General features: G+C 45.2%; 1 long non-coding RNA gene across 1 annotated transcript; it reads right to left on the minus strand.

Moving 5' to 3' along the window:
* Nucleotides 1-32,838: 32,838 nt before the first annotated feature.
* Nucleotides 32,839-55,198, minus strand: LOC144782665 (uncharacterized). The gene is made up of 3 exons (XR_013601197.1): nt 55,173-55,198; nt 39,864-39,905; nt 32,839-32,984 (listed from the first exon to the last, which is right to left on the minus strand). It is a non-coding gene; the product is annotated as an uncharacterized LOC144782665 (long non-coding RNA).
* Nucleotides 55,199-72,089: the final 16,891 nt, after the last annotated feature.

Genomic DNA, 72,089 nt, shown 5'->3' on the forward strand with positions numbered 1-72,089 from the left:
ATCCCATATGAGTGCCAGGATGTTATGTTTTTTCATCTAGCATGTTACTCATGTAAAGTACATACTTAGACCTGATTTCCCTTCAGGAGTTTTTAACGGGCCACAATTGAGAGCTCTGGAGTTGAGGCTGAAAGGTAGTGCGAGTCTTTCGTGTGCCTTGGACGTGAATCAACAAGGTGTTCAGTATACATGATCATCCAATCCTTGGCCTCTCTACAGAGCAAAGGTCACATTTTCCAGTTGCAATTGTGATTCCAATGTGTGTCAAAGGGTTGTATGATAGAGGCACGCATGGCTAAACCACATGTGCATCTACCACGCAGCCAGAACTATGAATGCATCTTAAAAACGCATTCCTTTACCACGCATGCCTTTACCAAGAAATTTCCTGGTAAAGGCATGATTAGTAAAAGGGTATGTGTGGCCATTGTCGCCACTACGCTGAATCCCCTGCCCTGAGCTACAAACTCCTCTACTCCTCCCGCCCTGAGGCCCAACACCCCTTCCACTGCACTTATGTCTTAACCCCTAGTTTAAAACTACCCCGAGCCATAAAAACTACCTCGACTACCCATTTCCCTCCCCTGCCTTGAGGCCTAAAACCCTGCCCCTTTACATACACTACCCCAACCCCCTCCACCCCTGCACCGAACCTGAAACTACCCCAACCCCTTCCACTGCCCTTAGGCCTAACACCCTAACCCTAACCCCTAATTAAGAAAACTACCCCAACCCCAGTGCCCTAAAAACTATCCCGACCCCCTCCCCCACCAGCCCTGAAAACTCCCCCACCCCCATCCTGGAAACTACCCCGAACCCCAGCCCTTAAAACTACCCAACCTCCCCAGCCCTGAAAACGATCCCAACCCCCCGCCCTGAAAACTACCCTGACTCCAACCCATACAAATCCGGCCCCAGCTCCACTTACCTAACCGCGTCACCAGGCTCTCTTCCTAGCATCCTCCTGCTTCTGCCGAGCAGCAGCTAGACCGCGTACTGCCTTAACCATGCATGGATCCTTAAGGCATATGCATGAATAAGGCAAGCGTGGTATCACTTGCGTAGTCGGAACACACGTGGCTGAGGCCGCAATGTTCCTACTGTCAAAATATTGACAAGGCGCAAGGAAATGAAAATGCAGTGCTTAAAGGTGAGTGGGGTGCCTTGTGTGCTAGGGAGGTGGCGAAGTGAAGGAGGTGTGAGCAAGTGCATTCAGGTGAGAGTGAAAGGAAGGTGCTGAAGAGGAAAGAGATAAGGTAAAAATGCAGTGCTTAAAGGTGAGTGGGGTGCCTTGTGTGCTTGGGGGTGGCGAAGTGAAGGAGGTGTGAGCAAGTGCATTCAGGTGAGAGTGAAAAGAAGGTGCTGGAGAGGATTGAGATGAGGTGTAAAATATGTAGATGGACAAGAGTTAGAGAGGAAAGGGATGCACATGTCTAACATAGTGTGAAAAGTAGTAATTGAGCTACTCTGAAAATCAATCCCTCTTCAACAAGCCCAATAAAGCTTAATTCGCAGTCTCACAATTTAGAATTGAAACATTTTCAATATTAATTATTTACAACAAAATCATTATTGTTTTCTCATTTGTTTTAAACAGCTAGCAACCACTGACAAAGCCAATGGTCCTGGCTTGTTTTCGATGTATGTGGTGTCATATACCTCAATGCAAAAACAGAAACCTCAGAGAGTCAACGAAATAACAGTGAGTGTGGTACACTACGGGAATCACAGCAATTTGCTGTGTATTTTAGCCACACCCTTAATTACAAAGTCGAGCTTCGTCTAGAAAGCCCCACTTTTTTCCACCCCACTTAATGCCCTGCTCCCACAACTCTAATGAAAGATGGGGCAGGTTGCCATGCCAGCTGTTAACCCTTAAGGGTAGTCCGATTTTACCAGTTAAATATCAGAGCCAGAATCATCTCTGCACTCACAGGGGTTATAAAAGGAGCTCTTACAACCCTTCCCCCTCATCCATCCACCAGCTTGTCCTTGCCAGCAGTAGCTTAACCAGTGTGCCAGGGCCCATGCGCTCTATGGCCAGGGATGGAATGGGAACCCTGGCAGCTGTTTGAATAATAGAATACACCAATGACCAGGGTTGAATGGGCCGCTCAGGCCTTAGGGCCTCGGTGCCACTGCACCCCCTGCATCAATGAAGCTATGCTCCTGCGTGCCAGCCTTTAAGTCACAGGATTGGCTCCTTGGCAAGTTGTGAATAATCACAGAAGCATAGCAAGACTGATGCTGCCGGGGGGGGCACCACAAGAAAACGCAAAGCTACAAGCTCCTATCACGTTGCAAATCAAACTGTATTTTTTTCATCACGGCAAATACATCTGCTGATAAGTAACAGTCTGAAAAGGCACACTGTGTGTTTCCACTGACTTTTTATAAATGTGTGCTTTGTTAAGAAATCAAAACAGATTAAAATATACTCAGCTACTCAAAGAAGGAAGTAACCGCTGCTGCTTGTCTTGATGCAATGTGTGACACCATGTGCTAATGCCTTTTCAGCAAAAAAGCAAATGCATTCTGGGGCATGTAGTTCCAGTTCTATATTTGTATATTGGGGTTACCAAAACTTTAGCAGTCTCACACTCCTCCAATATTATCAGAGCAGCACCACGCAAATCCACACATCAATAAAAACATCATGTAGCAAAGCAACCATGCACGCTAATATTCACCCATAATCCACTGGTGTAGTGCTTGCATTGCCAAAATGGTGGTACTTGTTTATATGTACTGTGGACATTTTGTAAATATCTGAGAGCCGTTGCTCATGCTCTTAGTTCTTTTTAAGGAAGACCCACATTTTAGTCACATCGACTAGAGGATCAATTTCCTAATAACAGAGGTCCCAGTACTCATGTCATGTGCCACATAGCTTTGTGTTAAAGGGCCACTGAGGAAGGGTGTTCCTCGACACATTGTAATTTTACTTTACCTTTCTCGCCACCTCTCCTTTTTGTGTGTTCAGAATGGAAATAAAGTAGTGCAAGAAGGAAAAATCAGAAAACAGACCTCATCTATCTACACTTCCAGGTCTAGAACATCATATTCATTGGCATCAAGAATGCTCCCATACCCTCTACCCATACCCTTTCCTGTTAACTGCCCCACAGTGAATCTTCTAATCGTATTCTTGCCCTCTTGCCTTTTGATCAGCTTCTATTGCTTCTCAGTTAAGTCTGAGCGACACACGTGTCAACATGTACATACTGGGCAATGATGAAGTCTGAGACGATCCCACAGGACGTAGCACTGCAATTAGCTCAGAGGGAATGCTATATCTAATAGGGAAGTAACCCACCTTGAAGATTGCGGGGATGTGACCGAGTGATCCTAGCCCTAATCAGCTACTAGATTCGGCAAAATTTAAAATGAAATTTGGTTTTTAGATATTGACGCATTTATAATCTCTGAGAAAGCTGTGTCTAGGAATTGTTTTTTTTTGGTTGCCTGACTTATGCTGTTTATTTGAATTTATTTGCGAAATATCAAAATAACTTAACAGTTACACATTATAGAGGAAATTAAAAGGAAGTTTGATGTTTGCACAGAAGAGCAGCAACCAATGAAATGTACTTAAATAGGAGGAATAGCAAATGTACATTTTAGGATTGTTTAATTATTTTATATCTTTGTAATAAAGGACATTGATAAGTACAAAATGCTGATTTTAATAAAATGTTATTTTTATATAGTTTAGTGAGGGTGAGGGTGAGTGAGGGTGAGTGAGGGTGAGGGGTTGAGGGTGAGTGAGGGTGAGGGTGAGGGTGAGGCTGAGGGTTTGAGGGTGAGTGAGGGTGAGTGAGAGTGAGGGTGAGTGAGGGGTTGAGGGTGAAGGGTTGAGGGTGGGTGAGGGTGAGGGGTTGAGGGTGAGTGAGGGTGAGTGAGGGTGAGTGAGGGTGAGTGAGGGTGAGTGAGGGTGAGTGAGGGTGAGGGGTTGAGGGTGAGTGAGGGTGAGTGTGGGTGAGTGAGGGTGAGTGAGGGTGAGGGGTTGAGGGTGAGTGAGGGTGAGGGGTTGAGGGTGAGTGAGGGTGAGTGAGGGTGAGTGAGGGTAAGTGAGGGTAAGTGAGGGTGAGTGAGGGTAAGTGAGGGTGAGTGAGGGTGAGTGAGGGTGAGTGAGGGTGAGTGAGGGTGAGTGAGGGTGAGTGAGGGTGAGGGTGAGTGAGGGTGAGGGGTTGAGGGTGAGGGGTTGAGGGTGAGGGGTTGAGGGTGAGGGGTTGAGGGTGAGTGAGGGTGAGTGAGGGTGAGTGAGGGTGAGGGGTTGAGGGTGAGTGAGGGTGAGGGTGAGTGAGGGTGAGGGGTTGAGGGTGAGTGAGGGTGAGGGTGAGTCAGGGTGAGTGAGGGGTTGAGGGTGAGTGAGGGTGAGTGAGGGGTTGAGGGTGAGTGAGGGGTTGAGGGTGAGTGAGGGTGAGGGTGAGTGAGGGTGAGGGTGAGTGAGGGTGAGGGTGAGTGAGGGTGAGGGTGAGTGAGGGTGGGTGAGGGTGAGTGAGGGTGAGGGTGGGTGAGGGTGAGTGAGGGTGAGGGTGGGTGAGGGTGAGTGAGGGTGAGGGTGAGTGAGGGTGAGGGTGAGTGAGGGTGAGTGAGGGTGAGTGAGGGTGAGTGAGGGTGAGTGAGGGTGGGTGAGGGTGAGGGTGAGTGAGGGTGAGGGTGAGTGAGGGTGAGTGAGGGTGAGTGAGGGTGAGGGTGAGTGAGGGTGAGGGTGAGTGAGGGTGAGGGTGAGTGAGGGTGAGTGAGGGTGGGTGAGGGTGAGTGAGGGTGAGTGAGGGTGAGTGAGGGGGAGTGAGGGTGAGTGAGGGTGAGGGGTTGAGGGTGAGTGAGGGTGAGGGTGAGTGAGGGTGAGGGGTTGAGGTGAGGGGTTGAGGGTGAGTGAGGGTGAGTGAGGGTGAGGGGTTGAGGGTGAGGGGTTGAGGGTGAGTGAGGGTGAGGGTGAGTGAGGGTGAGGGGTTGAGGGTGGGTGAGGGTGAGTGAGGGTGAGGGGTTGAGGGTGAGTGAGGGTGAGGGTGAGTGAGGGTGAGGGTGAGTGAGGGTGAGGGTGAGTGAGGGTGAGGGGTTGAGGGTGAGTGAGGGTGAGGGGTTGAGGGTGAGTGAGGGTGAGGGGTTGAGGGTGAGGGGTTGAGGGTGAGGCATCCTGATTGTGATACAAAAAAACCATAGTGATGTACTAGTGAACGCCACGCACCTGAGTGCACAATGAAACCAGACTGATGTACTAGTGAGAATAATAGGACATGACGGGATGCTGGTAGCGGGCCACATTGAGTTAAGATGGCACTGACCCATGACCAGGTTTTAAGATGGCGGATGAGGGCCCCTTGTTCGGTTCTGCAGGGGTGACGAGTTTAAAACTCCCCACTTCCCTGTTGCTCCAAGGGAGACCAGGTTCACTAAATTCAAAATTGTACCACTATATTACGAGGAAGTTGACAAAAATAACACAAAGAAATATACAAACAGCGTCTTTCAGTGATATCACAGGACAGTCAGACGGCCTGACCTCTGACCCGCGCCCTCCCGGACACGTGGCTCTTGGCTTCACGTTCGTAGCCCGCGGCCGATAAAGAGTTAAAAAAAAAAATCAAAATATATATATATGGGCAACACATTGTGTCCAAATGGGTGCCAATGAGTTCCAGATGTGAGAAGCTGCGCTCCCAACCCCTGGCTGCTCCTAAATAAAGGAAAGTATTCCTGCAATTCAGCTGCAGCCGCCGCTGCCAAGAACAACTCCCAGATAGGGTGGGGAGAGTGTTAGGGAACACGGGGGGGGGCTGCAGAGACGCGTCTGTGAGTGGAGACAGAGAGAGAACGAGACAGCGGGCAGAATGAGAGTGGAGATAGGTAGAGCATTGGGGGGGGGCGAGGGGTGAGGTTAAAAAGCACGTGAGATGTGTGAACCCCTGAAGGGGCTAGGGTAGAAGGGTGTTCTGGGGATATCGGGGTTGGGGGCGGGGGAATCTCGCGGGTGCAAAGTTGAAACTGCATAGCTGTGTGTGTGCAGGGGGAGGCTGAAGTATGGAGTAAGGGTGAGGGGGGGGTGGGGGGTGTCAGATCCATGGGATAGCGGAGAAGGGAGCGTGAGAACAGGAGCAGAGAGGAAAAGGGGTGAGAAGCATTGCTGGTGAGAAGTTATGGGAAAACACAGGCGGGGGAGGGAAGTGAATGGCAGGGCCCGAGAGTGCAGGAGGGGTCACACAAGTGTGAGAAACAAAGGAACGCAGCTAAAGCTAGAGGCGATCCTGTGTGTGAGAGGAGCGGGTTGTAGTGAATCGTTGACCAACGAGAAGCGGAAAGGAGAGAGAAAAGGAGAGAGAGAAACAGATGGTCGAGAGGAGAGAGAGAACCCGAAGGGAGATGAACTCTACACACAAGGGAGAAGCTTAAGAGAGAGAAATCATTGCAAGATTGGAGGAGGAGAGGGAAACAGGAGACGAGGGAACCTATAGCGGCGCCACTGGCATGCGCTGACATCAATTCTCTTTTTTTCCTCACCACTAGACATGGATCCAAATATCCCTCTTATCTCTTTGAGACTCCGATTACCTCTTCAAATTGTAAAACAGACGGAGGGCATTGCTGTGGGGAGGGGGTGTAGGAGAAATGCACACGGCGGGCAGGGGAGGGGGCGGAGCGGGGAGAGCGGCATGTGGGTGTGAAGAAGCCGGGGCCTTTGAAGTGAAGCTAAGCTTCACTTCAAAAGGTGTCGGAGGAATGCGGCTGAGGGAACAGACAGCGATTGCGGCTGAGGGAACTGATGTGCACGCGCTTTTAAGCTCAATGCACATGCGCATTGAGCTTAAAAGTCACGGGCACTGCAAGGAATCGCCACGATTCCTTGCTTGTTAGTTAAAGAGTGGTTAAGCCGCAATAGTCTCGCAAGCTCGATGCGCATGCGCATCGACAGGCGAGACCTAAAAACGTACACAAAAGGGAAAATCTACATATGACAGTACACACCTCTCCATTCACCTCTGTAATTGTACTTTCACCTTGTCCTTCAGTCCCTCTGCTGTGGTTCCTCCTGCAGTTAAGTTCCATGTCACTAATGGCGCGATGCTGCAGTGCAGGTATGTGCTTCCTACTGGATGAATTGAAGAAGACTAGCACTACAGCTCCCAGAATACATTGGGTTGTTAAATGAAAATAGAGGACTTGGGAACTTGGAGTCATGAGGTGACCTTACCTGCAGGGTAGGTTCCTTGACAGAGAAACAAGAAAAGCCACAAGAATGAACACTGTTGTTGTGGATATGCAGCCCAGTCTGAAAATATGAACCAGAAGCATGTGGGGGAACAAGGCTGTGGTTGGAAGTACTGAGACACTGCCCAATGACATGTCTGTGAATTATGTCCATTAAATAAGGCTAAGCAAATGCATGGACTACTTAATGGTTTTTAAAAGAAACATATTTATAGGTAAAAGAATAGCAGACACCTTGCCCCATGTCAAATGTCATATTTCGAGTCCATTCTGACTTTCTAGCTACCTGCAGTTTGCTGTTGGGACTTTTCTATATATTGTTTATTGTATATATTGTTATAATTATAAACTACAAATACTAGAATGCAATGTGCTGTTGGCTGTAAAGCAAGGACAGGTTGGAGGTGTCACACATGATGCGGTCCACATGAAGCTATGGAGTCCTTGTGTCTTCATTTTAGCTCCAGTTGCCCATTTGGTAGTTAAAGTTAATACTGATTTCAAATCAAGTGTCTTTTAGGATGCTCAGTCCTCAGAAAATCGATACCAGGATGTGGACAGCACCTTATATTTAGTAGTTTATGATGGTAGGTCTCAAAGAGGGTGGATGCCCTACCAGGGGAAGATGCTAATGTCCGCCTTTAATCCAATTGGTTTATTTGACGTGAATCAGAACTACAACGTCAAGGGTGCATAGGGCTGTTAAATGAATGGGGTGCCCCTGATGACATGAAGGGATGGGGTAATCTCTTCATGAATTGCACTGGACCAAGTGGTTCCATGGAAGCAGATCTAGACTACAATGTCTAGAATGTGTTTTCTTCCCCCTCAAATGAAAGATCTTAAATAGAAAGATAGTGTCCTGTTATGACATGAAAGTGGCGGTACAGGGCCAGTTGAATATTAGAAAGCCCGCTCGGTGCCCGCATCCACAACACACTGCCCCTTCAGACCGCCAACTGGCCAGACGCCAGCTGTGACTGGACGGGAACAAGCAATGAGCCTCACATGGTCACCACGCGTCTGTCACACGGCCAGACACTTTATTTTTCCATCTCTAATCGGGGCCTGAAGTCTGGCCATTGTTGTCAACAAGAGTGAGGAAGCGGGGCCTAATTGCGCGGGCTTCGTTCATTACGCACGTCAAAAGGGGCTTGGTGATCAATCTTTTGATTTAATTAAAAGCGGAGATGGAACCAAGCCCCCTCGGGCGGCTGCGCTGCCTCGTGCTGCACCACGGTCATTAATAAACAAGAGGCACGTCGAGGCTGTTAGCGAGTGTCCAGTTTCAGGGCCTGTTTGGTGCAAAGCCCCTGCTGCGGGCCCGGAACCAGGCAATGTTTTTTAATGGCCCGGCCAGCGGTGGCCTCTTCTGTCCGTCGCGCTTAATCTGCCTCTCTTTTGTGGGTGTGGGGTCACGTGGAGGCCCTTTCGGGAATGCTGCGCGAGGGGCCAGCGAGCCGTGAAACGGCCTTTGAAGAAAAAGCTTTATAAATATTGATTCAGAAATGACTTTGGCTGCTGACTTTGTCTGTGGCCTTTCCTTTCAAAAAGTGATTCGCTTTTATCTGGGGCAGGCGGGAGAGAGTGGCGCAGCACCTGAACTGCTGCTGACTTGAATTGTCCAGTGTGAGGTACCATAACTGATGACTCTATCAGCTTTAATGGAGCGCAAGGCGAAAGGTCAGGGTGCAGCGGGGTTGATCACCTGCATGCGATTTCCACCTATTTTTAGCTTCGCGAAGGATGGGGTGGAGAAACATGGCAGCCATCTTATGATGGACACGCAGACCAGTAACATCATTTTTCAGTAAGAAAATGTATAATAAAAATGTACAAACAGCCAATATATTAAAAGGTGTAGGTCTCATGTTTGGTATCACTGATGTCTTACCACAGAAAGGAGGAGATTATTGTAAAAAGCCAGCAGGACAAACTGTTAACAGTAAAGATCACAAGAGCGCCACATTGTAGGAAGCACACAGGTGGTTGTGTAAGGTTCAATAAGCAGCAGTGAGGCAGAATCCCCCTGAAACGCCTCTATGTATTGGCTCCTCTATAATCAATCAATCAAGAAATTTGTAAAGCGCACTACTCACCCGTGAGGTTCTCAAGGCACTGGGGGGGGGGGGGGTTGCTGCTACTGCTCGAAAAGCCAGGTCTTGAGGAACCTCCTGAAGGTCAGTAGGTCCTGGGTCTGCCGTAGGAGGATGGGGAGGGTGTTCCAGGTCTTGGCGGCGAGGTGGGAGAACGATCTTCCGCCGGTGGTCGCTCTTTGGATGCGGGAGACGGTGGCGAGGTCAGCGGAGCGGAGCTGGCGGCTCGGGGTGTAGAAGGTGAGTCGTCTGTTGAGGTATGCTGGTTCGGTGGTGTGGAGTGCCTTGTGTGCTTGTGTGAAGAGCTTGAAGGTGATCCTCTTGTTGACGGAAAGCCAGTGCAGGGCTCTCAGGTGGAGTGAGATGTGGCTGTGGCGGGGGATGTTAAGGATCAGAAGTGCTGAGGCGTTGGTGACCGTTCTTCTCGTTTTGGTGGGGATCCAACTGTAGATCTTGCGGAGCATGCGGAGGGTGTTGAAGCAGGGGGATGAGACGGCGTTGACTTGCTTGGTCCTGGAGAGTGTTGAGTCGAGGATGAACCCCAAGTTGCGTGCGTGGTCAGTGGGTATCGGTGCTGCTCCCAGTGCGGTCGGCTACCAGGAGTAGTCCCAGGCTGAGGGGGTGGGGCCGAAGATGAGGACCTCCGTTTTGTCCAAGTTCAGCTTCAGGCGGCTGTTCTTCATCCACTCTGTGACAGCTTTCATTCCTTCTTGGAGGTTGGTTTTGGTGGTGATGGGGTACTTGGTGAGGCAGAGGATCAGTTGGGTGTCGTCGGCGTAAGAGATGATGTTGAGGTCGTGCTGTCGGGCGACGTGGGCGAGCGGAGCCATGTACACGTTGAACAATGTTGGGCTGAGGGATGATCCTTGGGGTACGCCGCAGATGATCTTGGAGGCTTTGGAACGGAAAGGGGGGAGGCGGACGCTCTGGGTTCTGCCAGAGAGGAAGGAGATAGTCCAGGCCAGAGCCTTGTCCCGGATCCCTGCATTGTGGAGGCGTGTGCGTAGGGTGCGGTGGCAGACAGTTTCGAAGGCGACTGATAGATCCAGGAGGATGTAATCGGTGGCGGCGATGAGGGCAGTTTTGGTGCTGTGATTGCTGCGGAACCCAGATTGGGACGGGTTCAGGATGTTGTTCTTTTCGAGGTAGCAGGTCAGCTGTCTGTTGACGGTTTTCTTGATGACCTTTGCCGGGAACAGGAGCAGGGAGATGGGCCGGAAGTTCTTCAGGTCCCTCGGGTCCGCCTTGGGTTTCTTGAGTAAGACGTTGATCTCGGCATGCTTTCAGCTCTACGGGAAGGTCGCGGTCTCGAACGAGAAGATGATGGCCTTGCGGAGATGGGGTGCGATGGTGGCGCTAGCATTGTTAAAGATGTGGTGCTGGCATGGGTCTGACGGAGAGCTGGAGTGGATGGTGTTCATGATTTTGATGGTGTCGTCGTTTATGTTGGTCCAGGAGAGCAGGGCGGTGATGTGGGTGGTGGCCATGGGGTCTAAGGTGCGAGGGTGGTGTTTAGCTGGTCTTCAGTGATTTTGCTCCAGCTGCGTCGAGGGATCTGTTGAGTGCGGTGGTGCGTGGTGGGTTTCGGGAAGGTGAAGTGGGTGCATTGATGGTCGGCCCAGTTGAGTTCGGTGGTGTGGCTGAAGGAGACGTAGGGGCTTGCGGAGAAGATGGGGGTCAAGCGTGTGGCCGGCGGCGTGGGTGGGTGTTGTGACGAGCAGTCTGAGATTGAGGTTGGTGAGGTTGTCCATCAGGGTGGTGGAGTTGCTGTCGTTGTTGTTCTCGAGGTGGAAGTTCAGGTCTCCGACGAGGATGTAGTCTGTGGAGGCAAGGGCGTGCATGCTGACAAAGTCTGCGATGGAGTTGCTGAACTGAGGCCGGGGTCCGGGGGGGGTCTGTAGACAAGACATTGACAGAAAAGGGGCCCACAACATCGGCAAGTGCACCCGACAAGGGAAGTAGAAAACTGGAAAGGCTGGATTGGTCATGGTTGCCAATGGTGCTAAGTAAAAAACATACCTAACAAAGAGACAAACCCAAATGTAAGAGAAGAGAAGCAGGCTGATAATACGGAGGGAATGAAGCACGACAAACTTACGGTCTGCTCCTGGAATGTCCATGGGTTTAAAGATATGGACTAGGACCATGAAACATAGCTTTCCTTCAACAATTAGATATAATCATGCTTCAGGAAACTTGGAACTTGATCCCATCCTCAATTCCTGGATTCAAAGAATATCACATTCTGGCGGAAAGATTCTCAAACGTTGGGCACCCGCGAGGAGGCCTGTCAATATATACCTCACAAAAGTATAGCTGGCAAACTGAAGAGCTGGACGTGGGTGTAAATTGGGTACAAGTGATTAAAATCACTGGAATGCCCCCTTCAAATAACCTAAAGTGGCAACTTTTAGTGGTTAATGTTTACATACATCCTGAGAGAAAGACCCAGAAAGAAAGATACTCTATTTTAATGGCCGTGATTAAAACACTGCAAAGATCTCACGAGCCATGCCCCATGTTCATCTCAGGAGACTTTAACAGCAATCTTATCACAAAAAATCGAAAAAAAGGAAAGAGGTTAGGGAACTGTGGAGACCAAATATTTACAAATAACCTAAAAGATCTGGGTTTGAGCATCTTGAATGGAAATGTAAAGGGCGACACATCAATGGCAATAACGTATTTGAGTGGTAATGTTCGCTCAACAATAGATTTTACCATCGTTAGTAACAGGTTACTCACCCGCATCGAATCTTTTTGCATCATCCAGCGTATAGAAAGTGATCATTTCCCCCAACTTACAACAACGTCCAATTCCATCATAAGGGCAGAAAAAATCAAAACCCTTACACAACCCGCCGAAAGGTTTAATTTGCGGAAACTAAAATGGCGAGGGGGAACCCTGAAAGTAATACTGGAGACTGTAAGGGAGCTCGTGAGTAAACTGGGGACACAACCAGCCGAAAAATGTGTAAAAAACGGAGAACATCTGGTCCAGGCAATTATCAGCAAATTTCCAGCACCATCTGGCAGCCAAAGAAGGTTTAACTCGAAGAGGGAACCCTGATTTAGCAAAGACCTAAGAGATCAAAAGAGAAGGATCTCAAGAGAGGTTCGAATTCATATCCAGGTGACAAAACTGGGCAAAATACCAAATAAAAGTAAACTGAAAGACCTAAGGAATTATTACAAGAAGTCGTTGAGGAACGCAAAAATGGTTTATAAGGAATCAATTTGGATAAATCTTTTGAGTGCAAGCAAATTGCCAAATAGCAGGGACTTTTGGGGTATTATAAATAGCCTGAATAAAGGAGCTAGACTCCAACAAGAACCTGGAATTGCAGAGGAAGCGTGGGTTGAACATGTGCGGGAGATGTACAGCAGTACGGCACTAAGGTCCATTGAAGGGTCTCAAGTGCTATATTCGGATCACTGACATAATATCGAGGGACATAATATCGAGTTGAAAAAATATCGTTGACAAAATATAGACAGACAGAATATCAAATTTGTATCTGCAAACATGTAAGTACAAAAATATCGACTACAAAATATCGTTTACAAAAATATAGTTAATTAAAATATCGACTTTATAAAAAACAGTGTTAAATAAATTAATATTAAAAATTATTTACTAAAATATACTTAAAAATACTTAAATTACCTTAGAATAATTAAATAATTAATGAAAGTTATAAAAAAAATGTTTTACATTCATATTTGTTAAAATATATATATATATAGTAACATAATATAATTAAATAATAATCAATATTATTACCGTAGGATAGCGGAAGTGTAAAAATTACTATTCCCACTCCAGAGAGTGCAACAGTAGGGAAAGTGTTGGATAGCGTACGGGTAAAAATTACTATTCCCACTCCAGTGAGTGCCCTCCACAGGGCTTGGTCGCCCCACTCACTGCTGCCGCTCCTGCCTGCCTTTGCCGCCTCCTGCCTGCAGATTCCTTCGCTCGCTGCCCGCTGCTCCTGGGAATTTCCCGCTGCTCCTGGGAATTTCCCGCTGCCCGCTGCTTCTTGGAATTTCCCGCCGCTGCCTCCCTACGGCCCCGCCCCCCTGTGATTCCATTCGCCGCCCCGCTCCCGCCACCCAGCTGCTCCTCCCTCCCGGCTCCTTACTTAAGGGGACCGTAGGGGACCACAGAGTGTGACCGCTCAGCTCTCCACAGGGCTTGGTCGCCCCACTCACTGCTGCCGCTCCTGCCTGCCTTTGCCGCCTCCTGCCTGCAGATTCCTTCGCTCGCTGCCCGCTGCTCCTGGGAATTTCCCGCTGCTCCTGGGAATTTCCCGCTGCTTCTTGGAATTTCCTGCTGCTTCTTGGAATTTCCCGCAGCTGCCTCCCTGCGGCCCCGCCCCCCTGTGATTCCATTGGCCGCCCGCTCCCGCCACCCAGCTGCTCCTCCCTCCCGGCTCCTTACTTATGACGCCCCCAGAGCGACCGCGCAGCGGGAGCACCAATTGAGCGCCGAAGGTGCGCCAAAGGTAAGCCCATCTGCGCCCGTCCACGCCTGGCCCGCGCCCAGCGCCAGGACCCCTGGCCCTCCCCACCGAGGCAAGACGACCCGACTGACCTACGACGCTGCCACTCTCAACGCACTCAATGCCGACCGGACCCACGCCTGCTGCCGAGCCACCCCGAGATGCACCCACGGACCCTTCACCTGCTGCACCTGCAAGTTCACCTGCCTCCGAACCTGCCCCGCACCCGCCAAGACAAACACCAGCAGCAACCACCTCAAGTGCATCCTGATCAACACCCGCTCCGTCCACAGACACGCCGTGGAACTCTGGAACCTCCTCGACGCTACATCACCGGACGTCGCCTTCCTCACGGAAACCTGGATGAACGCCTCCTCTGCACCCGACATCGCCATCGCCATCCCGGACGGGTACAAGATTATCAGGAGGGACCGCATCAACCAGACCGGAGGTGGCATCGCCATCGTCCACAGGAACACCATCCGCATCACGACCGACGCCAACGACTCCTTCGCCGCAGCCGAACATCTCCACTTCCAGATTCACACCGACCCTAAGACGACCCTCAGAGGCACCCTCGTCTACAGACCCCCGGGACCACGCACACAATTCAGCGAAGACATCACAGACTTCATCAGCCCGCACGCCCTCCCCTCCACCGACTACATCCTCCTCGGGGACCTCAACTTCCACCTGGAGAACAACAAGGACCGCAACACCACCGCCCTGCTGGAAAACCTCGCCAACCTCGGACTCAAGCAACTGGTCAACACCCCCACCCACTACGCCGGCCACACGCTTGATCCCGTCTTCTCTTCCAGCAAGCACATCACCTTCAGCCACGCCACCGGACTCCACTGGACCGACCACAGCTGCGTCCACTTCAGCTTCAAAAGATCCACGACCCACCACCACCCGCAACAGGTACCTCACAGGAATTGGAGCAAGATCACCGCAGACCAGCTCACCACCTCCCTCAGCCAGAGCCCACCCGCCAACACAACGGACCCCAACGAAGCAGCCCGCAACTTCACACAGTGGCTGACCGCCTGCGCCGACGACCTCGCGCCACTAAAGAACCCTCCCAGCAGACCCAGAAGCAAGAAGGCATCCTGGTTCACCGACGACCTCAAGGACTCCAAGAAGACCTGCCGCACCGACGAGAAAGCCTGGCTCCTCGACCGGACCACCGACAACATGACCGCCCTCAAACACGCTACCCGCAAGCACCACCAGCTCATCCGCACCACCAAGAAGAAATCCCTGAAGGAACGACTGGACAACAACGCCCACGACAGTAAAGAGCTCTTCACTATCGTCAAGGAGTTCTCCAACCCCAGCACCGGCACCAACGACATCACTCCGTCACAAGACCTCTGCGACTCCCTCGCCTTGTTCTTCCACCGCAAGATCGCCGACATCCACAACAGCTTCGGCGCCGCACCCACGCACCCAACCGTCGAACCAACGCCCCCCACCGCCACCCTTCGCACCTGGACCACGGTGACCCCGAAGACACAGCCCGCACGATGAACACCATCCACTCCGGATCACCGACCGACCCCTGCCCACACCACGTCTTCAACAAGGCCGACTCCACCATCGCACCCCAACTCCGGAACATCATCAACGCCTCCTTCAACACCGCCACCTTCCCGGAGAGCTGGAAGCACGCCGAGATCAGCGCCCTCCTGAAGAAACCTACAGCGGACCCCACCGATCTCAAAAACTTCCGCCCCATCTCGCTCCTCCCTTTTCCTGCTAAAGTCATCGAGAAGATCGTCAACAGACAGCTGACCGCCTTCCTCGAGACGAACGGATCCCTCGACCCCTCGCAGTCCGGCTTCAGAGCCAACCACAGCACCGAGACCGCCCTCATCGCAGCCACCGACGACATCTGGACCCTGCTCGACAAGGGGGAAACAGTGGCCCTCATCCTCCTGGACCTCTCCGCTGCGTTCGACACGGTCTGCCACCGCACCCTAGTCCAGCGCCTCAGCAACATCGGTATCCAAGAGAAGGCACTGGAGTGGACCATCTCGTTCCTCGCCGGAAGAACACAAAGAGTCCGCCTCCCCCCGTTTCGCTCCGAGGCCACCGAAGTCATCTGCGGCGTCCCGCAAGGATCTTCACTCAGCCCCACCCTCTTCAACATCTACATGAAACCTCTCGCAGCCATCGCACGCCACACCACGTCTTCAACAAGGCCGACTCCACCATCGCACCCCAACTCCGGAACATCATCAACGCCTCCTTCAACACCGCCACCTTCCCGGAGAGCTGGAAGCACGCCGAGATCAGCGCCCTCCTGAAGAAACCTACAGCGGACCCCACCGATCTCAAAAACTTCCGCCCCATCTCGCTCCTCCCTTTTCCTGCTAAAGTCATCGAGAAGATCGTCAACAGACAGCTGACCGCCTTCCTCGAGACGAACGGATCCCTCGACCCCTCGCAGTCCGGCTTCAGAGCCAACCACAGCACCGAGACAGCCCTCATCGCAGCCACCGACGACATCTGGACCCTGCTCGACAAGGGGGAAACAGTGGCCCTCATCCTCCTGGACCTCTCCGCTGCGTTCGACACGGTCTGCCACCGCACCCTCATCCAGCGCCTCAGCAACATCGGTATCCAAGAGAAGGCACTGGAGTGGACCATCTCGTTCCTTGCCGGAAGAACACAAAGAGTCCGCCTCCCCCCGTTTCGCTCCGAGGCCACCGAAGTCATCTGCGGCGTCCCGCAAGGATCTTCACTCAGCCCCACCCTCTTCAACATCTACATGAAACCTCTCGCCGCCATCGCACGCCAGCACAACCTCAACATCATCTCTTACGCCGACGACACCCAGCTGATCCTCTCCCTCACCAGAGACCCCGACACCGCCAGAACCTGCCTACACGAAGGGATGAAAGACGTCGCCGAGTGGATGAAGGACAGCCGCCTGAAACTGAACTCGGACAAGACGGAAGTCCTCATCCTGGGATCTTCGCCCTCCGCCTGGGACGACTCCTGGTGGCCCCCAGCCCTGGGCACCGCACCCAAGCCAACCGACCACGCACGCAACCTGGGCTTCATCCTGGACCCCTCCCTCTCGATGACCAGACAAGTCAACGCCGTCTCCTCATCGTGCTTCAACACCCTGCGTATGCTTTGCAAGATCTTCCGCTAGATCCCGACCGAGACCAGGAAGACTGTCACCCAAGCACTCGTCACCAGCCGACTGGACTACGGAACCGCCCTCTACGCCGGAACCACAGCCAAGCTACAGAAAAGACTCCAGCGCATCCAGAACGCCTTCGCCCGACTCATCCCGGATGTCCCCCGACGCAGCCACATCTCCAGCCACCTGAGGAACCTGCACTGGCTCCCCGTCGACAAGAGGATCACGTTCCGGCTCCTCACCCATGCACACAAGTCTCTCCACGACCTGGGCCCCAAGTACCTCAACGACCGCCTGACCTTCTACACGCCCACCCGCCAGCTACGGTCCACCAGCCTCGCCCTCGCAGCCGTACCACGCATCCGAAGAGCCACTGCCGGAGGAAGATCCTTCTCTTACCTGGCTGCCAAGACTTGGAACTCCCTCCCCATCCACCTTCGGCTGACCCAGGACCATCTCGCCTTCAGGAAAATACTCAAGACCTGGCTGTTCGAGCGGTAGCATACCCCTCCCCCCAAGCGCCTTGAGACCCTCCCGGGTGAGTAGTGCGCTATACAAATGGCATGATTGATTGATTGATAGCGTAGGGGTAAAAATTTCTATTCCCACTCCAAAGAGTGCAACAGTAGGTAAAGCGTTGGATAGCGTAGGGGTAAAAATTACTATTCCCACTCCAGTGAGTGCAACAGTAGGGGAAGCGTTGGATAGCGTAGGGGTAAAAATTACTATTCCCACTCCAGTGGGTGCAACAGTAGGGAAAGCGTTGGATAGCGTAGAGGTAAAAATAACTATTCCCACTCCAGTGGGTGCAACAGTAGGGAAAGCGTTGGATAGCGTAGAGGTAAAAATTACTATTCCCACTCCAGTGGGTGCAACAGTAGGGAAAGCGTTGGATAGCATAGAGGTAAAAATTACTATTCCCACTCCAGTGGGTGCAACAGTAGGGAAAGCGTTGGATAGCGTAGGGGTAAAAATTACTATTCCCACTCCAGTGAGTGCAACAGTAGAGAAAGCGTTGGATAGCGTAGGGGTAAAAAATTATATTCCCACTCCAAAGAGTGCAACAGTAGGGAAAGCGTTGGATAGCGTAGGGGTAAAAAATTACTATTCCCACTCCAAAGAGTGCAACAGTAGGGAAAGCATTGGATAGCGTAGGGGTTAAAATTACTATTACCACTCCAAAGAGTGCAACAGTAGGGAAAGCGTTGGATAGCGTAGAGGTAAAAATTTCTATTCCCACTACAGTGGGTGCAACAGTAGGGAAAGCGTTGGATAGCGTAGAGGTAAAAATTACTATTCCCACTCCAGTGGGTGCAACAGTAGGGAAAGCGTTGGATAGCGTAGGGGTAAAAATTACTATTCTCACTCCAGTGAGTGCAACAGTAGGGCAAGCGTTAGATAGCGTAGGGGTAAAAATTACTATTCCCACTCCAGTGAGTGGAACAGTAGGGAAAGCGTTGGATAGCGTAGGGGTGAAAATTACTATTCCCACTCCAAAGAGTGCAACAGTAGATAAAGCGTTGGATAGCGTAGGGGTTAAAATTACTATTCCCACTCCAAAGAGTGCAACAGTAGGGAAAGCATTGGATAGTGTAGGGGTAAAAATTACTACTCCCACTCCAAAGAGTGCAACAGTAGGGAAAGCGTTGGATAGCGTAGGGGTAAAAATTACTATTCCCACTCCAGAGAGTGCAACAGTAGGGAAAGTAAATACTTCATATATTATTTAAAAAAATATAAATTAATATCTATAACAAATTATTTTAAAGTAATTACCAATTTAATATAATATAACAATTAATCAATTAAAATTACAAATTAAAATTAATTATTACTATTTGTTACCTATTAATCCAAATTAATTACAAATTAAAAATGAATTTACAATTAAAACTTATTTATCAATCATTTCAAATTAAATACAATTAAATAAATTGCATTATTTAATTTATTATAAATAAATTACTTCCCACCCTATTCCCCGATAAACCCACAACCCGCTACAGAAAATAAATTATTAAAATTAACATAATTGGCAATTAATAAATTAAATAAAATTAATTGCCAATTAAAATGTAATTAATTACCCATAAAAAATTAATTAACAATTAATTGTAAAAAAAACCAATACATATTTTTATAATTAAATTACTTCCCACCCAATTCCCCTATAAACCCACAACCCGCTACAGAAAATAAATTAGTAAAATTAACATAATTAGCAATTATTCAATTAATTACAATTAATTGACAATTAAAATTTAATTAATTACCAAATATAAATTCATTAACAATTAATTAAAAAATAATACCAATAAATAAATTTACATATTTAATTAATTATAATTAAATTACTTCCCACCCTATTCCCCTATACACCCACAACCCGCTACAGAATTTAATTACGCAAAAATTAAAAAAACAAATTTCATTATTTTTAATTAATTATAACATAAATACACAATTTTCACACATATAATAACATAAAAAACACTATAAAAAATGTGATACTATTAAAAATGCGATAATTTTAATTACCTATATTATATACTTCGATATTTTAACTTTCTATATTTTTAACATTCGATATTACATTACTTACCTTAAAAACAATATTTTTGATGTCGATATTCTGTCCAGTCGATATTTTGTCCAGTCTATATTTTGAACTCGATATTATATCCAGTCGATATTTTGTAGTCGATATTATGTCTGTTTACCGCTGTATTCCGTAGTGGAAGAAAGGAAAATAAAACCCAAGCAGGACAATTTGGTTCAGCATAATCCACTACAAGTGACAGCTGGCATTGACCAACATACACTGGCCACCACAAAATTTCTATGAGGTATAATATAAAGGCTAAAAACAGAAGGAGCGGCAGGTCCGAATGGGCTACCCAACGCATTCTTCAAGAATGACCCTGATTGCCGGTCGAACAACTTAACACCGCTCTTCAACCATATTTTTACACATAGCGATGTCCCTGATTCATGGAAAGGGACCATAATCCATCCTATCTTTAAACAAGGCGACAGTCGTAATCCAGGGAATTACAGGCTTATATCTCTAATCGATGTTGAGGCCAAGCTCTACGCCTCTTGCCTCCTCGTTCAGCTGCTATAGTGGATGGATGACAACAACATAATTCCAAATTTTCAAACAGGCTTTAGACAAGGAATGGGTACAATAACAAACTTGGCAATTCTGGCAATCCTTACTGAAAAGGCACAAAAAAGGAGAACAAGACTGTATGCATGTTTTATTGATATCAAATCTGCCTTCGATCGAGTAAACAGAAGGAGACTCTGGAAAAAGCTAAAGGCATGGGGTCTACCAAACCAATTATTAAATGTAATAATTGCCCTTCATTGTGATACCTGGGCAAGAGTGAAATTGGGCGAAGGATGCAGTATGACAGCGAGCATCGACACGCAGCAAGGATTAAAACAAGGCTGCGTGCTAGCTCCAAGCTTATTTAATTTGTTCCTCTCAGATCTTAGTAAATACATGGAAGCAGCCGATTGCCATCCACCAAAAATTGCCAATAAGCAGATCTCCATTTTACAGTATGCGGATGATATTGTATTGTTAAGCCAAACTCCCATCGGCCTACAAAGAGCGATTAATAATTTAGCAACTTACCTGGACCAGGAAAACCTGGAACTTAACAAAGGAAAAACAAAATTTGACCGCTTGGTGGACCCACATAAAATTAAGTACGAATGGACAGTAAATGGGACGAAGGTTGAAGAGCAAAAGTCTTATTTATACCTCGGTATTATAATAGGGCAGGGCATAATCTACAAGGAGCACAAACTGGTCACAAAAGCAAAAGCCCAATCACTAATCTTTGCTTATCGACAACTAGAAACTAAATTGGACTGGCCAAATTATAACCACCTCCTAAAAGTGATGTGAGCACAAAGCCTGCCTACTCTGTCATATGGCTTAGTCACTTGGTGTGGCAAGGAGGCGGAATTACTCAATGAACTCCAGACAAGGATCTATAAAGCCGTCTTTAATTTGCCAAAATCAGCCTCCCCATCCCAAGTCCGGCTTGAATTTGGCCTTCTAAATCAAAAATTTCGGAGCATGAGCGGGCTTATAAAGGTTCGCCACATATTCCGTTCTGCAGAACCAGATTCAATGGATAGCCTACGTTGGGAAGAAATCAATCTCCAGATGGGTCAAGAATTACCAGGTTTATGGGGAAGCTATTTGAGGACTTGTTTGGCTGGCCTGGAAATACAAGCAGACTGGGAAAAAAGCCTAGACAAAGCAACTTTTAGTAAAGTGATTAATGGCGCAGCAAAAAAGAAATCCTTTTTGGAGGACAAAATTAAAACTTCTAAACGTAGGCACGGGTGGACAATAATCGCTTCTTATAAATTACTGAAACCGCAGGCATACCTAACATCTCACTTTAGCTGGCACCTAAAAAAGTCTTACATAAACTACAGGCTGGGCTTGCATGACTCGAAAGATCTACAACCATCTCGGAAACAACCCAAACAAGTACCTCAGTGTCGCCTGTGTGGCTATTAAAAGGAATCTCTAATCCATCTCTTTTGCGTTTGTCCAGCAGTTACGGCTAGGAGGAGATACTAATTAAGAGCTATTTTCAATTAACTTGAAATCCGCACGTGTAGGCAAGCCATTATACGCTGGATGGACGGTTCCTCTATAATCCTGGCCTGCCGAGGAGTAAAATACCTGGCAGAAGTTAAGACATTATTACTCGAAGCTGACCAGGAGGAGATCAGAGAGGTCTGACCAACAGGACACTGTCTTAACTGGCATAAGTTGTGCAATAAACGGACAGAAAATTTGATTTATCTAAAAAATTTTGGTTAGGTGTTATAGACACTTGACTACATTTTAACTATTGTATTTTAAGTATTTTATGGTTGGTAGTCCCCACACTGTAACCAATAAGATATAGTATTTAATGTAGTTTGTTTTTAACCTTGGATGCAAAGATATTTAATTGTTTTGGATATTTGTAACGATTTTAACTAATCATACAATAAATTTGAATTTGGGTCTGTAGACAAGAGTTCCTCTGAGGGTGGTGTTGGGATCAGTGTGGACCTGGAAGTGCAGGTGTTTGGCGGTGCTGAGGGTGTTGTCGGTGCTGGTTGAAACCCTGAGGGTGTTCTTGTTGATGATGGCGATTCCACCTACTTCTCCGTTGGTGCGGTCCCTGCAGGTGATCTTGTAGCCGCCCAAGATGGCTTTGGCGATTTTGGGAAGAGGCGTTCATCCAGGTCTCTGTCAGGAAGGTGATGTCCGGCGAGGATGTGTCGAGCAGGTCCCAGAGTTCAATGGCGTGTTTGCTTGCAGAGCGGGTGTTCAGTTGTATGCATCTGAGGTGGTTGCGTCCTGTCACAGTGGGCGGTTTAGTGGCTCGGAGGCTGGTGAAGCTGCAGCTCCGGCAGGAGAAGGGTCCTTGGGTGTGGTACGGGGCAGCCAGGAAGCAGCTGTGCTGTCATCCGGTGTTGGGTGCGTGGAGGGTACTGGCGGCGTAGCGGCGGCGTAGCGGCGGCGTAGCGGCGTCGGGCGTCGTAGCATTCGCGGGGACCAGGGGATCTGGCCCTAGGCGTGGTCCTGGCGTGGATGGGCGCAGGCGGCCTTGCCTTAGGCGCGTCCGCTGCGCGGCCGTGCAGTGGCCGCCATATAAGGGGAGTTGGGAGGGAGGAGCAGCTGGGAGGCGGGAGCGGGGTGGCGAATGGGCGAGCCAGGAGTCGAGGCCGCAGGGGATGCTGCGACAGGAAAGGCGAGAGGGTAGAGCAGGCGAAGGGTGCAAGGCAAAGAAGGGCACAAATACAGTACAACAGTATAAAAGGAATAAGAGGCGAAATACACTGATAACAATACGAGGGTAACTAACGACAATACGAGGGCAGAAGCACAGTCAAGACAGGGGAAAAAGGGGCAGAGTATGCACAAGGAGCTAGCGGCCTACCACTGGCTACCAGGGATGTGGCACAGGTGGTAGCCTGCGGGTGGAGGAGGGCCTCGAACTGCCAGCAAGCAGCAGCAGCGGGTTCACGGGGACACGGACACACAGGTGGTGCTGTGCGGTGTGGGGAGCGACCTGCCTTACAAAACAGGGTCAAGGGTCGCTGTAGAGAGCCAGAAATAATTTGAATGACTTCAGAAATAGTTTTTTGTTGGTAACCAATTTTTTATTAATTTTGGTTCATAAATCAAAAACCTCAATACAGGCAAACCAACCCTGACACAGACCTCCCACCAAACACACAGAATTAACAACGTCAGTCATGTAACCCAAGCCGGTAAATTTCCACCATTTGCCCCAAACCGTCCCATGTTTTTGTGGTCATCCCCAGGCCATGAAAATGGGTCTTTCCTGCTAGGCACACCAGTCCACTCCAGCCCACCTGCCAAGCAGCCAGTGAAGGAGGGTTCATGGAATTCCACTCCAGAGCAATATCTCTCTTAGCAAACAGGGTGGCCACCCACACATGGGCACATGCTAGTCTTTTCCCCCCCAGGTCCTCCAACAGGCCCAGGAGGGCAACTCTTGGGGAAAGATCCACAAAGCAGGTCAAGGACTGACGCAAGTTCTCATTCTATCTCCCGCAGGTACAGGACCAACACCGGGCAGGACCAAATGACATGAAAAAAAATTGGCAGCAGTCTCCGTGCAGCGAAAGCAGTTGGCTTGCAAATTCCTACCTGCTCGCTGAAACCACTGGGGGATCATATAGGTTAAATGGAGATAGCTAAGGCATGTTTAGATGGCCAGTTCTCGTGTGGCCATACTACCGGCCCTCGGGTCAGTTTTGTCCAATTCCCCAAACCACGCTTCCCACCTCAGCCTTGCAAAGTGGTCAGGGAAGCTAATGACCAGAGAACGGTAGACCTGCGATATAGCTCACCGGATAAGTCTGCCACAGTGGTGTAACATAAGCCCGCAGCCCTCACTGTGCGGGGACCGGTGTCCCGAGCTCTAGGGGGCCTCCTTAGCAAAAATGTAAGATGTGCTTCACAGGGGGGCTCCCTCACTTTTCATTACACCACTGGTCTGCCAGTGAGCAGCCTCGCCTCTGTCAGGCTAAAGTCCAGGACCACAGTGTCCAAGGGTGTCCAAGGGGAGGAGGACCCTAGAGCATGGAAGAACTGCAGGTACTTTTGAAACTGAAGTATTAGAAAGTTGATATTGCTCTTGCAGAGCCTGGAACGGCAGAAAGCTGCCCTATCCAGATGTCCTTGAGCAGGGAAATACCTATCTCCCACTCTTCAAACCCAACAAGGCCTACTGTGTTACTTAACCAGGTGCCCGAGCCAGGACTTTAGAAATTGTTAAAAAGGAAAAGTTAGAAGTAATGGAAACGGTCATCAAAATGAGCAAGAATGAAAGAATGAGCATTGGCAAAGGCTCTCAGCCAAATGACATGATTCATCATCAGGCCTATCCTTACCATGGTTACTAGCAAGTTAAAATGGCAAGTGAAGCCCTGTGCACAGTTACGTTAATCTCACACTAAGAGAAGGCGGTACCACTTGTCAAAATATCTTTGAAGTGATGGGTAAAGTCCCTCATTCAGCAGAAGCACTGTTTTTTGGTAGGAGAGCAGTGCCCTAAGCTCAATCAGCGGGTATGTATTTTTATAGGGGGAAGTAGTGGCGGTGCAAAGAGCCCTCTACATATTGGTTTATAGTTCCCTGAAACGTATGACTTATATTTGGCAGTTACATTTTTCCTTCATTTGATATATTTGGTGAGATTACTGACAGTGGTGTGTGGTGTAAGCTTTTGCTCCCAAACTGGGCAATAAGTCATTGTCATGTTTATTGTATGTGGATTTCATCATCCATGCTTTACTTGGCATAAGTGGGCTTTTTATCAAATATGTAAAAAAAATTGAAACTACCAATTATAACAGGGACAATCAAAACCATAATGTTTTCAAAGAAATATAAATATATACTCCCCCAAAAATGCATTTTTAATGATATTTCTCTCTCAATAGATGCTATTGATAGTTAGGGCTTTAATATAATTCTTTGTTTGCTTTTTTAACCTTTGCTGCAAAACAATCTACAAAAGGAATGTTTGTTAGGAGGGCTGGAAGTCTATTCAATTGCATATGAAGACAGAGGATTGATGCATTGTGGGATGCATGGGATAGAAAATGGGCACTCACCTTTAAATAACGATTTCTGCAGGCACTTCCTCATCTTCCTCACTGGCAGACAATCTAAAAAGAGGAAAAGGACAAAGGTATGAGGAAATGGAGAACAAAATAAACAACAGACTGAGTACGAAGCAGGTGTGAGATGTAGTAAAGGACGTATCCCAGCGGAAACTAAAGACATACTCATCATCCAGGCAGAGCATAAGGGAGAGGGTGAGACAGCACTTGGAGGAATGCTGTGAGGTGGGAGGGTGGAGAACAGCCCAACGCCGCAGAGGTCAGAGGAAAGAGAACAGAAGGAAGGAGGTTCGGAGAAAGAACCTTCTGGAGATGAGTGTCCATAAGAAGAGACGTGATGTAAGGACTGCTGGTGTCCGAGGGTGGAGGCTTCAGAGCATGCCATAGTCTTGGAGAGCTGTGGCACTTCAGGGGAGTATTAGAAACCAACATTCCATGTCAGGAGTAAGGGAAGAATCAGGAGTGAGGGGGAGGGGAGATGAGAGGGAAAGAAAGATGAACCTCTCTCATCTCCTGAAACAATGAGACCTATCAAATATGGGATGGGAGTTGAAAGAAATGTGTGGAGAAACTCCATGTGCTTTATTTTGTAGGGTAAAGGATGTGGTTGATCACTGGTTGAAGCTAGAGCAACCAAGGAGGAAATTCTTAAATTTTAAATCTTGAACAATTTTTTAATTCATTGCACCCACCGGAACAAAAATGGGTAAAACAACATGGCAATATTACCCTAACCTTTGCGGTAAAGATTACATCAGCTTTTAATTGCGCACAAGAGAGTAGGATGGGATGAGAAGAACTGTCTGTGAGGGGAAAACACCCAACTCTACCCCAAGGATTAAGAACTCCAGTACTAAAGAAGGGAGAAACCACAGCTTCCTCGTTAGCCAAAAATTAGTCTTCACATTCCCCAGGCATGCAGCGTTTTAAATGCGGGAATTGGGGGCCATATCGCTCGCTTCAGCCCACAAAAGGAAGGAAGATTAGCCAATGGAAATTGGGGTGATACAATGATTATGTCTGTGAATAATATAGGCACATCTAGATTTCATTGTCCTTTAACCGCATGCGTGCGGGCGGAATTCCGCCCGTACGCTGAGATTTGCGAAAGCGCACTTTACGTGACGAGCTGGGCTCGTCATCAGCGTAGCAGGAGGCTACCTCATGACGAGCCCAGCTCGTCATCAGCGTCGAAGGGGTTAAACTGAATGGTCAACCCGTAACAGCCTTACTGGATACTATTCATAGACACTCAGTCATGACCTCCAAGATGGCAGAACGACAGCCTGATTCCACAGAAGGAACCATCAAAATATGGCATGTACATGTAGAACAGAGGGAATATCTTCTACTTAAACTGAGAATTCAAGATAAAAATAGGAACCAACTGTATTGAATGTTGTGGTAATTCCTCCGCTACTCCTGGGGAATGATTCCTTATCCTGGGGACTGATTATCCCAAGTTTGGCACCTCAATTAAAAAATGGATGGAGAAGGACGAGGAGCAGTTAACTGAAGCCTTGTTTTCTAAAGAAAAATGTGAAGTGTTATCCCTGATGGAAAAAAAATCAAAAAATAGAAAAGAAGGGACAAATACAGAGGACCTCCATATGTAGCGGTGTTTCCTGTCAATGAGGTTTAGGAGCCAGACCAAGACTATTGGGCTGCTCAGATATTAGATATCCTTGTTGCAAGAAAGATGGAATAAGGCAAAGGAAGGAGAAGTAGAGGATGAGGTAGGCCCTTACAGCGTCAAGAAAAAATGGTTTATTGTATAGAAAAATGCATCGAGACCAGCCTATGCAATTATAGGTACCCCAACCCTTCAGGGATCAGATACTGTTCTTGGCATATAGCCACATATTAGCTGGTCCTTTTGGGCAAGAGAAAATGGGGAGAGCTATATTCAAGAATTTTTTTGGCTTGGGATTATTGCTGAAGTTAAGAAATATTGTTGAGAATGTGAGATATGCCAGAAACTATGGAGAATCAACAGCAACCCTTAGGGCTCCATTGTGTCCATTGCCCATTATGGATGAGCCATTTAAAAAGTAGGAATGGACCTTATAAGTCCCCTTAACCCATCAAAAGAAGGTTATCGATTTGTTATAGTCATGGTAGATTATGCAACTCAATAGTCTGAAGCTGTACCCTTAAACAACCCATACCACCCAAATATCGCATGCAATGAAATCATAACAGACCATCGTGTCCCATTTGTGTTATGTTTAATGATCCACATCTTGGCAAAGTTAGGGATGAACCAGATCCATACCTCAGCCTATCATCCTCAGAAGGATGGACTTGTGGAAAGATATAACTGTACCTTCAAAACAACTTTAAAAAATGACTTGGGCTACAAGATTGTGATTGGGATCAGATGTTGCCTTTGGCAACGTTTGCTAGAAGATGCCAGCAACAGAAAACAAGTGGACATTCCCCTTTTGAGTTACTCATTGGAAAAAAGCTGAGAGCCTTACTCGATATATATATCTAGATGGAATCTGGTACAATGAAAGAGATACCACCAAGCCCCTTCTAAAATATGTCACAAAGTTACATACCAAATTAGTAAAACTAAGGGGGGATTGTCAAACAAAATATGGAGAAAGGACAAAGGGAGAAGAAAACCTAATATAATCAATAAGCCAAACAAATAACTTTTCAACCAGGGGACCTAGTATTTCTATTACTTCCTATGACAGGTAATAAAATTCTAAGTCAGATGCAAGGACCCTTTAGGGTGGCTAATCAAATAACACTGGAGACATATTGGGTTTAATTAAATAAAGCCCACAAGGAATATCAGATTTACCATATAATTCTGTGAAGGAAATTGGAGGGGGCTGCCCCAGTGTTATCCATGGAGCCAGTATATTGTCACTGTGGAATTGCAAGTGGCTGTATTGATAAGCAGATAGATATTAAAAAGACAGAATAGCTGCTTACAGCCTTAACATGTTGTCCCGATATTATGGCCATACCAAATTCTGAAGCACGACAAGCAGGTATAAATGAGGAAGTGAGGGATATGTTACATCTAGGGATTATTGAGGCTTTGAATGGAACTCTTTGTAGTGTTAGTCCCAAAACCAAAAGTACGATCTGTTTGTGTATCAACTTCAGGGAAGTAAACAAGATATCCAAATCTGATACATAGCCCATCCCTTGTGTAGACAAGATGAATGAGAAAATAGAAGAAGCCCAATATATTAGCACTCTAGACCTTTGTAACTCTTATTGAGAGGTTCCCATCAATCACAAAGATAAAGAGAAAAGAGCGTTTTCTACCCTAAGTGGGCTATTTTAGTTCACCGCTTTGCCTTTTGGATTGCATTGGGTGCCAGAAACCTTCCAAAGATGATGAACACTCTTTTACATCCCCATCAAGCTCATGCAGCTGCCTACATTGATGATATCATTATCTTTAACTATAGCTTGGATGAGCACTTAACCCACCATTTGGTTGTCTTAGAAACTTTAAATTGGGCCAGATTATAGGTAAACCCCAAAACAAGTAAATTAGTCACTAGACAGGTAAAATACTTAGCATATTTATTGGGGAGGGGTTATAAAAATTATAAAATTATAAAATTATTAAAATGCAAGAAAAAAAGTGGTAGCCATAAACGGGGTATCATGCCGTAAAACTAAACAAGATCTGCACCCCTTCTTAGGATTGGTCTGGTTATTATCAAAGGTTTATTTCTGGATCTTCTGAGTGTGCAGCACCCCAAACTGATCTGTTAAAGAAAAATGTTAATACTAATCAGCTTTTCAAGAAGCCTGCTCCAGAGGTGCAACAGGCCATTAAAACTCTAAAAACAATCAGAACTGCTGAACCAGTGCAGGGATCACCAAACTTTGGTAAACTGATCTTATTACAGACAGATGTGTCAGGAGTGGGTTAGGGAGCAGTCGTTTTGCAAAAACACTCTGAGGTAGATGAGAGGCCTAATCTATATATTAGTTACAAGCTTTTTACCTAGGAACAAAATTACTCAGTCGTTGAAAATAATTTTCTGGCCATAAAGTAGGCTGTTGAAATTTTAAGATATTATTTAGAAGTTAGGGAATTTCAGCTATACACTGATTATGCCTCATTGGAATGGATGGCTAAAAAGAAAACAAATAATGCCTGGGTAATGAGATGGTTTTTACTTCTACAACCTTTCGCGTTTACTGCCCTCCATCAGGAAGGTAAACAATAGGGCAATGTTGCCTTTTTTTCCAAGATACCCACAGAGCCTTTTCTTCCAGAGCGAATTAATGCAATTGAAAGGGAGATGTGCGATGAACGGGATAGAAAAAATGCACTCACCTGTAAATAAGGACTCCCTCATCATCTTCTCCGGCAGCCAATCTGTAAATAGAAAAGGACAATGCTGTGAGGAAGGGGGCAGCAAAATAAACAACAGAGACTAAGTATGAAGGTGGAGGGAGATGTAGTGAAGGATGTACTCCAGCAGAAACTGAAAAATGACTCTTCATTCAGGCAGAACGGCCAGCGGGAGGAAGAGACAGTCCTTGGAGGAAGGCCATGAGAGGGGAAAGTGGAGAATAGCCTGAATAGTTGGAGACCAGAGGAAGGAAAATGATAGAAAGGTAGTTTGGTGACAGAATCTGAAAGAAACGAGGGTTCGGATGAAGACCCCTGGTGCAAGGACTGGTGGTCCCCCTTGGCGGAGGTTTTAGAGCAGGTCACAGCTGTGGGGGACTGTGGCACTTTGGGTGAGTTTTAGAAAAAAAAATTGCACGCCGGGAGGAAGAGAGGAATTGGGAGCGAGGGGGGAAAGAAGAGATGAGGAAAGAAAGACAAACCTCTCATATATCAAGTGCTGGTATATAACTATCACTCTTTCTTTACTTCTAAATAGCACGAGCAATCAGTCAGGTCGTAGGAGAAAGGCAGACCTGGCCCATTCAGGTGCAAGGAAATATCCTCCCACTACTCTAAGGTCTAAGGTCTGTACTGTAAGGTCTATTCAGCCCAGCCTTGACTCATCCAGGAAAGGCAGGATACACCCAGTGGCTGTCCGAAGAGAATGCACATCCCCAGCCCCTGTCACTCCAAAGCCAGACAATCCACAAACCTTGCAGAGGCATACAGGATAACTAAGCAATAAAATACCCACTTTCTTAAAGCAGGATTTTCAAACACTGAACATAAAATAATCTTTACTAAAAGATGCATTTTTATATTCTGAGTTCAGGAATACTAAACCCTATTTATCCATCTTGTCCTATTGGGAAGTTATGCTAATAAGATTGTAATAAGTAAACTCCTGTTCTATCCTTTGAGACAGATAGCCTTTCATAGTGAAAAACTATACGCACTGTAATTCACTACCAGGACATGATACACATCAGTACATGTCCTACTTTTACTATATACGGCACCCTGCCCACAGGGGTACCTCGAGTCTACCTTAGGGGTGACTTACATGTAAGAAAAGGGAAGATAATGGCCTGGCAAGTGGGTGCACTTACCAGGTCAACATGGCAGTTACAAACTGAATGCAGACACTGCAGTGGCAGGTCTGAGAAGCCTTTACACAGCTGCTTGTAGCATTTGATTTACAGGCCCTGGCACCCTAGTGCACTTTACTAGGGACTTACTAGTAAATCAAATATGCCAATCTTGGAAACACCAATCCATAACACAATTTAGAACAGGAACCTTTGCACTATAACGCGCAACAGTAGTGAGAACGTGCGCAGAGACACTAAACAAGCAAAAACACAGTCAAAACCAGTAGGTCAGAAAGCAAAAAGCCAGGGGAAACACGCCAAAAGATGCCAGGTCTAACATTTGGCAATCTAAAATTTCAGACGCTATAGCAGCCCCGAACACACACTGCTGAGCTGGCCCTTTGTCATGCACAGAATGACAATGGACTGGCCTGGGGGCACAGGATGAGGTGACCCGCTAGTATACCCTCACAGAGGAGGATGTAGAGTCACTGCTGTGAGGCCTAGTACCTCCATAAGAGGTAAATGGGAGGAAGATGCTGCCTACCGCACAGTAAGTGTGCAGCTAAATGCAGTGTTAGAAAGATGTTGTTTATCATTAGATATGCTAATAAGGAAGAAGGGAACACCTTCATTGAAACAGGGCTAACCCAAAATGGGAGGCTTCAGTGCAGATGACCAAAGTGTCTTAGGCAGATTGAGATTGTGAGCAGGATGGCACTGGAGGTTTTAGAACAGAGTTCATTACAAGCACATTTTGATAATTACTGAAGTCAGTAATAAAAGTAAAGTCTCCTAAATTCACAGGAGCATCTCTAGTAGTGGGGTGGGGTGATTTCTGCCCACATCTTGTGGCCTCTGTCCGTCCAACTGAGTAAATCACCCAGCTCGTTGGGTGTCCCTGATTTTTCTGTTTTGAATAACATTCACTTCTGTAAATGATTGGAATGAGCCTATTTCTTAGTCCCCGCAAAGTTTCTAGATAAGAGTATAAAGAAATAAAGGAAACTGTGAGCCTTGCCTCTGCTTCTTGGGTATTCAGTGGTTACTAGCATTGTCTGTGGTGGATTCTGTAGCTGGCTATACGTGATCCAAGGGTTAATATACCATTTTATTACAATTGGGTAACCATTTAATTCCCTTTCTATACGTGTCTCTCAAGTGGCAGTGAAAACTTACTGCAGGAATTGGTAGGGAGATGAAAACTCTGACACTCTGGCACAAGTAGTCATACTTAATAACGTTAGGTGATCGCTTAGCCATCAAAACCAATCAATCAATCAGGGTTTGTAAAGTGTGGTTACTCACCCGCAAGGGTCTCAAAGTGCTGGGGGCAGCTCCGTTGAGTGCTGGAGCCATCTGAAGAGCCAGGTCTTGAGGTCCTTCCTGAACTGGTGCAGTGTGGGGGCTTGTTTGAGTTGGGGGGATGTTTTCCCAACCTTCGCTGTGAGGTAGGAGAAGGATTTTACTCCCATTCTGGCCTTGTAGATGCACGGGACGGTGGCCAGAGAGAGGTTGGCTGATCGAAGGTGCATTTTGGGTGCTTGATTTGCAAGAGGATGGCATTGAATGAAACCCTAAACTAAACATCTTCTGATAGGTCAATGTGCAAAAAGTGCCCTGAAGAGTTATAATGTAAATGGAAACTGGGTGACAGAAAGACTGGAGGGAGGAAAAGGAGAGAACGGTTGAAGAGAGAATGAGAAGAGGCGTCCTGAAGGTAAGACACTGAGAAACGAAAATGGGATGAAAGTAGACACACGGCCTGGAAGTGAGGAAAGCAAGAGGTACGTTAAGTGGTGAAAACCTGGAGAAGAGACAACATGATTTGTTAAGGCATGGGGTGGGGAAACACAAGGTAGATGCAGTGAGAGGAGGAAAGGAGCTGAGGAGAGTAAAAGAGGGGAGAAGAGAAAGGGTGCAGAAAAAAAGAGCTAAACAAATGGAACAAATTGGAGGAAGAAGGGAAAAGAGAGAAACAGGCTGGGGGGTAGGACATGGAGAGAGGTAAGGTGAGTCTAGTACACAGGGTGAAGAACTGAAAAGATGAAAAGGAGTTATGTAGATCAGAGGAAAGAGATTGACAGAATAGAGTACAAAAGCCAAGAGGAGGAACGTACGAGGGGAGGTGAAGGAAAAAAGGACTAATGGGAGATAATGGAATAAGGGCTGGAGAAAGAACTCTTTCTTACCACACAGTTCTCCACAAATTAGGCTGACCCACCAATCAAGCAATGGTTCTCGAAAGGTCATGTTCCATGAATTTGGGCCACTTCTTTAGGTGTCGAAGCCCATTTTCAGTCACTGCCAGACCATGGTACAAAGGGGTGAACAACGTTGAGGTGTGGTACTAGGGTCGTCCTTGGTTAAAGGAAGAATAACAAAGAAGATCATGTTGGTTGTTAAAAACAAATATTATGAGCAATATGGTTTCTGCACATGCCTGAAACAGCATTTGGTACCATTACCGTAACCTCTACATCGGCCTTAAAACTCCATAAATGCCTTCTCGCCTTTATTTTTCTCGTTTTTACTAAACAACGTGAATGTATTGGCTTGCATGCAAAATGGCGGACTTCAAATGAATTGTTTTATTTACTGATAGGATCAAAGAAATTATACAGTTTTCCAAATACCAGTCGAATTTCAATGGCCGTAGGCATTACAGATTTTCTTAAAGTTAGGTCTACTTTGGGTAGTTTTTGAAGATTTTTCATGGTGTAAATCAAATTTACTGTTAATCCACTCATGTTGACATCACTGGGATCTGTTAACCAAGGGCTGGCAGATGACCTTTACATGTGAAGGGCATGCAAATGTTATAATGAGTTATGGGCTTTGCATATATGCAACAAACAGTTATTTCGAATTTCTTTAGTTCAAAGGCGACTGGCTACTGAGAGACTGCATGACTCAAACCCCTGTCAGAGAGAAACACAAGTATTTACTATAAGCAACAGACCCAAGTCTGACCTACCCACGGAAATTAACCCTTGGTGTAAAAGCATTTATTCCGCTTTGTGCAGACACATCAGGATTTTGTGGCCAGGTATGGCAAATATTGCAGCAAAAAAGTGCGATCCAAACCCTCAAAATGTGTGTTATATTTGGGAAGTCAGACCATGTGTATGTCACAAAGATGCAGCTCGGTCCTTGGCCTGTCACTACTGGGACTGTGACAAGTCACATTATGTGACCTGACGTATCTAGCAGCACCGCACCTCGGAACAGGAAGGTGTCTGATGCCAGAGAATAAAAATCTAAATTCCAAAACTCTGCTCTCTGGCTTCTGATGTAGCGGAAATCACATCTTATTTGTGCCTTATAGTCACACGTGTAGAGCGTAGCCACATATAGGGCCAGATGTAGGTCACCCAATATCAGTCGGTAATGGCTGAAATTACCGAATTTCGGTTGTTACCGACCGGCATTGGGCTTTTGAGATGTAGGTGGCATTTTTGTAGAATTCGGTATTTTACCGAATCGGTAATTTAAGGATTCGGTAAAATACCGAATTCTTAGCATACCGATTCGGTTAATTACCGAATCCAGGATGTAGGGAGCACTCAAGTTAGTGCATTCCTCAGTTAAGGATTCGTTATTTACCACCATCTACAAGTTGGTGGTAAATAATGAAAACCTTTGAAAAAGCATTTTTTTTGCTTTTCCAACAGTGCCATGTTGCAGACATACATGCCCTTAGGGAATGTATGTCTGCAACATGTGCATCCATACACAATTGAGGGGTGCACCAGGGTGTCAAAGTGACACCCTGCCGCCCTTCAATGTATTCCCCCTTTTACCGAATCGGCATTTACCGATTTGGTAATTGACATTCATTCCTACGGGCCTCCAGGCCTCCAGGCCCATAGGAATGAATGGCAATTACTGAATCGGTAAATACCGATTCAGTAAATACCGAATCTTAACAATTCGGTATTTTTTACCGAAAAATTACCTACATCCCATTTTCCAATTCTAAAATAACGAATCGGTATGATTCAGTATTTTAGAGTCGGTAAAATGGGATTACCTACATCTGGCCCATAATCTTTTGTCGTATTAACATGAAGTGTTAGAATTTTGAAATGTACTCAAATGAAACATGATGTGCTTCGGCCAGTTGAAAAGTAACAATGAGAGTAAATGTAACTAGCAGAAAACATTAAGGTGAAGAACTCATGTTGTGAAACCGACAATTATTAATGTGTTAATTGTGTTTATTAAATATGTCATTTTACATTGTAGGTAAACACATTCATTGAATGTGCCTTATTTGCTATGCAATTCCTAGAAGCTCATATGCTGTTTTCTTATTTAAATTGAATCTTGTAGGTCTGAAATGCTGCTCCCTGGAAACTCTCGCTTTAGAATTAATAGCAGAATTTCATGTGTGCTGTGGAATTTGTTATTTCTCACGTTTTTGTTTTGCAGGTGAAAGAAGCACTCTTGTTAACTAGAACAATGTATTTGTTTTACTAGTCAGGCAAGGAGAGAAGAAATTACAAACATATAGCTTGAGAAAGGTTGTTGTGATTCATACAGGAGAAGGCCTGGGAACCAAGGACAAATTGTTGCAAGAAAGGAACAATGCTGTCCCATGGAACACTGTCTTTAGGACTATACCCAGAGCAGATGGGGTGAGCCGCAATGAATCTTGGGAAGATACCTGCAATAATGTGTTGCTGGAAGTAGGGAAAGTGCCCACTTTTTCTTTGCCATCAGAGAGAGAGCATCGTAGAGCAAGCTCTGTCTTGGTAGTGTTTTGTTACATGACCCATCAATGGTGGAGGCTTCTTAGTAAGACTCCACACTCTGACACCCTTCATTTTTCTTCTTGAAGACGCTTAAGTAGGGATGTTATCTTAGTGTTACTGTAGGGCTAGATTAATGCTTCTAATTCATCAACCCTCGTTGCAGGGAAACCTGGACTTATGCTTTCTGATTTTCTGCATTCTGCTACTTGAACTAATTGTATTATTCATGCTACATTGTCTCAATTGGATACGTAGATTTGGCTTTATGCTAATTCTAATGTACTTTACACTCTTGTATCGAGGTGTCTTTACGTTCAGTTATTTTTGGCTTTGTACTAAACCAAACTAACCTTAAGTAGTAGTCTATGATTACTATGTCTTCCCGGGGACTATTGTTTAATTGATTGGCTGTGATAACACATTTTCTCTTCATACTGCGAAAAAAACCATTAGGTTGTTACTCTAGAAAAGGTCTAGAACTTATGGGCCAGGCCCTTTCACTTCTGACAACCAAAACTCCAGAGGTGCAAAAGGTAGGGGGCTCCAGAGAGCCAGCGACGAAGATGGCTACTTAAGCAGAGAGCTCAGCGGCCCAAGTAGAATTGCTGCGCCTAGGCCATGTTTTACTCTCTGCCACAGTTTCCTAACACCGGGGCGGTGTTGGTGGAGTTGGATGTATGACATGGACATCTGGACATGTGCTGAGGGGCACTCCAATAACCTTTAGGAAGCTGTGGTGCCTTACTGCTCTACACCCTGTATCCCTTGGCGGCTGCAGTTTCACAGCCTTTTTGGCCCTGGCACTGCAAGGGGGCTGCCGATCACCTGGGCCCCACCGCCTGCTGTGTACCCCTGCTGAGGCCTTTCATTAACTTCCCTGCACTTTTGGGGACCAGGGCGTGTCGGGACCTCTAACTGCAACTGAGCGGCTGGCCCCTGGAACAGCTGCATTAGCTGGGGGCTTCCAATTTGGCCACCACCTCAAGGCCTGCTTCTCCGCCTGCTGCGGCCGTTCAGTTGACAGGGCCTCCCATCCTCATGCCCCCTCTGAGTGAGACTGGGGTCCATCAGGGCCATTTCTCACTACTGGGTGACTGGTCGACCTGTCTCCAAAACTCCACCACATTTGGTCCTACCTCCTCCAGAGGGCTCATGGATAGAGTGCCGCTGCAGTGTGGATCAGGGTGAAGCCTGACAGGGCCTAACTACTTTGGCCAGGGAAATCCTTAACTCTCCAATACCAACTGAGGACATCAGAGGTGGCATCAAGAGTCATCCCAGTGGAAATAGCTCCTGGCTCTGATGGCCTCCCTGTTGACTTTTAAAAATCTTATGTGGATACTCTTGCTCCGTGCCTCCTCGATATGAGACGATTGTCAGAGGGACCCTCCTACAATGTACTATGGAGGCAACTATTATGGCCTCCTTAACCCGAATAGGGATTCTGGTGAGATAACCGTGTATCATTACTATAACAGACAACAACATATTTTCCAAGAAGCTTTCTCAAAGGCTTCAACCTTTAATGCACTTTCTGGTGCTATCAGAGCAATACGTTTTCATTCCACAGCTCTCCACTTCTTTTAATCTTGGTATGCTAATGGCCATTCTCTACTTGGTTGATCCACAGCTTCCATCTGTTGCTATGCTGCTGGATGCAGAGAAAGCATTTGACTCTTTGAACTAGCAATTATGATGGAAACGCTCCACAGATTTGGGCAGGGTAAATACGTTCTGTCACTTATAAATTTATTAGGCACTTTCCCCAAGGTTACCGTCCGCGTGAATAAACTCTAGCAGAGGCACACTAAGGTGATCCCTGTCCCCATTGAGCTTCACTCTGCCTATTGAACCTCTGACCTGTTACATACAGGAATTCCAATCACATTGGGGACTGAGTCTCATTAATCAATCCCTAATCTGTTCCCTGTATGTGGATGATGTCATTATATTTGTTCAACACCCTGATATTATTCTTGCACCTTTATTCGTGAGGGCGTCCGATTCGAAGAATACTCTCGACTTTCCATCAATTGGTCAATGTTGGAGATGCTTCCACTTACAGACAATTGCCAGGCTCCGTCTCTGGATTACTCTGAAAGGGAGCCCTGATGGTGTACGATACCGCGTGATCTGTGTCTTCCACAACTCTCCACATTAGGGAGTATCTCCTTAGTTAAAATGGTGGTACTTCATAAATGTTTGTACCTCTTCTCTAATCTCCCTCTCCAGGTCCCGCTTTACCTTTTTGATCAATTAAAGCAGGCATTATCTCACTTAAACTGGAGAGGTAGCTAGCCCAGAATACTTTTGGAAATGTTAATATGGCCATTGCAATCTGGTGGCCTTGCACTGCCTGATTTCTACACTTATTACCTCGCTGCGCAGGCTCACTATTTAAAATACTGGATTGTAAGCCCATCTCGCCCACCCATGTCAGGGCGTAACTTGTTGTAGCTCGTACGCACTCATTGTTGAGGCAAGTCTGCATGTCGCCACAATCATGCAGCACAATGTTGATGTTCTGGCCATCACCAGCCGAGCCTGGTAGGATGTTTCACATGGACTGAGTCACTCAAGCCCATACTCACCCTTGATCCCCCTCATAGACATTCCTTTGCTGCCGCCGACTCTTGAAAGGGCCATGAAGGGACTCCCATGGCAGATAGGTCTAGTCACAATGGGAGACATTTTTGTGGATAACACAATTATCTCTCAGCTAGCCTTTTGTTTCTGGGATATAAACAAGATATCCAAATCTGATACATAGCCCATACCTGGAGTAGGCAAGACGAATGGAAAACTAGGAGAAGCCCAATATTTTAGCACTCTGGGCCTTTGTAAGGGTTATTGGCAGGTTCACATCAATCGCAAAGATGAAGGGAAAAGAGCCTTTTCTATCGCAAGTTGGTTATGTTAGTTCAGCATTTTGTCTTTTGAATTGCATGGGGTGCCGGCAATCTTCCAAAGGATGATGACCACTCTTTTACATCCCCATCAAGCTTATGTGGGTGCTTACATTGATGATGTCATTCTCGTTAGCTATAGCTGGGCTGAGCACTTAATCCACCATTTAGTCGTTTTAGAAACTTTAAATTGGGCCAGATTATAGGTAAACACCAAAACGAGTAAAGAGTCACTAGACAGGTAAAATACTTATGATATTTATTGGGGGTAGGTTATAATAAACCACAAAAAAAAAGTGGCAGCCATAAACAAAGGATCATGTCGTAAAACTAAACAAGATCTACAGGCCTTCTTAGGATTGGTTTGGTTATTATCGAAGGTTATTTCTGGATTTTCTGAGTGTGCAGCACCCCAAACTGATCTGTTAAAGAAAAATATTAATACTAATCAGCCTTTAAAGAATCCTGCTCCAGAGGTGCATTGGGCCATCCAAACTCTAAAAACAATCATAACTTCTGAACCAGCTATGCGATCACCAAACTTTGGTAAACTCATCTTATTACAGACAGATGCGTCAGGAGCGGGCTAGGGAGCAGTCGTTTTGTAAAAAGACTCTGAGCCTGCGCATGTCCCGCATTGCTCAACGACAGAAGATCCTTACTGCAGGATGAATGGTATAAACTCAGAACTCGTACATGTTGACAGGCTATAATAGCTGCCATGACCTCAGCAAACACGAAGTTGAACATTCGGTTCACCAAATTTGTTACCAGAGCAGCTAAATCGCTGGAGAAAAACAGGGCCACAAATCTACCTCCTTCAGGCTGCGCCGTCATGCCGCCCCGCGATCAATTTATGAACTCTTGATCATCCACTGTTGTTTACTTGAACATTGTTTCTAGCCTATTATTAATTGTTCATACTTACTTATATGACTTTTTGAAAATATATGTCAAGCTGCCCCTCCTCAGATTTTAATAGCGACGTCACGATCGCTCTGACAACCAAGGCTCCGAACATTACAGGCAATTATTCAATATCTGGGCATTTTAATCATAACCCATTTTTTAAGTAAGATCATTGCACTCTCACTGTATTAATGTGTGTCTTTTAAAATTTTAGTTTTTTGTACACATGAATCACACGTTTTAAAATTGTTATGGTTTTAAGTAATCAAACAATAAAGAATTTTGACTCTGAGGGAAATGGGAGGCCTATCCTATATATTAGTTGAAAGCTGTTTCAGAGGAACGAAATTACTCAGTGGTTTAAAAGAAATGACTGGCCATAAAATGGGCTGTTGAATTTTTAAGATATTATTTAAGAGGTAGGGAATTTCAGCTATACACCGATCATGCCCCATTGGATAGATGGCTAAAAAGAAATCAAATAATGCCAGGGTAATGAGGTGGTTTTCAAGTCTACATCCTTTCACATTAACTGCCCGCCAGAAAGGGAAACAGTAGGGCAATGCTGACTTTTTTTTGCGAGATACGCACAGGGCCTTTTCTTCCAGATCGAAATAATGTACTGGAAGGGAGTTGTGTGATGAACGGGATAGAAAATGTGCACTCACCTGTAAATAAGGACTCCCTCATGATCTTCACCGGCAGCCAACCTGAAAATAGAAAAGGACAATGCTGTGAGGAAGGGGGCATCAAAATAAACAACAGAGACACAGTATGAAGGTGGAGGCAGACGTAGTGAAGGTTGCACCCCAGCAGAAACTGAAAAATTAGTCTTCATCCAGGCAGAGCGGCCAGTGGGAGAAGTCGGCTCCTGGAGGAACGCCATGAGAGGGGAAAGTGGAGAATAGCCCGAACTGTTGGAGGCTAGAGGAAGGAAAATGGAAGAAAGGCGGTTTGGTGACAGAATTTCAATCAATCAATCAATCAATACATTTATAGAGCGCGCTACTCACCCGCGAGGGTCTCAAGGCGCTGAACGGAAGGGGGGGGGGGGGCGCTACTGCTCGAATAGCCAGGTCTTGAGGTGTTTCCTGAAGGTGAGATGGTCCTGGGTCAGTTTGACAGAAATGAGGGTCCAGATGAAGATGCATGGTGCAAGGACTGGTGGTCCTGTTACAGGGATTCTGCTCAGACACAGAACTGTGCACAGAGACTCAGGACCTCAGTGAATTAGGGTGTGCCAAAAACTCACATTAGTACCCAAAATTCCCTACCAGACTAGCATTCAGTGTCACATTAGCTCCTTGTCCTATAGCAAAGAAACCAATGATTAGACAACCTAGAACATGCGACTTAGAACCATCTCAGGAATTGTGGGAAGTGAGAACACTCTTTTGTTATACTCTCATAACAGTCCACAACAACGACGTGATCTCAAGCGCAGTGTTTTAGTCAACATAAGCATACATATGATTAAAATTAATATGGTCAGCATGGTTACTATTCCATAAAATACAAAACGAGGAATCATATTACAATGATTGTGCAAACAGGTGATAAAAGAGCCTAGTTTAAACACCCTCCCTATATAGTAACTATGTATTATAAATCTATAGAAGGTCTCTTGAGCTTTGTTAGGGGGACCCCATTTACCTATCCGCTCAGTAAGTGTAAATTACATCAGGACCAGTTAGTCTCTCTGCATGCCTGGAATCTTCCAAGTGTGTGAAATTATGGCCAGTGTGCTATGATAAAGGAGCCAGAATCCTACTTGGCTTGCAGCTGCCAAAATGTTGTGTCTAGAATGTGCTACACTGACACGCGGATAAACAGGCTCGCACGTTATGATAACCTTGGGGGCTCAGCACTCACTGTACAGACTGGGGGCGCAATGTATGTCTAGAGATGTCAAAAAACAAACCTTTTCCCATGTATAGACCCTTGTGAAAGCTAACTCAGCAAAAACAGCTAAGCAGTGTTGTGTGCAAAAAAGCAGCAAAAGGTAAAATGGCGTTTAAACTTCTAACAAGCAATGCTAACTTAACATGCACGCAAAAAGAGGCTCATAAACCACACTACACCCCCCCAATCACCGGGTTCAGGGAACACGCAGCACTCAGGGCAAACTTAATAGAACGCAGAGTTCAAGTTTGAATGAGACAGAACCAAGTTCAAAAATTTTGCCAAACTTGAAAATAGGGGACGGGAATTGAAACAACCCAATGAGTGGCAAACGTGGCCACGGTGTGAGGAAAAAAAACCTCACACATATAAGAAAAAATTAACATATCCACGAGTTCAATACGTCTATGAAGCAGAAAAAAATCCGTACTTCAGTCCAACAACGTGTAAGAACCATATGGTGCAACCGCCTCCAGTAGGAAGTCGTTGTTATCATCCATGAACATTTCAGCCATTCAATTAAGTAAAGGGAAAGAACATACATGTTCCTTGATTGTCGGAGCCTCTAGGATCATCAGAGGACAACTCGGGCTTATTTCAAGATAACTGCGATCCAAAATGTCATTGGCCGCAGTCGAAATGTTCCAATTGCCATGTGCCGCTGCGCATGCCATAATCCCGCTACTAGAACAGTCTATATCATGAGCAACTAAGGGACTCATTAGTAGATTAAAATCTAGTTCAGGAGACACCGTGTTGCAGAGACACAAATCCAGGGCCCATTCATAATCACAATCCAGGCAATGGAAAACAGGCTGCACGCAAGTGAAGAAAGAGAAGCGGAAAGATAAACCATACGCTACATTTAGAGTCGCCAAAGGCAGCGATCCATAGTATTCTAGCATCCGGTTACGAAGGTGGAGCAGCCGGTACAGAACATCGTGGGGCACAAACTGTACATCCATTTTGTAGTAAACAAAACAGCAGCAGAATGCCGCCGCCTAAAGCCGGGAGCAAGGGGAACCCTCCAAAAGACACTCAAAAAAATCGAATGAAAAAATGCAGGGATCACACCGAATATAGTCTGAAAGGAGGTCACAAAGCCGGAGCATACTACTTAAAAAAAGTGTGCCAGTCCAGTAGTCGACGAGGCATTCAAGATAGTGTGAATCAAAGCACCAAAATGCCGGGGCAGGTCCGTGTTTAATAAGGCATTTACCTCAGTACGAGTATTTGCAACTTGAAGGACGAATGTCTCATACGCAGATGTAAGGGGGACTTCCTTCTGGGACAAAAGAGCTCTTATTTTGCTCATCTTGTTGAACTCTGCTTTCAGGGTCGGAATTGAGGTGCCAGATGGAAACATCAAGCCTGCCATGCGGAGGAGGGAACAACACATTCTTGCAGCAAGTTAAACGCTGGGAAACAGTAACAATATAAGCAATACCAGCGTGCATCCCACAAAACTCTTCATTATTTAGTAATAAATAACTACCATTGGCAAGCAATGTAAATGTAGGTGTAATGGGCGGAACTGGAGAACCCTTCAGTACACACGCTAAATTTGGTGCAAACACATTACAAGAGCCGTGCAACTGAAGATTTCTGCATGTTAATGAATGATCTGGTGTCGTGGTGCAATCTTCGCCATTTAAAAAAACTTCTTTACCATCCCTCAAATATCTATAAATGAATGGGAGATTCCATACCTCATGAAGATAAGCACCACCCAGGGGCTCAAATCTGCCTATGACATAGTGTTTCATGCAGGAGTCGAATTTGAAAAGTGAGAACGGCAAAGTTATCAACCCCTTGGTTGAGCCAAACGGCCGTATTGGCTTCTACTACAGAAAAAGGCAAAGGTTCGAACTTCTCAATGTGCAAAAGTGGAAACGTGGCATCCTTCATTGACATAAATTGCTGTCTAACAGTCAAATTGATAGGCAGAAATAATAAAGTCTTGTTCATGTAATCCCATGGAACTCGGCCATTTTTCAACGTTTGCAAAGTCCAGGCAAACTGCATAACAGAACGCAATTAATTTTGCCCATGATACAACACAGCAACATCTTCTTGCACAATATCAACCACAGATGACACAATATTATCTAGAGTGTAAATTCGGGAAGAAAGGGTGTTAATGCTATTATCTACAACTGTAAGCCCTTTTTCTAAATTGGCCTGATCAAAAGCTCTAAGCCTAGAAGCAGCTTCAATTTGTGACAGTTTCCGAACTTCATTGTAAGCAGAATCCATCTTTTCGATCTGCCACCCGCAGGGCGTTTCACAAAATCATTCAAATCGACAATGTCAGTGTGTTTTGACAAATGTAACTTAACAGACGCCAAGGACGAATGACTAAGCCAACTCTGGCACAATTTGCCTACAGAGTAGGTGGTGACTGAATGTTGAGTCTGAAAAAGGGGATAAATTCTAACCTCTGTATAGCCAGGGGTCAGACCCAGAAAACGGTGTTGGCAGGAATCTGCACTTTTTTGCCATAGCAACCAGCCTTTGGGATTAATGCCGGAAAAATTAAAAGAGGATTTTCGAAACAGTGCCTGTAAGTCAGTCAGGGAAGTACTGGTATAATTATTTCAATGGGGATATTCACCCAAATCAGGAAATGATGGAGCATTTAATTTGTTAGAAGTAGCTAATCCAAAGCAGGTCATTTGTGAAATAGTGTCATTCAGAAACAACATATGGTTTGAGATGAGACATGCACGATGCAAAGCCTCAGTGCCTTGCACTTGGCAACTTTTAGAACCCCAAACAGATTTAAGATCAATAGTATCCACTGTTCATAGCCCCCAACTGCCAACTGGTCAATAAAGGACTTAGAATATAGTAATTTTGTGTGGGTCAGTCTAACCTTGGAAAACGACTTTTCAGTCAACTTAAAATAAAATACATCAGGGTTTGATTGATCAAAATCAGTAAAATAGGAAAACGTTTTCAAAACTGTTTTCGAGCTGCCTTCCACTGGGGCGGGACAGTGTTCCCACTGTGTGTAATTAACCACATTTCTAAATGAATTAGTTTTATGTAAAAAATTATTGCCAAAATGTTGGTAAGAGTACAAATCACTATAATTTGCAGATTCCAAATATAAATCAGCATCAAACCATCAGAGCGAATATTTTGTTTAACCACATCCCCCATAGAAACACGGAGTACATTGGGAACATTAATAACCTCTGTGGGACCATGTATCTGGAACTTGACAGCATCCCACACTGTCCCATCTAAAACGGGCCAAGCAGTTATATTCACAAATGTCTGGTCCCTCTTCATGATGTGCGAAGAGGTGTGGGGAGCCAAAGTTCCATCAATCCCTCGGATTGAAGTTCTTACCTCAACATAGTGTCCATTGATAAAACGGAAAAAATATACAACAAATCCTGTGGACATGAACAAAAAAAATGCAATTAGCACCAGCCAAATATAAGTCCAAGGCGGTATCAAAAAATGTTTCTTAAACCAGGCAGCAAAAATTGAAATTTTTGAAGGGGACTTAGATGTTGAAGAGCCAGTGTCAAATGAAAAACGGGATTGAGTAGCCACATGGGTCTCCAAATCAGGCATATACAAGTCAGTGGTGTAAGTATATTCAGTGTCATTAAGAGGATCAACAGCAGGTTGTTTCAATAAAGGATTTCGTTCATTTCACTCATTTCAACAGCAACATCAGGCCCGACAGCAGGATCCAGGGCCAAAACAGAGTGTGTCGCATCATTGCTGGACACGAAACCGCAGGCGTCATACTACAGAGAATCGGCCACCCTGTGTGGTTTGACATTGTCAATGGAAATGTACCTGTTCCCCTTTCGCCCAGGAAGAGGAGGTAAAATGACTGTTCTTGTACCCTGCACGCCAAGCACGGCAACTGGAGGTCGATAGAAAGGACCAAATTATTTTTTGTTGTCGATCTTCTCTTGGACCAGGTTGCCAACTTGGGGTATCCAGGCGACTACCAGAATCTGCAACGCAGCTTCAGATGTGGAGGGCAAGTGTTCCTTTGCAAGACTGTCTCTGGTCTTTTGTAGGTTCTGCAAAACATTAGAATGTTCATCTACGTCAAAGGATGCGGCTCCCGCCGCCGTGTCTAGACCAACAAGGTCCGGAACAAACATCTTGATGCCAAAGAGCATTTCGTATGGGGTCTGCCCACCCAGAGACCTTCTAGGGAGATTATTTAATGCACGCTGTACGCTATTGAGGTGGGCGAGCCAGTCTCTGCCAGCACCTAAAACCTTCGCTGTCAACGATTGCTTTAAATCACGGGTTCATCCGCTCCACAACACTATTACCCTCAGGCTGGTATGGAGACGAAAATTTGACTTGGACCCCAAATGAAGCCATGGCATCCTTGTGCGCCTTAAAGGCGAATGCTGGACCCTGGTCCGAATGGAAGGTACCACATGCAAAAATTCCTACAAAGACCCGCAAATCCCTTACAACAGTTCTAGCATCAGTGCTCCTTTGAGGCCACACCCAGACAAAGCGCGTGCAAGAGTCAACTGCTACTAAGATGTACTTATACGCAGTATCAGAGGAGAAGGGACTGCAGTGATCCAAATAAACACACCCAAGTGGTTTATTAGATATGTACAACTGAGTTTAGGGCGGGCGTGCAGCAGAAGAAGGTTTAATTTGCTGACAAATGCCACATTAAAGGACAAAATCATGCATCTGTTGGTACAAACCCCGCCACCAATATCGTTGCTGAAGGAGAGAAACAGTAGCTGACACGCCGGCATGCGCCAAAGCCATCCCGGCGTGGGCTGCTGTAATCAAAGCCTGTCTGCGGTCGGCGTTGGGGATTAACCTGTCACCAACGTCGTTAATTCTCACATAAGGAACTTTATCAGGACTTAAATGATAAGAGTACTTCGAAGGGAAACCCTTAGGATAATTACTTCCCTTCTCAGTTGCGGCGATAGCTGCCAAGATGTCATAATCAATCTTACTTTTAGAACATGTAACCCCTGCCACTGCAAATGTTGCTACTGCTGTCTTCGAGGCTAGTCCGCGAGACAGTTGCCAACAGCGTGAACCCCAACACGCTGATGACCCAGAGTATGAATTAGAAAAACGAGTGGGAGTCGTTCCTTGAGCTCAGCCACTCGAACCCAGATCATTTTATGTTTTATTGTGCAACCTTTGGAGTCCCCATGGACAATTGAATCCAAAAGGGTAGATTGTCATTGAAAGACTGTACACAGTAGTAAGAATCGCTCACAAGAGTAGTCACACTGGGGTACGCGTACTCCAACGCAAGCATCAGAGCACGTAGTTCTGCCAACTGGGTGGTACAGTCCCCTAATGTCTGTGTATGCACGACATCGGACTTGAATTCACCATCCACCATAGTACCAACCACAATTGCGCAGGCCGCGGAATACGCGTGTCTAGAACCCGTAGCCGCTTGAGCACTTCAGTCAGTGTAAATGATACAACGAAAATCCTCAAGTGGGCGCATAGTCAGAGGAGCAGGATGAACAAATTCATACTGCAAGAACTCCTGAGTCTGCAAAGAAGAATCGAAAATTAACGTTACATCCGGGGATGTCAAGGATGTAGCCCATTGTATCCACTGAGGGTGCAAGGCCTTGGAATTTGGTACACTGGCCTTTGTCACTGCCTCCAAGGCAGGGTACGGAGTAAACACCACAATGCGTTTTCTCTGCGACAGTGCACGTTCCTTAAGAATCGCCATTTGCACTGCTGTCAAAACTTTTTCCACAGTGGAAAACCGCAATTCAGCCGAAGTGTACAGGTGTGACTTGTAAGCGATAGCGACTGTGTCTTCCTCATTAAAAGTGAGGTACGTGAAACCTACCGCCCCTGGCACAATTCTAATCACCAGGTTGGTGTGGTTATCACGAGTCGACCAGAATTTAGATTCAAGTAGGTCAGCCTGCAAAGATTGCAAGATGGCTGAATGTTCAGGCAGCCAGCACGATTTGGAAAATGTAGGTTGTATCAACGCATAAAGCGGCTTGATACGTTGGGCATATTCCGGAATGTATGTACGTCCGAAATTCAAAAATCCCAGTAGAGATTGCAGCTTTTTCAGTGTTGTGGGAGCCCGCAAAAGTGCACATTTCTGCAAAAAGTGAGGAGCCAAACCTCGACCCTCATTGTTGAGCTCCTAGCCCAGGAACAACACTGTGTACTCTGCAATGTGAGATTCCGCAAAGTTAAACTTATAGCCAAAGTCCGCAAAACGACAAATTATGCGGTCAACACGGCACAGATACAGCCATAATTCGTCGTCTGTGAGATAAATGTCATCCACATATGAACATGCATCTGCGTTGAGTCTCTCAAGAAGAGAGACTATTCGGGTAGCAATAACACCTGGACTATTCTTGTAGCTCATTGCCAAGCAAAGGAATTGGCGTTGTTTGGCACCACAGGTGAAACTCGTCCACTGACTACTAAGGGGGGACAAGTTATGGGCAAAAAAAACATTAGATATGTCTAGCGTGGTCTTGAACCTTTTACGCCCCAGACTATCCACAAGAGCAGAACTGTGAGTATTTTGCACCGCACACGTATGACAATGTGAGTTTAAGTGGCGGTAATCCAATACCAAATGATGCAAACCATCCGGCTTGGTCACAGTAAAAAGTGGGTTATTCATCGTAGATACAGACGTTTCAATGACACCTTGATATTCCAATTGTTCAAGGATTTTGGCAACAGAGGCTTTCGCCTCTCGCCGTATGGGGTATTGGGATTGAGGCTGTGGCATAGACCGCAATGGAATCTCATGTCGAGGGGATAATGTGTCCCAACCACAATGAGTACGGTACAACGCCGGCGCAAGCGCCTTAGTCCAGTCTTCTGCAAACTGCAGAGCCTGCTCCTTTGGCACTGTGTGCGCGAAAGCGGGAAGGATCACCTCCTCCCCTTGCGGAGCAGCTAAGACAAAAGGAGGGGGCCAGTCGACCTCCGCCAATAAAATATCATAGGTAGTTGTTAGATTTTCCCCAAAAAACCTTTAATAGTGCATTCTATGTCTCCTTCAATCACAAGGAAAATTTCATAAAGTCTTTCCGGGGGAGCCAACTCTAGTGTCAGCTGTTTCTACTACAACTAAGGTGTCAGTCGCTGTCACCCTCAGTAGTGGACGCAGCGCCTCTCGAACAATGGTAATCTCCGCCACGCTGTCCAGCAGCGTCAGCGCCCATGTCAGATTCCGAAGCTGCGTTCTCACTATCTGTGGCATATCTCGCTGTTACAGCAGCAACTTTCTTCTTCTGAAACTGGGGTCTTTGACAGGTGTCTCGCCCTGCTTGCCTTTTCCATCAGCCTTAAAAGGCTGCTCATGGCTCTGTTGGGCACCTTGACCTCTGCCGCCGCCTCCTCCACCGGTGGCCAAATTCATACTGCAAGAACTCCTGAGTCTGCAAAGAAGAATCGAAAATGTATTTATTTATTTATTTATTTCCGGTATTTATAAAGCGCAACACTCATCCCAAGGAAAATCCCGGCGCTATGAACCAAGAGAGACTACTGAAGGCATTGCTGGGGGGTTATGTTTTAGGGAAGGGTTATGTTTTAGGGAAGAGGTGAGTTTTCAGTTTTTGTCGAAACTGAAGATAGTTTGTGGTGTGTCTTAAGTCAGAAGGTAGGTCATTCCACCTTCTAGCTGCCAGGTAGGAAAAGGCGCGGCCACCTGTTCTGACTTTGTAAATACGCTTAGGTTTGGCCAGAGCTGATTGACTCGATCGTAGATTCCCGTTGGGAACTTAGAAGTCGATCTTCCCTTGGAGAATTGTGGGGCCAGTTTTGTGAAGAGCTCTGTGCGCATGACTTAGTAGTTTAAAGGCAGCTCTCTGGCGCATCGGTAGCCAGTGAAGTTTCTTTAGGCATTCCGATGCCGAGTCTCGCTTGCCTTTATTACAGACCAGTTTGGCCGCTTGGTTTTGCAAGACCTGAAGGCGAGAGAAGAGTTGTTTGTTCATCCCTTCGAATAATGCGTTGCCATAGTCCAGGCGGCTAACCAGTAGGGCTTGGGTGACTGAGCGTCGGCAATCCAGGGGTATCCAGGGAAATATCTTTGCGAGAAGTTTAAGTATGGCAAAACCCTTGCCCCAGAGTGATCGGACATGGTCCTTCATGGACAGGGCGTCGTCCATGATGATCCCCAAGTTTCTCGCGTGTTGTTTTGGAGTGGGGGCCAGTCCTAGTGAGGGTGGCCACCATGTGGCGTCCCATATAAGTTTGGCTCCCCTGAACAGGAGAATCTCCGATTTGCCAGCGTTAAATTTTAGGCAGTGGTTGTGCATCCATTGGGCCATCTCGGAGAGACAATCGGGTAGCTTTTTTGTTGTTGTCTCAGGCCCTTCATCCATTGCCACCATCAGCTGTGTGTCATCAGCATAAGAGCATATGCCAATGCCCCACTTCCTTCCAATGTCAGCCATGTAAATTAACGTTACATCCGGGGATGTCAAGGATGTAGCCCATTGTATCCACTGAGGGTGCAAGGCCTTGGAATTTGGTACACTGGCCTTTGTCACTGCCTCCAAGGCAGGGTACGGTGTAACAACCACAATGCATTTTCTCTGCGACAGTGCACATTCCTTAAGAATCGCCATTTGCACTGCTGTCAAAACTTTTTCCACAGTGGAAAACCGCAATTCAGCCGAAGTGTACAGGTGTGACTTGTAAGCGATAGCGACTGTGTCTCCCTCATTAAAAGTGAGGTACGTGAAACCTACCGCCTCTAGCACAATTCTTATCACCAGGTTGCTGTGGTTATCACGAGTCGACCAGAATTTAGATTCAAGTAGGTCAGCCTGCAAAGATTGCAAGATGGCTGAATGTTCAGGCAGCCAGCACGATTTGGAAAATGTAGGTTGTATCAACGCATAAAGGGGCTTGATACGTTGGGCATATTCCGGAATGTATGTACGTCCGAAATTCAAAAATCCCAGTAGAGATTGTAGCTTTTTCAGTGTTGTGGGAGCCCGCAAAAGTGCACATTTCTGCAAAAAGTGAGGAGCCAAACCTCGACCCTCATTGTTGAGCTCCTAGCCCAGGAACAACACTGTGTACTCTGCAATGTGAGATTCCGCAAAGTTAAACTTATAGCCAAAGTCCGCAAAACGGCAAATTATGCGGTCAACACGGCACGGATACAGCCATAATTCGTCGTCTGTGAGATAAATGTCATCCACATACGAACATGCATCTGCGTTGAGTCTCTCAAGAAGAGAGACTATTCGGGTGGCAATAATGTTATGTTATTGATTTTTATTATGCGCACAGCTGCTCCAGCAAAGGAGCGTCCTGGCGCAGTGACAAGGTAGGACACAACATAACAGAAACTGAACATTAAGACCACTGAAGAACATTTTAAAACAAGAAAGTCTTGATAGCTTTCCGGAAAAGCATGAGGTCCTCCAACAGGCGGATTTCGACCGGGAGGGAATTCCAGAGGGTTGCAGCTTTAACACTAAAAGAGCGTCCGCCCGCCCGACAGAGCCTGAATCTGGGGACTACAGCAAGAGCCTGACCTTGAGAAAGAAGAGTACGTGTAGGTACATAAAAAGACAGGAAGCTAGACATAATTTGAGGGCCTATGCCTTTCAGAATTTTAAAAGCCAGACACAAGATTTTAAAATAAATTTGCTTCCTCACTGGAAGCCAGTGCAAGGAGCGGAGGACGTTTGACACAGAGCAAAATCTGGGCAGGCCTACAATTGCTCTGGCCGCGGCATTTTGTACCCGTTGTAAACGGGTAATTTCTGCCAGGTTAGCCCCTACCAGGAGAGAGCTGGCATAATCCAGGCGCGAGATGACAGTAGCCTAGATTACCAGCTGCCTGGTTGGGGCATCAAAAAACTTAAGGGCAGGTCTTAAACCCCTAAGAAGTCCGAAACAGCATGCTGCTGTTTTCTTACTGTGGCCCACAAAAGTAAGACCGGCATCCAGCCAAACTCCCAGATTTTTCAATTCCGATACAGGAGTTGGCGCAGGTCCCAACTCAGCCGGCCACCATTGATCGCCCCATAATTCCACTCTCTTTCCGATGATCATCACCTCAGTCTTGGTGGCATTAAGCTGGAGACAGTTTCCTGTCAACCAGGTAGCCACCGCCTTCAGTCCGTTCTGAAACCTGGGGGCATCATATTCCGCGTCCCCGCTGAGAGTAACCGCCAGCTGAGTGTCGTCGGCATATGAGACCAGGGTTAGGCCCCACTGCCTAACGACTTCAGCCAGCGGTCTCACGTATAGATTGAATAACGTGGGGCTCAGCGAGGATCCCTGCGGAACCCCCATGGCCAGCGGCTGAAAATTGGACTTGAAGGGAGGGGTGGCCACACAGAAGGAACGACCATCAAGAAAGGAGCGGAACCACTGCAGCGCCTGGCCCCCGACACCAATCTCCGTGAGCCGGTGCAACAGGATGCTGTGGGACACCGTGTCAAAGGCGGCGCTGAGGTCTAATAATATCAGCGCCGCCGTCTGACCAGCATCCAACACCGCTCGCAGATGCTCTACCATCACAAGAAGGGCGGTTTCCGTGCTGTGCCCAGCACGGAAGCCATTCTGTGTGGGGTCAAGGGCATTAGACCGGACAAGATGTTCCGACAGGGCCAGATTGACATGGGCCTCCATTATCTTCGCCGGCCAGGGTAACAAAGAGATCGGGCGGTAACTTTCGGGCTTCGAGGGGTCCAGGGTGGGCTTCTTAAGGATTGGGGAAACCACCGCCTGCTTCAATTTCGTTGGAACCACACCTGACTCCAGTGAGAGGTTGACTAAAGAACACACAACCGAGCGTCCCAAGAAGGCCTGATCTCTAAAAAGAGCAGGTCTTACTGGATCCAACGGAGAGCCAGATTTGACCTTCGACGCAAGTTTGTCAAACCCTTCCGGGAGTAGGGGAGGGAGAGAATGCAAGGTAAGATGGCTTAAAGCCCCATCTGAGACTCCCAGGTCAGTCCCTGTGCTAGGGAATGTCCGATAGATAGCCTGGACCTTTCCCAAAATAACACCTGGACTATTCTTGTAGCTCATTGCCAAGCGAAGGAATTGGCGTTGTTTGGCACCACAGGTGAAACTCGTCCACTGACTACTAAGGGGGGACAAGTTATGGGCAAAAGAACCATTAGATATGTCTAGCGTGGTCTTGAACCTTTTACGCCCCAGACTATCCACAAGAGCAGAACTGTGAGTATTATGCACCGCACACGTATGACAATGTGAGTTTAAGTGGTGGTAATCCAATACCAAATGATACGAACCATCCGGCTTGGTCACAGTAAAAAGTGGGTTATTCATCGTAGATACAGACGTTTCAATGACACCTTGATATTCCAATTGTTCAAGGATTTTGGCAACAGAGGCTTTCGCCTCTCGCCGTATGGGGTATTGGGATTGAGACTGTGGCATAGACCGCAATGGAATCTCATGTCGAGGGGATAATGTGTCCCAACCACAATGAGTACGGTACTACGCCGGCGCAAGCGCCTTAGCCCAATCTTCTGCAAACTGCAGAGCCTGCTCCTTTGGCACTGTGTGCGCGAAAGCGGGAAGGATCACCTCCTCCCCTTGCGGAGCAGCTAAGACAAAAGGAGGGGGCCAGTCGACCTCCGCCAATAAAATATCATAGGTAGTTGTTAGATTTTCCCCAAAAAACCTTTAATAGTGGGTTCTATGTCTCCTTCAATCACAAGGAAAATTTCATAAAGTCTTTCCGGGGGAGCCACTCTAGTGTCAGCTGTTTCTACTACAACTAAGGTGTCAGTCGCTGTCACCCTCAGTAGTGGACGCAGCGCCTCTCGAACAATGGTAATCTCCGCCACGCTGTCCAGCAGCGTCAGCGCCCATGTCAGATTCCGAAGCTGCGTTCTCACTATCTGTGCCATATCTCGCTGTTACAGCAGCAACTTTCTTCTTTTGAAACTGGGGTCTTTGACAGGTGTCTCGCCCTGCTTGCCTTTTCCATCAGCCTTAAAAGGCTGCTCATGGCTCTGTTGGGCACCTTGACCTCTGCCGCCGGCCTCCTCCACCGGTGGCCGTTACCGATGTTTCCTGCAAAGAGCGAGGAGAACGTTGTTGAGTAACCTGAAACCTATCAGGTGACTTAATAGTACTGCGGTCGTGCAAGTCATATTTAGGCTCAATAGGGGCAGGCATGGGTGAAGCTGGACGGGAACCCTGTTTCTGTTGCTGCTTACCCTGTTTTTTGTTCTTACTCCAACTTTGTTTCTGAACTTTTGGGTGGTCATCTTTATCAGATGACCCATGCTGAGTTTGCTGCTGTTTTTCTTTCTTAGCGAAAGGCTTAACACCTAAACTATTATGGGCCACGGTCTTATAAGCCGCCGTAATAATTTTCAGTAACTGGCGGGGTTTGTCGGCGTTAGGTACCTCGTGCAGAGCATTAGAGACTTGGAAACTTACTGCATCCCCCTTGACATTTGCAAGGACAAAATCGCGTACCATGTCAAACGTTCCCACGAGCCGCATTCCCAACTCCACAGCCGCCTCCGGTCCATGTTCATCCTGAACACGCTTCATCACAGAGGGCAGTACAGTCATTTACGGGGTGCCAAAGCACCTAGTGTAGACTGCTGCAAAAATCAACCCCCTAGTTGTACACTCATTTACATCAGGTACTAAGTCTTTCTGCAAACTAACTGTGAGTATCTTGTGTTTTCAACAGGACTGGTATTAGGAAACACTTCTTCCAGTTGATCTAATTTATCGGCAAGCCAAAAAGGCAATTGCTCCTTATCTTGGGGACGCTTGCCCATGACCGCATTAACCACGACGGGACTAAGTTTGAGTCCGCCACTGCCACTGGATGCGCTGCACCACCCGGGAGGTTGCGTGTAATGTAATGAACCAGACCCCTGATGACTGCAATTGCAGAGGCATATAGGGGCCTCAGTTGTTGAGCTGTCATCGTACCCGCCTGAGGATGTGGGGTGTATACAGCTAAAACAGGCCAAGTAGCACCTGGAATGGGCAACGGTCCTTGTCTAACCACTGTATTAACGTGTGGGAGGGTGCCATTAAACCAAACGGCATGCTGCCAAGCAGAAATCCGAATTTCCACTGTCCGATATGGAGCGTATACTGCAGGAGCATCAGCAGGGGTGTAAGTGTGGAAAACACCAGAATTAGCATCAACCGCGGGAAACGTGACCCAGGAGTATTACAACTCAAACGGGTATGTCACGCAGGCGCAACTACAAAAACCACTGCCTGTCCCTCCATAGAAACGAGGTATTCCTGCAAATGATTTCGTACAGCCACACGACTGTGTGCTGGGATATCAACCGCAGCCATATCGAAACAGTAATAGTGAAGTGCAATGCAATACAAAAAGGCACAACTGGGTAGTAATTTAAACAGAAAACCGTTTTAAATTGTTCAAGCTTGTATAAGCCTATGTAACTATAGGTAGGTTATTTATCCGTCACTACTGTCAACCGGAAACAATAGTGAGGGGATCATAGACTGATATAAGCACTACTCAAGAGACTCACAATAAGACCACACTCGTTGGCGGCGCCATGTTACAGGGATTCTGCTCAGACACAGAACTGTGCACAGAGACTCAGGACCTCAGTGAATTAGGGTGTGCCAAAAACTCACATTAGTACCCAAAATCCCCTAACAGACTAGCAATCAGTGTCACATTAGCTCTTCATCCTATAGCAAAGAAACCAATGATTAGACAACCTAGAACATGCGACTTAGAACCATCTCAGGAATGGTAGGAAGTGACAACACTCTTTTGTTATACTCTCATAACAGTCCACAACAAGAGTTAATAAAAGACATGGTAAGGTTAAAATATTTATTTTAACGACGTGATCTCAAGTGCAGTATTTTAGTCAACATAAGCATACATATGATAAAAATTAATATGGTCAGCATGGTTACTATTCCATAAAATACAAAAGGGGGAACCATATTGCAATGATAGTGCAAACAGGTGATAAAAGCGCCTAGTTTAAACACCCTCCCTATATAGGAACTATGTATTATAAAACTATAAAAGGTCTCTTGAGCTTTGTTAGGGGGACCCCATTTACCTGTCCGCTCAGTAAGTGAAAATTACATCAGGACCGGTCAGTCTCTCTGCATGCCTGGAATCTTCCAAGTGTGTGAAATTATGGCCAGTGTGCTATGATAAAGGAGCTAGAATCCTACTGGGCTTGCAGCTGCCAAAATATTTTGTCTAGAATGTGTTACACGGACACGCCGATAAACAGGCTCGCATGTTATGATAACCTTGGCAGCTCAGCACTCACTGTAAAAACTGGGGGCACGATGTATGTGTAGAGATGTTGAAAAACAAACCTTTTCCCATGTATAGACCTTCGTGAAAGCTATATCTGCAAAAACAGCTAAGCAGTGTTGTGTGCAAAAAATCAGCAAAAGGTAAAATGGTGTTTAAACTTCTAACAAGCCATGCTAACTTAACATGCACACAAAAAGAGGCCCAAAAGCCACACTACAGCCCCCCTTGGCAGACGCTTCAGAGCAGGTCACAGCTGTGGGGGCTGTGGCAATTTGGGTGAGTTTAGAAAAGAAAATTGGGAGTGAGGGGAGAAAGAAGAGCTAAGGAAAGGAAGAAAAACCTCTGACATATCAAGTGCTGGTATATAAACACCACTCTTTCTTGACTTCTAAATAGCAGGGGCAATCAGCTGGGTGGTAAGAGCCGTGTTGGGGCAACTAACTCCTCTGAGATAAGGCTTATCAAGGGGTCTGGTAAAACACTATTTGACATGTGTTGGGATAGATGCTCCACAATAAACTTATATGGTCTGACTGCCTGTGTACACTTGTATCATAATTTATTTCGAACTGTATACTGATGCACCATGAAAAGAAAAACTCCCAATACATTTTTTGTAAACAAAACAAGGTGTCTGGTAAAATGCCTGAAAGGAATGTTTTTGTGTTTGCTAACCACTTTTTCTCTTTGCCGGTGTGACAGGTGCAAGTTGAAAAGAGTGTGACCTTACTAACCAGCTCACGCCCATGACCATTGATGACGGTGGAGAAATGGGAGGATGAACAAAACTACACAGGTGGAAGGACTAAGGACAATAATGTACTTGTTTCCTTCTACAGTTTTACTTACTTGGCGTAGGTGTTCTCTCAAGATATGTTGGCGGGGTCCTGAAGAAATGCGCGGAAGAAAAGAGACAGTGGTGTTAACCTAAGAAAGAGCCAACCCTAGTCTCCCAGGGAAAAACAGAAAACCATTGGACTCCACCCAAGAGAGACCAAGCGACTAATCCAAACCAAAGGGAATGGTCTTGTTTTGTAACAGTGTCAACAAATAAACTACCATTGTGAATTAAGCCTTATTTCCAGCCCACCCTCCCACATGCATAAAAGCACATTTACGAGGCCAGGATTCCTTCTCCTCTTTTATAACGTGCTGAATGTTCCTATTTGTGGCTTACTAAACGAATCCATCTGACTGAAGGTCTATTTTCTATAAAAGTTACATTAATGAGACATGGTCTCACTGCTGAGTCACTTCGTCTAAAATTAGGCCTAATGAGAATAAGGATATGTATTACAAAGTCGGTTATTAAGAACATGTTACCAAATACAAAAGCCACCGGAGAAATCCATAAGTGAATGTATTCTGATTGAATGCACCATGGATTTTGGAATAAAGAGGCATCTGCTTGGTGATGGGGATAGTTCTCTGTTACAAATCACCGAAGAGGCTATAAAAGAATGGCCTACCGAAAGGATGATGAGTTCAAGAGCGTGCCTGGCATATGATTGGTCGCACTGTGTGAATATTAATAGACATTTAGATGGTGAATTAAAGGTTTGTTTGATAATGGTGAATTAAAGGTTGGCGGATGCCGGGCATCCACCCAAAAACAGCAAATTCCCCGTCTGACTCAACTTACAGTCCCGCTGCCCCATTTAGAGGTAGGGGAATCACAGGGTCCCTCCCAGTAGACACTCCCCGACTTCGCAGCCCTTGACTGTGGATCCATTCACCATTGGAAGACTGGGTCACAGTGGCAGCACCCCGGCATATTTAGGGCAGGGCCTTCACAGGACAGACCTGCGGTATCGCTTTTTTGGGAAGGAAAATGATATAATGTTATGTTATGTTAATAACAATTTCTTGAGCGCACATACACCCTTGGGTTTCTTGGCGCTATAGAGTCAAAATAACCAACACAATTCTCAAGCATAAGCCTGTTGGAAAAGCCACGTTTTTAAGGACTTTCGGAATGCCAGTAACTCATTGCTCTGTCTGATAAAGAGTGGAAGAGCGTTCCAGAAGGAGGCGGCCAGATGGTAAAAGCAACTACCGCCCTGGCGTTTTTTTTTTAATGAGGAGACATTTGCAAGGTTTAAATGTGTAGAGCATAGGTTGCGCGAGGGGGTATAGTTAGTGATAGATTGCCTAATGAATATAGGGCTATTTCCATGGAGCGCCCTGAAGGTGATGCACCCTGTTTTAAAGGCAATTCGCTGGGCCACTGGCAACCAGTGAAGTTTTTCCAACCCAGATCTAATTGATTGCCACTTCGGTTGCTTCCAAATCAGCCTTGCCGTCTGGTTTTGAACCATCTGGAGGCGTTTTAGTAAGCCAATCGGGAGGCCCAAGTAGAGGCTATTCGAAAAATCTAGCCGGGAGAGAACAGGGGCGATCACTACTTGAATAAGTGCTGAGTGAGTTAGGAGGTGGGCGATTTTCCTGATCTTCCTAAGTTGAAAGAAACTAGAGGAGACCACCATACCCACCTGCCCTTTCATGGACAAGTCCTCATTAAGTGTTATCCCCAAGCTTTTGACCGATTGGGTCTTTATAGGGGGGATTCCCATATCAGTTGGCCAATACAGTCGCCCCCAGCTCAGTCCACTTTCCCCAGGCAAGATCAGTTCTGTCTTGCATGGTTTAAGTTTAAGATGGTTTAAAGTCATCCATCTCTGAATGTGGGACATTACGGCTGAGCATTCGGCGGCTGAATTCGGGGAAATTAAAGGGATGATTAGCTGAAGATCATCAGCATAGTTGTATGTGGTTAGTTTGTATTTTTTTAAAGAATAAATCAGTGGACGAAGATAAAGGTTAAATAATAAAGGAGAAAGTGACGACCCTTGGGGAACACCGCAAGTAGATGACATCCTGGGGGCTGTGAAGGATCCCAATCGCACTGACTGTGTGCGATTTGTGATAAAAGAGGCAATCCAATTCAGAGCGGGCCCCTGAGGCCGGCCTGCTCGACACGGTTGATCAGAATGTTATAGTCAACCGTGTCGAACGCGGCCGACAAATCAAGGAGCACCAAAGCCTGATGGATGCCTTTATCAGCATTGGATCTTAACGTGTCCTGAACGGCCAGAATGACCGTTTCCGTTGAGTGGGATGGTCGGAATCCCGCTTGGTTTGGTTCCAGATATGCTGAGCTTTCAATGAAATTAGATAAACATTTGGATACATGTGCCTCCAGGAGTTTAGAAAGAAAAGAGAGGAGAGAGATAGGTCTATAATTACCTAAAATTAGGGGGTCGGCTCCTGTTTTTTTTAGTAATGGAATCACTGTGGCATTTTTAAACCCGTCTGGAACTGTGCCCTGTCGAAGTGATTCATTCAAAAAAGGGAGAATTCCCGATGGGATCGCTAAACACACCTCCTTTAAGATATGGGGGGGCAAATGTCAAAAGGCGAACCTGATTTGACACGTGAAAGAAGTTCGGAAAAGATCTTCTCATCAATAGAAGGTAGAGTGTCAAGGATGGCTGGATTAAAATAGGTATCTTCAATAGGATCCCCACTTGGGAGACTTTGAATGGTCTTTTTTAAAATAGCGATTTTCTCTATAAAGAAATCGTTTAGGGAGTCACAAAGCTCTTGCGAGGTCGTCAAAGGAAGCGCAGTTCTTTCGCTGTTGCACAGGTCATTTACTATGTTAAAAGTGTCTTTAGTTTTATTTTGGGAATTTAAAATTTTCCCAGAAAAGTAATTAATTTTACTTTGTAAAATAAGCTTCAAGTACTTTCTACGAGTCGCAGTGTATTCCTCCTTGTCTTGGGGCTTGTAATTTGCTCTCCATTTCCTCTCTTTCTGACGTACCTCGAGTTTTAGATTCTTAAGGTCCGAGGTAAACCACTTATGCGCGTCTCTAGTACGTGCACGTGTGAATTTGGTTAAGGGCGCGTGAGAGTCAGTGGCTTTTAGGAGCCAATGTGAAATCTCCTCTTCCATCAAATTTACCGCCTTCTTGGAAACTGGTACCGAGGATGCCAGTGTTTCAATGAAGTTACAACAAAAAAGAGATTTGCCTACCCTTCATATATTTTTGAGTTTTGCAATTGCTGAAGCAACAATGATAAACACGTTTCTTCTGTTTATCATAAACATTTATTTGTCATTTCATTCATAATTTTTGTTTTTTGAACATATATGCATGTGGAAACAGAAATAGTTGCCCTTTCAGCTTCTGCTCACATACCACAAGTAATAAATTTCATAAAAAACAAGTAATTTTATACAGTAGAAAATTAAACAACATGTGATTTATATACAGTGACAAAAAAGTGATGATGCTTGTCAAAACAAATATGCAAGATGATGATTTCAATCATGCATATAGCGCTTTTATACTATTTAGTACATTATGAACAATAAAGTTTTTTTTATAACACAAAATGAAAGACCAGCTTGTCTATTTTAAACAGACATAAATCAGTGCGCCTCGTTTTACTACTAGGCTTGTGCCGACGCATTTCGAGTCCGGACAATCAATCGCCAAACTCTCATCAGGGCTTTAATGTTCTGATCTACAAAATGAAATGTTTTGACAACATTAGAACGGGACCCATCTCTATTTGTGATTACTGCACTGTCTACCGTGATGTCAAAGAGGATACCTGAATGAGTGGTTTCGTCTTTCAATATAATTTAGGAGCGTTGTGGCCATCCCATGGGCTCAACTCCCCCCTTTTTTCCTAGTGTTTCAATGAAGGCAGGTAAATTAATGGCTTTCCATTTCCTAGTTTCACCGCCCACCAGAGGTGGGGTTTTAATGTGCCCACCAATAGTTAGTGTGAACTGGATAATGAAATGGTCAGACCAAATACAGGGCATTATAGATGATAGTGTGCAGACTAGGTTATGCGACCACATTTGGTCTAACGTGTGACCTTTCTCATGCGTAGCCGCATGTATATGCTGAGTTAGATTGATGTTAGAAAGTAGTTCTGCGGTTTCCAGTGCCTGAGGGTCACTGGTGGTATTGTCAAACCAATAGTTTAGGTCCCCAACCAGGAGTATTTTTGGATATTTGGTCACAAGATGAGCAATCTGTTCTGCCAGTGACATAGGGAAAGTGGTCATAGATTGGGGAGGTCGATATAGTAAAACAAGTAATAGCGCCCCACCAGCTATGTCCATTTTCATTACGATATTCTCTGTATCACTCAGAATAAGAGAGGGCAGTTGTGTAAATTTGTACTCTTTACGAATAATAGCTGCCACTCCCCCTCCCCTTTTACCCACCGGACGGTTCTCCGCTATGATATAATAATCCGAAGGAAATGCTGCGAGAATGTCCGGCAGTGAGTCCTGGGAAAGCCAGGTCTCTGTGACCAAGAGGATATCCGGTTTTTCAGTGGAGAGTAATAAGAAAATATCGGTTTGGTGCTTAACCATGGATCTAGTATTAAGATATTTGCACCGTAATTTTATTTGAGAGACATTGGCCAGTAAAATATTACGGGGTGTAGTGCTTGAGTAGGCTACCGTGTCCTGAGAGATACCATACGTGACCGTACGTCTCCGAATATGAGGGGCAATAGGAGGACAGAGATGGGATAAAGGTCTGAGAGTGATAAGTGTAATGTGGTATTTCTTTGTATAAATAAATAAACAGTAACTTATGTATTTAAGTAGAAGTCTTTAATCAAAACCTCAGCCACAGGAGAAATCTTCAACTGGCAGCTGGAACTTCCATGTGTTCTAGAATCTCACATGAGAGTGGAACACAAGCATAGGAAGTTCCAACACATTAAAGGTACAGGTACAACATAAAGATTAATAACAACACCACATATCTTCCTCCTAAAGAAAATTACAAAACAACAAGTTGTAACAAGGTTAAATCTTTAAATACACAGGCAATAAAGAGGAAAGAATTTATAGTGAATAATCTCTTAAATAAGTAGGGGGTCTACGTACTCTTTGACTCTTTGACCGTTGCCCTGGAATGGGCAACGGTCCTTGTCTAACCAATGTATTAACGTGTGGGAGGGTGCCATTAAACCAAACGGCATGCTGCCAAGCAGAAATCCGAATTTCCACTGTCCGATATGGAGCGTATACTGCAGGAGCATCAGCAGGGGTGTAAGTGTGGAAAACACCAGAATTAGCATCAACCGCGGGAAACGTGACCCAGGAGTATTACAACTCAAACGGGTATGTCACGCAGGCGCAACTACAAAAACCACTGCCTGTCCCTCCATAGAAACGAGGTATTCCTGCAAATGATTTTGTACAGCCACACGACTGTGTGCTGGGATATCAACCGCAGCCATATCGAAACAGTAATAGTGAAGTGCAATGCAATACAAAAAGGCACAACTGGGTAGTAATTTAAACAGAAAACCGTTTTAAATTGTTCAAGCTTGTATAAGCCTATGTAACTATAGGTAGGTTATTTATCCGTCACTACTGTCAACCGGAAACAATAGTGAGGGGATCATAGACTGATATAAGCACTACTCAAGAGACTCACAATAAGACCACACTCGTTGGCGGCGCCATGTTACAGGGATTCTGCTCAGACACAGAACTGTGCACAGAGACTCAGGACCTCAGTGAATTAGGGTGTGCCAAAAACTCACATTAGTACCCAAAATCCCCTAACAGACTAGCAATCAGTGTCACATTAGCTCTTCATCCTATAGCAAAGAAACCAATGATTAGACAACCTAGAACATGCGACTTAGAACCATCTCAGGAATGGTAGGAAGTGACAACACTCTTTTGTTATACTCTCATAACAGTCCACAACAAGAGTTAATAAAAGACATGGTAAGGTTAAAATATTTATTTTAACGACGTGATCTCAAGTGCAGTATTTTAGTCAACATAAGCATACATATGATTAAAATTAATATGGTCAGCATGGTTACTATTCCATAAAATACAAAAGGGGGAACCATATTGCAATGATAGTGCAAACAGGTGATAAAAGCGCCTAGTTTAAACACCCTCCCTATATAGGAACTATGTATTATAAAACTATAAAAGGTCTCTTGAGCTTTGTTAGGGGGACCCCATTTACCTGTCCGCTCAGTAAGTGAAAATTACATCAGGACCGGTCAGTCTCTCTGCATGCCTGGAATCTTCCAAGTGTGTGAAATTATGGCCAGTGTGCTATGATAAAGGAGCTAGAATCCTACTGGGCTTGCAGCTGCCAAAATATTTTGTCTAGAATGTGTTACACGGACACGCCGATAAACAGGCTCGCACGTTATGATAACCTTGGCAGCTCAGCACTCACTGTACAAACTGGGGGCACGATGTATGTGTAGAGATGTTGAAAAACAAACCTTTTCCCATGTATAGACCTTCGTGAAAGCTATATCTGCAAAAACAGCTAAGCAGTGTTGTGTGCAAAAAATCAGCAAAAGGTAAAATGGTGTTTAAACTTCTAACAAGCCATGCTAACTTAACATGCACACAAAAAGAGGCCCATAAGCCACACTACAGCCCCCCTTGGCAGACGCTTCAGAGCAGGTCACAGCTGTGGGGGCTGTGGCAATTTGGGTGAGTTTAGAAAAGAAAATTGGGAGTGAGGGGAGAAAGAAGAGCTAAGGAAAGGAAGAAAAACCTCTGACATATCAAGTGCTGGTATATAAACACCACTCTTTCTTGACTTCTAAATAGCAGGGGCAATCAGCTGGGTGGTAAGAGCCGTGTTGGGGCAACTAACTCCTCTGAGATAAGGCTTATCAAGGGGTCTGGTAAAACACTATTTGACATGTGTTGGGATAGATGCTCCACAATAAACTTATATGGTCTGACTGCCTGTGTACACTTGTATCATAATTTATTTCGAACTGTATACTGATGCACCATGAAAAGAAAAACTCCCAATACATTTTTTGTAAACAAAACAAGGTGTCTGGTAAAATGCCTGAAAGGAATGTTTTTGTGTTTGCTAACCACTTTTTCTCTTTGCCGGTGTGACAGGTGCAAGTTGAAAAGAGTGTGACCTTACTAACCAGCTCACGCCCATGACCATTGATGACGGTGGAGAAATGGGAGGATGAACAAAACTACACAGGTGGAAGGACTAAGGACAATAATGTACTTGTTTCCTTCTACAGTTTTACTTACTTGGGGTAGATGTTCTCTCAAGATATGTTGGCGGGGTCCTGAAGAAATGCGCGGAAGAAAAGAGACAGTGGTGTTAACCTAAGAAAGAGCCAACCCTAGTCTCCCAGGGAAAAACAGAAAACCATTGGACTCCACCCAAGAGAGACCAAGCGACTAATCCAAACCAAAGGGAATGGTCTTGTTTTGTAACAGTGTCAACAAATAAACTACCATTGTGAATTAAGCCTTATTTCCAGCCCACCCTCCCACATGCATAAAAGCACATTTACGAGGCCAGGATTCCTTCTCCTCTTTTATAACGTGCTGAATGTTCCTATTTGTGGCTTACTAAACGAATCCATGTGACTGAAGGTCTATTTTCTATAAAAGTTACATTAATGAGACATGGTCTCACTGCTGAGTCACTTCGTCTAAAATTAGGCCTAATGAGAATAAGGATATGTATTACAAAGTCGGTTATTAAGAACATGTTACCAAATACAAAAGCCACCGGAGAAATCCATAAGTGAATGTATTCTGATTGAATGCACCATGGATTTTGGAATAAAGAGGCATCTGCTTGGTGATGGGGATAGTTCTCTGTTACAAATCACCGAAGAGGCTATAAAAGAATGGCCTACCGAAAGGATGATGAGTTCAAGAGCGTGCCTGGCATATGATTGGTCGCACTGTGTGAATATTAATAGACATTTAGATGGTGAATTAAAGGTTTGTTTGATAATGGTGAATTAAAGGTTGGCGGATGCCGGGCATCCACCCAAAAACAGCAAATTCGCCGTCTGACTCAACTTACAGTCCCGCTGCCCCATTTAGAGGTAGGGGAATCACAGGGTCCCTCCCAGTAGACACTCCCCGACTTCGCAGCCCTTGACTGTGGATCCATTCACCATTGGAAGACTGGGTCACAGTGGCAGCACCCCGGCATATTTAGGGCAGGGCCTTCACAGGACAGACCTGCGGTATCGCTTTTTTGGGAAGGAAAATGATATAATGTTATGTTATGTTAATAACAATTTCTTGAGCGCACATACACCCTTGGGTTTCTTGGCGCTATAGAGTCAAAATAACCAACACAATTCTCAAGCATAAGCCTGTTGGAAAAGCCACGTTTTTAAGGACTTTCGGAATGCCAGTAACTCATTGCTCTGTCTGATAAAGAGTGGAAGAGCGTTCCAGAAGGAGGCGGCCAGATGGTAAAAGCAACTACCGCCCTGGCGTTTTTTTTTTAATGAGGAGACATTTGCAAGGTTTAAATGTGTAGAGCATAGGTTGCGCGAGGGGGTATAGTTAGTGATAGATTGCCTAATGAATATAGGGCTATTTCCATGGAGCGCCCTGAAGGTGATGCACCCTGTTTTAAAGGCAATTCGCTGGGCCACTGGCAACCAGTGAAGTTTTTCCAACCCAGATCTAATTGATTGCCACTTCGGTTGCTTCCAAATCAGCCTTGCCGCCTGGTTTTGAACCATCTGGAGGCGTTTTAGTAAGCCAATCGGGAGGCCCAAGTAGAGGCTATTCGAAAAATCTAGCCGGGAGAGAACAGGGGCGATCACTACTTGAATAAGTGCTGAGTGAGTTAGGAGGTGGGCGATTTTCCTGATCTTCCTAAGTTGAAAGAAACTAAAGGAGACCACCATACCCACCTGCCCTTTCATGGACAAGTCCTCATTAAGTGTTATCCCCAAGCTTTTGACCGATTGGGTCTTTATAGGGGGGATTCCCATATCAGTTGGCCAACACAGTCGCCCCCAGCTCAGTCCACTTTCCCCAGGCAAGATCAGTTCTGTCTTGCATGGTTTAAGTTTAAGATGGTTTAAAGTCATCCATCTCTGAATGTGGGACATTACGGCTGAGCATTCGGCGGCTGAATTCGGGGAAATTAAAGGGATGATTAGCTGAAGATCATCAGCATAGTTGTATGTGGTTAGTTTGTATTTTTTTAAAGAATAAATCAGTGGACGAAGATAAAGGTTAAATAATAAAGGAGAAAGTGACGACCCTTGGGGAACACCGCAAGTAGATGACATCCTGGGGGCTGTGAAGGATCCCAATCGCACTGACTGTGTGCGATTTGTGATAAAAGAGGCAATCCAATTCAGAGCGGGCCCCTGAGGCCGGCCTGCTCGACACGGTTGATCAGAATGTTATAGTCAACCGTGTCGAACGCGGCCGACAAATCAAGGAGCACCAAAGCCTGATGGATGCCTTTATCAGCATTGGATCTTAACGTGTCCTGAACGGCCAGAATGACCGTTTCCGTTGAGTGGGATGGTCGGAATCCCGCTTGGTTTGGTTCCAGATATGCTGAGCTTTCAATGAAATTAGATAAACATCTGGATACATGTGCCTCCAGGAGTTTAGAAAGAAAAGAGAGGAGAGAGATAGGTCTATAATTACCTAAAATTAGGGGGTCGGCTCCTGTTTTTTTTAGTAATGGAATCACTGTGGCATTTTTAAATCCGTCTGGAACTGTGCCCTGTCGAAGTGATTCATTCAAAAAAGGGAGAATTCCCGATGGGATCGCTAAACACACCTCCTTTAAGATATGGGGGGGCAAATGTCAAAAGGCGAACCTGATTTGACACGTGAAAGAAGTTCGGAAAAGATCTTCTCATCAATAGAAGGTAGAGTGTCAAGGATGGCTGGATTAAAATAGGTATCTTCAATAGGATCCCCACTTGGGAGACTTTGATTGGTCTTTTTTAAAATAGCGATTTTCTCTATAAAGAAATCGTTTAGGGAGTCACAAAGCTCTTGCGAGGTCGTCAAAGGAAGCGCAGTTCTTTCGCTGTTGCACAGGTCATTTACTATGTTAAAAGTGTCTTTAGTTTTATTTTGGGAATTTAAAATTTTCCCAGAAAAGTAATTAATTTTACTTTGTAAAATAAGCTTCAAGTACTTTCTACGAGTCACAGTGTATTCCTCCTTGTCTTGGGGCTTGTAATTTGCTCTCCATTTCCTCTCTTTCTGACGTACCTCGAGTTTTAGATTCTTAAGGTCCGAGGTAAACCACTTATGCGCGTCTCTAGTACGTGCACGTGTGAATTTGGTTAAGGGCGCGTGAGAGTCAGTGGCTTTTAGGAGCCAATGTGAAATCTCCTCTTCCATCAAATTTACCGCCTTCTTGGAAACTGGTACGGAGGATGCCAGTGTTTCAATGAAGTTACAACAAAAAAGAGATTTGCCTACCCTTCATATATTTTTGAGTTTTGCAATTGCTGAAGCAACAATGATAAACACGTTTCTTCTGTTTATCATAAACATTTATTTGTCATTTCATTCATAATTTTTGTTTTTTGAACATATATGCATGTGGAAACAGAAATAGTTGCCCTTTCAGCTTCTGCTCACATACCACAAGTAATACATTTCATAAAAAACAAGTAATTTTATACAGTAGAAAATTAAACAACATGTGATTTATATACAGTGACAAAAAAGTGATGATGCTTGTCAAAACAAATATGCAAGATGATGATTTCAATCATGCATATAGCGCTTTTATACTATTTAGTACATTATGAACAATAAAGTTTTTTTTATAACACAAAATGAAAGACCAGCTTGTCTATTTTAAACAGACATAAATCAGTGCGCCTCGTTTTACTACTAGGCTTGTGCCGACGCGTTTCGAGTCCGGACAATCAATCGCCAAACTCTCATCAGGGCTTTAATGTTCTGATCTACAAAATGAAATGTTTTGACAACATTAGAACGGGACCCATCTCTATTTGTGATTACTGCACTGTCTACCGTGATGTCAAAGAGGATACCTGAATGAGTGGTTTCGTCTTTCAATATAATTTAGGAGCGTTGTGGCCATCCCATGGGCTCAACTCCCCCCTTTTTTCCTAGTGTTTCAATGAAGGCAGGTAAATTAATGGCTTTCCATTTCCTAGTTTCACCGCCCACCAGAGGTGGGGTTTTAATGTGCCCACCAATAGTTAGTGTGAACTGGATAATGAAATGGTCAGACCAAATACAGGGCATTATAGATGATAGTGTGTAGACTAGGTTATGCGACCACATTTGGTCTAACGTGTGACCTTTCTCATGCGTAGCCGCATGTATATGCTGAGTTAGATTGATGTTAGAAAGTAGTTCTGCGGTTTCCAGTGCCTGAGGGTCACTGGTGGTATTGTCAAACCAATAGTTTAGGTCCCCAACCAGGAGTATTTTTGGATATTTGGTCACAAGATGAGCAATCTGTTCTGCCAGTGACATAGGGAAAGTGGTCATAGATTGGGGAGGTCGATATAGTAAAACAAGTAATAGCGCCCCACCAGCTGTGTCCATTTTCATTACGATATTTTCTGTATCACTCAGAATAAGAGAGGGCAGTTGTGTAAATTTGTACTCTTTACGAATAATAGCTGCCACTCCCCCTCCCCTTTTACCCACCGGACGGTTCTCCGCTATGATATAATAATCCGAAGGAAATGCTGCGAGAATGTCCGGCAGTGAGTCCTGGGAAAGCCAGGTCTCTGTGACCAAGAGGATATCCGGTTTTTCAGTGGAGAGTAATAAGAAAATATCGGTTTGGTGCTTAACCATGGATCTAGTATTAAGATATTTGCACCGTAATTTTATTTGAGAGACATTGGCCAGTAAAATATTACGGGGTGTAGTGCTTGAGTAGGCTACCGTGTCCTGAGAGATACCATACGTGACCGTACGTCTCCGAATATGAGGGGCAATAGGAGGACAGAGATGGGATAAAGGTCTGAGAGTGATAAGTGTAATGTGGTATTTCTTTGTATAAATAAATAAACAGTAACTTATGTATTTAAGGAGAAGTCTTTAATCAAAACCTCAGCCACAGGAGAAATCTTCAACTGGCAGCTGGAACTTCCATGTGTTCTAGAATCTCACATGAGAGTGGAACACAAGCATAGGAAGTTCCAACACATTAAAGGTACAGGTACAACATAAAGATTAATAACAACACCACAATAAGCTCCTCCTAAAGAAAATTACAAAACAACAAGTTGTAACAAGGTTAAATCTTTAAATACACAGGCAATAAAGAGGAAAGAATTTATAGTGAATAATCTCTTAAATAAGTAGGGGGTCTACGTACTCTTTGACTTCTAAGGGGAGATGAGGATGAATATGAGCCATTGACAAAATTAGAAGTTGGAAGATGTAAGCCCTATCTTCCACACAAGAACTCACGTGAAGGAATTCTTGACCTAACAACTACCACCCTACTTTTGTTCCAAATTCTTCCATCTTCTGTTTTGATGGCATTCTTAAATACTTTCACTACAGCTCTTACATCAGTGTATTTTGACCCGGATCTACAACCAATAGGGGCTTTTATTCGAACAAGATCACCCACTATAACTTTCTGTGCATTCACACAATTTCGCTTATCAAAATAAGACTTTCTTTCATCCAATTTCTTTTCTTCTTTCTTACGCCACTCACCAATTCCATTAGCCATCAAACCCTTGTTAAGATCCATCCAACCAGGACACAACCAAGTGTTGGGAGTCCTCCCTTTAAACAATACAAATGGAGATTTCCCAGTTGTCGAATGTGGTGCAGAGCGATAAGCACTTATTCTTTCTTGAAGAACAGATTTCCAATTCAAACCAGATGACCTTGCTAACTGTATAGCCTCCTTCAAGGTTTTGTTAACTCTCTCAACTGCACCGTTGGTTTCAGGATGATACAAAGAACACTTCTTATGTAGTATACCAGACTTCTTCATGTATTCCTCAAAAACCCTTGAACAAAATTGTGGACCATTGTCAGAAAGAAGACTATTAGGAAAACTCTCTTTCTTAAAAAGAGTTTCAAGGAACTTTATCACTTCATCTGAGGTGATCTCCCTAACATCACACACCTCAATCCACCTAGAATATAAATCCATCAAAACTAAAAGAGGGTGTATCACTCACACCTGATAAAGGACCAACTATATCCATAGCCACTTCATCCCAAGGATGACTTGGTAATGATCTCTTAACCATGGGCATCTGTTTAGTTTTCAGTATCTTATCACTAGCACAGCACTCTGGACAATCTCTCACCAACCTCTCAATCACAAGATCCATGCCTGGCCACCAAAACTGCATACGTAAAATCTCTTTAGTTTTAACAATACCGAGATGTCCAGAATGTGCATGAGACAAAAGTTTCTTCCTAATTCCTAAGAGGCGGCACCATTTTCGTACCACGAGTTAAAATCCAGAATTTATAGAAAGCTCATCAGAAACCAAAGTCCAGGGTTTCTCTAATCGAGAGTTATTGCTTAAAGAAAGCATCACCCTTTTTATCTCTTCATCCTTCTCAAGTTCATCCCTCCATTCTTTCTCCTCAATAGCTCCCTCTGTAATCTCACATACATTTATAGAATCATCAGAAAAACCACAATCATCTTCTTCATCAAAATGTCCTTGTCCTACCATTCTCGAGAGACAATCAGCAGATTTGTTTGACACCCCCGGAATATAATCAACAGAGAAATCAAACTCTTGTAAAGATACAATCCATTTTCTAATTCTTGAGGAAATCGCATCCAAACCCTTTTTATCAAAAATTTCCTTCAAGGGTTTATGATCCGAGAAAACACATATCTTTGTCCCCCAAATCAGATTCTTCAATTTCCTCAGAGCCCAATAGATGGCAAGAGACTCCTTCTCTATAACAGAATAGTTTAATTCTGATCCTCTTAAACACCTTGAAGAACAACAGATTAAATAATCTTTTCCATTTCTTTTCTGTACCAAGACAGCACCAAGACCTTTTTCACTTGCATCAGTGAATAAAATAGTAGGTAACCCTGGTATAAATGCCTGAAGAGAGGGGGCCTTGTTCAACTCAGCTTTAATACCATCAAATTCTTTCTTACACACTTCAGTCCATATACACTCAACATTTCTTGCTGTTAATTTTCTCAAAGACTGGGTTTTATCTGCAAAATTACAAATAAATTTGCCATAAAACTCTACCATACCAAGGAAAGAAATTAGTTCTTCCTTGTTCTCTGGCTCCTTAACCTTATTAATGGTGTCTACTAACTCTTTTTTTGGAAAGATCCCTTGATCAGTTATTCTATGACCCAAATAATGTACTTCTTTTACACCAAATTTACACTTATTTCTTTTAAGTGTCATACCCGCACCCTCCAAACGTCTGAGAACTGTACAAACATGACTATAATGTTCTTTCATACTGTTTCCATAAATAAGCAAGTCATCCTGATAGCATCTGACACCTGGTAACCCTTTCAGAATACTTGCCATAATTCTTTGGAAAACGGAAGCTGCAGATACAAGGCCAAACGGCATTCTCTTATATCTGTAGGTGCCCATGGGAGTGATGAATGCTGTTAAGTCCTGGGAATAATCATCCAATACAACCTGGTGGTAGGCTGACGCAAGATCTAAAGTGGTGAAAAACTTAGCCCCTTCCAATGTACTCACCATCTCATCAATATTTGGGAGAGGAAATCTATCAACTACCACTTCTTTGTTTAGTGCTCTGAGATCAACACAGAGTCTAATTTCACCAGTTGGTTTCTTAACCACAACTATGGGAGCTAACCATTCAGTGGCTTCTACTTGTTCAATCACACCACTCTTCAATAACTTATCAATTTCTTCTTTCACCTTCTCTTGTTCCATTAGAGGTATTTTTCTTTTTTTTGCTACTATGAGTATAGCATTCTCTCTTAATCTAATGTGATGTTTGTAGCCCTTCAAGCAGCCTAAACTTTCCTTGAATACATTGGGAAACTTATTTGTCAATCTCTCACACAACTCTTTTCCTGTACACTTCATGTTAACTGTGTCAATTTTTTGAATTTGCACCTGGGGATTAGCATTCGGATTCAAAGTTACACCAAGTTGACCCTGATGTACCCAACCTAATAATGTATCCCCTTTCTTTGCAACATAAATTTTACCCACAATGGTCCTACCCCCAAGTTCTATTTCAGCCATAAAACAACCAACCATTTTTATTGGATTGTCTGAATACCCAAGAGGTCTCACATCTGATTTCATCATTCTTACTTTTCCAGCAAAATGTGCATTAAACAGCTCTTCATCAATTAATGTTATGCGAGAGCATGAATCAAATTTGAAGTTAATCATGACATTTCCTACTTTAACAACATGTTTTGGATGATCAGATACCTCACATTTTATCTCAAAAGTAATGGTTCTAACTTGTGGCTGTGATTGACTCCAACGTCTCCTCGTCGAGTCAGGTCTAAATACTTTTGTTCTACAAAATTTCCCATAATGACCTCTCTTCCCACACATATTACATGAAATTCTTAACGCAGGACAAATTGGAGAGTTGGCTAAATGACTTATTTGTCCACATCTAAAGCATGCAAATTTGTTACTCTGTTCTGTAAAATTGTTTTGATTCACAGAATTTGATGTCAAATTTTCTTTTCCAGAACTACTTTGTGTTTCATTTTTTTCATTCTTCTTAATTTGACAAATAACTTCTTCAATTTTTGTTTCTTCTTTTTTTTATTCAAGGATCCTTTTTCTTTCTCCTTTTTTAATTCTCTAACACACTTCGTCATATGCTCCACCTGTTTTGCTATGGCCAATACTTCCTCAAGAGGTGGTTCATCTTTCAACCAAAG

The sequence above is a fragment of the Lissotriton helveticus genome, chromosome 9, assembly GCF_964261635.1.
Source record: "Lissotriton helveticus chromosome 9, aLisHel1.1, whole genome shotgun sequence".
Classification (NCBI taxonomy): Eukaryota; Metazoa; Chordata; class Amphibia; order Caudata; family Salamandridae; genus Lissotriton; species Lissotriton helveticus.